This window comes from Pipra filicauda, unplaced genomic scaffold (assembly GCF_003945595.2).
Source record: "Pipra filicauda isolate LSUMZ 115617 unplaced genomic scaffold, ASM394559v2 scaffold325_size820570_pilon, whole genome shotgun sequence".
Classification (NCBI taxonomy): domain Eukaryota; kingdom Metazoa; phylum Chordata; class Aves; order Passeriformes; family Pipridae; genus Pipra; species Pipra filicauda.
Window position 1 is genome coordinate 15195 of NW_024104449.1, and position 72089 is coordinate 87283.

Sequence of the window (72089 nt, forward strand, 5' to 3'; positions counted from 1 at the left end):
TGTGACCTTGATGACTGGTAGGCCCAGATGCCAATAACCAGGTAGACTGAGAATCTGAGTTCAGATTCTGGATGAACACATCATGCAGTGGGTGAGCAATTAGCTCACGGGTTGAGCACAGAGGGTAACAGTGAATGGGGTAACATCAGACTGGTGACCTGTCACTAGTGGGGTTCTGCAGGGCTCTATCTTAGGCCCAGTTCTCTTCAACATTTCATAAATTACTTGGACACAGGACTAGAAGGGATACTAAGAAAGTTTGGGAGGAGCTGATGACTCCCTTGAAGGCAGGGAGGTCCTGAAGGGAGACCTTGACAAATTAGAAGACTGCGCATTCAGCAATCATACGAAGTTCAACAAGGGCAAATGCTGGATTCTGCACCTAGAAGGGGCCAACCCTGTCTGTTTGTACAGACTGCAGAATGAGATGCTGGAAAGCAATCCCATGGAAAGGGACCTGTGAGTCCTGGTCAATGGCAAGCTGAATATGAGCCAGCAGTGCCCTGGCAGTGAAGAGGGTCAAGTTGGTGTTAGTGTCTTTTACCTTTAAGAACTCAAACCAGTGGATATAAAGAATTTTAAAGTCTAGTTATTAATTAGCTAATATAGAGTCTATACCCCTATCCCTTAATGACCTTAATATTAGAACAATATATTTCCACATGGCAAAATTAAATGGAAAGGTGTCATTTATTAATCCCATAAATACATTCCCTGAAAAGGAGGTTTCAGTTTGTCTTAGTGTTTAGGAGTTTATATGCAACATTTCTCTGCAAATACCCTCATTACCTTACAAACTTCAGCTGTTATCCAGATACACAATGCAACTATTCACACCTCATATCAATTTACTTTCTTTTGAGTGTATGATATGATGGACAGGTTTTTTTATCATTGTTCTTTCTATATGCATTTGAATTTTTGGTAGATTTGAACTTTAGAACAGGAAGACTAAAATATGCCTAATCTCTGTATATTCTGATGTTTTTGAAATAGTACAATTAATCAATATGCCAATAAACATTACAGAAAACAGATGGTAATTTAAAAATATGTTTTAAAGTAGCATTCAAATATAACAGATAATAGCAAATACTATTGTGGGGGTATGAGTCACTGATATTTAGTACTCCAATAAACAGATGAAAGCTTATGCAGGGATTATGATAAAGATGAAGGAAGAGATTCAGATAATTCTTTTTAAATATAGATCACTCAGATTTTAATCACAGTGATCACTTATTTGACCATATAAGCCTAAGAAGAATATGTTTAATTAAACCAAAGGACATCTGTGTATGTGGATAGCTGGGTAAAAAGCATCTAGAAGTAGTTAAGAGCACTGGAACTTTTGTCACATAAATCAAACAATTTGCGGTTTTTTTGAAGCAAAAAAACAAAGGTTGACCTTCTGAGTTTTGATGCCAGGAAAAATCTTAGAAGTTATCTTTTGCCTTTCAAATGACAAAACTAACATTATTTCATCTAGAAAGAATGTAGTAACATTTTGCAGATTCACTCTATTCACATTTGGTGTTATTCAAATATCACCATCAGTAGCACCCTTTGTCCTTAAGGTATTTCTTTATTCTCCATATTAAAGTACAAAGAAAAAATGGAGCAGTCCAACTTCTGACACATCAAGCAAAAAAGGATCAGATAATATTATCAGTGCATACATAATAAGTAATTAAATGAACATTCTCAGGTATAATAATCACAGATGTATTTTATACACAATAATTATTTTACATTTATATTTTAATTATTAGTGAAATAATATTAGGACGGCTTTTCCCTTTTATTTAATATAGTAAAAATATACTTGCTTTCCACCGAGATGTATTTCTTGCAGTCTTCCTGTCTGATAGGTGTTGGAGAAAAACCTTTTGTTACCCTCTGGCAGTGCTTCATTCATATGCAGGGAGAAGCACAGACTGCTCTTGAAGTAGTTATCTTCTGAATCCCAATGGGATGGGCTCAGCTACAGCAAAGCTCATGCTTCACTTAACTGGATCTTCTTAAATGAAATGAAACTTGCTGCTTAAGAAAGTACAGCCTAAGTCTATTGCCTCCTCAGTTGCCTGCATTTCAACATTTGTGAATGTTAGGCAAGTCCAAGAAACAGCTGTAGACTTAGAAGTGTTGTAAGAGTCTAGGGTTTATAATTCTTTTTTTTTTAAATAGGGTATATTATTGATTGTTGGATTCTCTTTTTTTAATCAGAATCCTCAAGACAATGTTTCTGCTGTTCTGAAAGAGCACTACCTGAGAGAAGAGAAATACTCTGCCTTTTATCTACAAGGCTGCTGTGCTGGTAATGGGGGAATAGACAGGGGCTGTCTGTAGAAGCATGTAAAGAAAAAATTACAGCAACTGTATGTGTCTTGGATTTTTAAATCTGTATCAAATGAAGGTATAATTTTAAATAACATAGGAATAAAATTAAAATTGATATACAGTGGGTTCTGTCAGAAACATTTTAGGCTGAAATATGTCCTGATTTTTATTGGTTTTAGGAATGGAAGAAGGACATTATCTGGAAAATAATTAGCATATAGAAGTAAAGTATCAATGTCTAATTTTATCAAAGTATTTTGTTGTGCCAAGCATGCCATAATTTCATATTACTTTATTAGTTACATATTTACTGAGGATATTAATACTATAAATCCTAAGGATCCCTCTCATGTATTTCATCTATTTTTCCTATAGGTTAGCCAAAGTGCCTGTCGATGCTTAAAGCAGTTTCTGCTATATTTCTCCAGTCAGGTATATAGCACAAAGATGTAGTATTGCAATGGCTGACCTCAAAAGTCCTTCTTATAAAACATTGTTGGATCTTCGATGTCGCATACATTCTGACAAACTCTAATCAATCTGCCTTAGTATCAAAGGAAACTTCCTTCCAGGTATGCTCATTTAAGTGCGAATGTCAGAACTTTTGACCTTTTCTTACCTCTCGCTGCTTCTTCTTCTTTGTGATTTTGCCTTTGTTGGCTTTGCTTTCTTTAGGAACTGTCAGTGTTTCCAGCATGCTTCTGCCTCTCCCTGAAACTCTGAATGTTCTTTTTCAGAGAGTTATACTGTAACTGTCTAGCCTCATTTGCTCTTCCTTTAAATTTATTCTGAGTCAAGTTCTCTTTTTGTAGAGGACTGTCAGGTTAGTGGGGAAAAAAAATGTTTTCTATTCTTTTCAAAAACCTTACTTGAATGATGCTTTTTCTAATTCGGCAGGCAGTGCCAAAATAAAGATCATTAGCCTTTTTTCCTCCCATTAAAATCATACATGTCTCTATTTTGTTCACATAGGCTTTTCCAATAAACATAAGGCTTTCAGAGTATCTGCACTAGACTTTGCATGGAGAAAGCTTATTTTGTGTCAATCTTTCTTCATAATTCCAAAAAGGGTTCACACATAAAAGTAAATTCCTCCTGCTCTAGTTCTGTTCCTACAAATACATATTTACTCATCTGATGATGGAGACACAGAGCCAGAGGGTTCACTAGGAAAAAAGTCAGTCCCAAATGTTGCCTGAGACTGTGACCTCCCCTTGTCTCTCTAAAAAGCTCAAATCACCACTAAAATTCTATAATAATGTTCTGTCAGAGGAAGTATGAAGCTTACACATTGATAGGCTTATCTTTTTGTCATAGTTATCATATTGACAACTGTTTACTTTGTTAACTATCCACCATTGTTTATGGTGAGCCCAAAGAATGAGCAAGGTGATTGCAGTTCTGTTTGCAGTATACTTTAGAAACATATCCTACATTTTTATTTTTTTAATATCTGCTAAAATAGCAAGAGACAGTGAAATGGACATACATGAACAGAGTGAGGGATGAATAGAAATTAAGACATATGACTTGTAGGGCTTTTCCAGAGAGAGACTACAAAAAAAAATATTTATGAGTCTGTTCTAAATACCTAGGTGTGTGTAAAAAAAGAAATAAAATAAAAATAAAAGGCAACCTCCCAGCTTTTTTTGTAAAGAGCAAGAGATCAGTGTGATGGAGTCCTAACCAGGAAGAAATTTGCAAATGACAAAACTATTTCCAGTTGTGCTGAATTTAAAGTCCTCTAGTTCAATATGCATATATATCTCAGTGTGTAAATGGGTTCCTATTAGTTAAATACAAATTTTGTTCTATGCATATAAGCATTACATAAAAAATAATAAGCAAGATAAAGAACTCAAGGGTAACTGATCCTGCATTAATGAGGATGTTTGCTGTGAGGTCATTAATTAGTACTAATTAATAGTAGAGTTAAAGTTGGAGTTTAAAATGCATAGTTAAATGCTTCATTCAGTTGATGAATATCTCACTTTAACCAAAATCCTTTAGATCATGTAGAATGTTATTCATTTCTATATATTGAGAAATGCATTGTTTTGGTGATACTTTCTTTTGAAATCTGGGAGAGAAAAGAGAAGGGAAAATACATGGGAAAAAAAGAAAGGGTAGAGAAAGGAAAAAAGAAAGAAAAGAAAAAGGAAGGCAAAAAAATCTCTGGTATAAGCACATTTTCCAGCTACAGGATAAAAGCAAGTATTTCTGAAATTTTCTATGGGGGTTTTAAATTCTATTTAACTTTGAAATACTTTGGAGGCTGTTTGCAAATGTTGACTTTTATTGCTCTTATCTGAATCTTCCTCTCCTGCAAATATATATTGCTAGAGTGCATCACATGCTTCAAAAGGTTATTTAATGTCTTTATGCATTTTGAATGTTTTATTTTCATTACAATTCTCTCTGCCTATTTATCCCTTAATTGGTAGCTGGAAGTTATTTTTCTCACCATCTTCATATTTTTTTTTGCTCAGCATATCTGAACTGTTTAATTTGCCTACTTGCTAAAGTAGAAACTGATTTTGTGGGGGCCTATAATTCACACTTGTGCTGTTCTTATGGTATTATTGATGTTTTTCCTGGTTGTGCTGGTTTAAGAGTTAACCAGCAGGGGAAATGAACTCAACTCAAAGGAGAGATTATAAGTCAGAATAACAATTTACTAAAATAATACAGTAAGTACAATCATACAAACAAACAATTGGTCTTAACCCACAAAACCCAAATGTATAACCCAGTACCCTGGGGCATGAACAACGTGGTGTTCCTTGGGCCCCGCTTGAGTCCAAAGTAAAGGGAGAGGGGAAGAACCTGCTGGTGGGAGAGCTGTTGCAGTCTAGTCAAAAGTGGTGATTGCAGTGAGATGCTGGGGGGAGAGCTGTTGCAGTCTGGTCAAAGTGGTGATTGGAGTCCAGTATAGGGTGGCGATCCAAGTCTGGTTGAGAGCGATGAGCCGCAGTCCTTCTCTGGATCCCACAGAGTGGTTAAAAATGTTCCAAGACTCCAAGATTATATATCCTGCAGTTCAGGCAGGAATGCTCAGCACTTCCCTCAGGGCGGGGAGTTCCACAAAGGGTGTGAGGACAGGAGCATCCTCCTATCTCACAGGCCTCTTAACACCTAGTTTATAGCCTGAGGAGTCAGGCTCTATGGGCAGATGGTGTAAATGGTTCATTGATAACAGTTTCTGGGAAATGGCATGGAAGGCTATAGAATACACAGTTTTGGGTTACACCCATACCCTGATGAACTGGTCTCAGTTGTCCTAACTAGGACATTATCCACCCCTTATTCTATGCCATCCATGTCATGCCCAAATTAACCCCCTTTAAAAAACTATATCCCTTTAAAACTATATACATCTATCTATATATATATATATATACAATGAAACATTACAGACCATTCTCACTCAAAATTAGGTTCCCTTGTGGTACACAACGTGTCTCCCCATCTTTTTGCATTACCCACCAGGTGGAACCAGGTCCTTGAGCAAAAACAATCCCTCGGATGGGTTTGCCTTTGCTTGAGGTGGGACTAATCCATACAGTCTTCCCTAACATTCCTCTCATATGTACCACGGGGACTTTATCTCCATCTACAGTATGCAAAAGTTCTGATTGGGCAGGGCCAGCTCGATTGATGGAGCCTCGGGTGTTGACCAACCAGGTGGCCTTTGCTAAATGCAGCTCCCAGTGTTTGAGAGTCTCCCCACACAGTGCCTTCAGGGTGGTTTTCAGCAGTCCGTTGCACCGCTCAACTTTTCCAGCAGCTGGTGCATGGTAGGGGATATGATACACCCACTCAATGCCGTGCTCTTTGGCCCAGGTGTCTACGAGGCCATTCTTGAAATGGGTCCCATTATCAGACTCAATTCTCTCCGGGGTGCCGTGTCGCCACAGGACTTGTTTTTCAAGGCCCAGGATGGTATTCCGGGCAGTGGCATGAGGCACGGGGTATGTCTCCAACCATCCAGTACTTCCTTCTACCATGGTCAGTACGTAGTGCTTGCCTTGGCGGGTTTTGGGGAGCGTGATGTAGTCAACTTGCCAGGCTTCCCCATACCTGTACTTTGACCACCGTCCACCATACCATAGAGGCTTCACCCGCTTGGCCTGCTTGATGGCAGCACACGTCTCGCAGTCATGGATGACCTGTGAGACAATGTCCTTGGTTAAGTCCACCCCTCGGTCACGAGCCCATCTGTATGTTGCATCTCTCCCCTGGTGACCAGAGGCGTCATGGGCCCATCGAGCCAGAAATAATTCTCCTTTGTGCTGCCAATCCAGATCTACCTGAGAGACTTTAATCCTGGCAGCTCGGTCCGCCTGCTCGTTGTTACGATGCTCCTCATTAGCCCGTTTCTTGCCTACATGAGCGTCTACGTGACGGACCTTCACACTCAGCTTCTCTACCCGGCCAGCGATGTCCTGCCACATCTCCGCCGCCCAGATGGGTTTCCCTTGGCGCTGCCAGTTGGCCTTTTTCCATCGCTCCAGCCATCCCCACAGAGCATTGGCCACCATCCATGAGTCAGTGTAGAGATAGAGTCTTGGCCACTTCTCTCGTTCAGCTATATCCAAAGCCAACTGAACGGCTTTAAGCTCTGCAAACTGACTTGACCCACCTTGTCCTTCAGTCGCTTCTGCAACTCGCCGTGTGGGACTCCATACAGCTGCCTTCCATTTTCGGTTTGTCCCTACAATGCGGCAGGAGCCATCCGTGAAGAGCACATATCGCCTTTCATCTGCTGGTAGCTTGTCATATGGTGGGGCCTCTTCAGCCCGTGTCACCTTCTCCTCCTCTTCTTCAGAGGATAGTCCGAAACTCTCACCTTCGGGCCAATTGGTGATAATTTCCAGAATCCCAGGGCGATTAGGGTTCCCTATCCGGGTTCGCTGCGTGATCAGAGCGATCCACTTACTCCACGTGGCATCGGTGGCGTGATGTGTGGAAGGAACTCTTCCCTTGAACATCCAGCCCAGCACTGGTAGTCGGGGTGCCAGGAGGAGCTGCGCTTCGGTGCCGATTACTTCTGAGGCAGCTCGAACTCCTTCATAGGCAGCCAGGATCTCTTTCTCAGTTGGTGTATAGCTGGCTTCAGATCCTTTGTATCCCCGACTCCAGAATCCCAGCGGTCGTCCTCGGGTCTCCCCAGGCACTTTCTGCCAGAGGCTCCAAGAAGGGCCATTCTCCCCGGCTGCGGTGTAGAGCACGTTCTTCACGTCCTGTCCTGTCCTTACTGGCCCAAGGGCTACCGCATGGGCAATCTCCTGTTTAATTTGTTCAAAGGCTTGTTGTTGTTCGGGGCCCCACTGGAAATCATTTTTCTTCCGTGTCACAAGGTAGAGAGGGCTTACAATCTGACTATACTCGGGGATATGCATCCTCCAAAAGCCCACAGCGCCTAGGAAAGCCTGTGTTTCCTTCTTGCTGGTTGGTGGGGACATGGTTGCTATTTTGTTAATCACCTCCATGGGAATTAGGCGGCGTCCATCTTGCCACTTCACTCCTAGGAACTGAATTTCCTGAGCAGGTCCCTTGACCTTACTCCGTTTAATGGCAAAACCGGCTCTTAGGAGAATCTGGATTATCTTCTCTCCTTTCTCGAAGACTTCGCCCGCCGTGTTCCCCCATACAATGATGTCGTCAATGTACTGTAGGTGCTCTGGAGCCTCACCCTTTTCCAGTGCAGTCTGGATCAGTCCATGGCAAATGCTGGGACTGTGTTTCCACCCCTGAGGCAGTCGATTCCAGGTGTACTGCACACCTCTCCAAGTGAAAGCAAATTGTGGCCTGCACTCAGCTGCCAAAGGAATGGAGAAAAAGGCATTGGCAATGTCAATGGTGGCATACCACTTGGCTTCCTTGGACTCCAGCTCGTACTGGAGCTCCAGCATGTCCGGCACAGCAGCACTCAGGGGTGGTGTGACTTCATTGAGTCCACGGTAATCCACCGTCAGCCTCCACTCTCCGCTGGACTTACGCACTGGCCATATAGGGCTATTAAAGGGTGAGCGAGTCTTGCTGACCACCCCCTGGGTCTCCAGTTCACGGATCATCTTATGTATAGGGGTCACAGAGTCTCGGTCGGTGCGGTATTGCCGACGGTGCACTGTTGCTGTGGCTATCGGTACCAATTGTTCTTCAACCTTCAGCAGTCCCACAGCAGAGGGGTCCTCTGAGAGACCAGGCAAGGTGTTCAACTGTCTAATTTCCTCCGTCTCCACAGCAGCTATGCCAAAAGCCCAACGAAGTCCTTTTGGGTCTTTGAAATACCCACTCCTCAGGTAATCTATGCCAAGGATGCACGGGGCCTCTGGGCCAGTCACGATGGGGTGTCTGTGCCATTCCTTCCCAGTCAGGCTCACTTCAGCTTCCAGTACAGTCAGCTGTTGGGATCCCCCTGTCACCCCAGAAATGGAGATGGATTCTGCCCCTACGTATCTTGATGGCATTAAAGTACATTGTGCGCCGGTGTCCACTAAGGCCTTATACCTTTGTGGCTCTGATGTGCCAGGCCACCGAATCCACACTGTCCAATAGACTCGATTGTCCCTCTCCTCTACCTGGCTAGAGGCAGGGCACCCCTAGTCCTGGTCATGGTACTCATTGTGCTCTTCTTGTGGGTATGACCTGGAGGTCCCTTCAAGAGGATCAGACGTATCATCATTCCTGTACCGTCTGGAGTCTTGCCCACGAGAGACTGGAGCAGCGTTTACCCTTGAAGAGTTCCTTGTGGTACTTGTTCCTCTTTTCAGTTCACGTACCCGGGCTGCTAAGGAAGGGGTGGGTTTCCCATCCCACTTCCTCATATCTTCTCCGTGCTCACGGAGGTAAAACCATAGATCGCCACGTGGAGTGTACCTTCTCTCCTTAGCTGGGGGACGCTGGCTCCTAATAGCAGAGACTCTTGTTTGTCCTGGTGAGATATGGAAGATCCCTTCCTTAATTTCCTCTCTTAGCTTCTGGTGTCCCTCTTCAATTTTCTCTTCCAGGCTTCGGACGTGTTCAGCCAGTTTGGTTTCCACAGATGAGACGTGGGCTCGTAATGGGGCGGTGACAGTGTCTTCATACATCCTGAGTTTACTAACCAATGCTCCCACCTTGTCCTCTCCCTCCCTCCATTGCAGCGTTGCTAAGTAGCGGGAATACATTTCTGGCCCGAGTCGTGCAAACTTTAACCACATCTGGGAGGTGCACTGTACGCCATCTGGACTTTTAGGGAATCTTTCATCGTCTGAAAAGATTATCTCCAGTACAGCTAACTCCCTTAAGCACCGGATACCTTGTTCCACTGTCCTTGCTGTACGTGGAGGTCCTCCTTGCAAAGGTATCTCTCCCTCACACTGCACAACAGTCGCCGCCAGAGGCTGAGAGTTTCCTGCCTCCTTCCAATCCCCTGATCAATGACTACATCTCGAGACAGGGACCCCAGCTGTCTGGCTTCAGTCCCATCTAGGATTGTATCGTTAGCTGCGGCATCCCAGATTCGGAGCAGCCAGGTCAGAATGGACTCGTTCGCCTGTCGTGTGAACTCTCTCCGGAGCTCGCGTAGCTCACCCAGGGATAGGGACCGAGTGATTATTTCTGGCTCTGTCTCCTCCAGTGGGTGTGAAGGTCCTGCCTCTTCGTCATCATTTGCTATACGGACTGATTTAGTCTTTGATTTCCTTTTCTGGACAGGGGCGACTGCTATTGGTTTTGGTTGTTCTTCTGGCTCCTCGATGGTTTGTGTGGACACGGTGCCGGTTGGTTTATTTCTTTCTCCCTCTGACTCAGCTGTGGTTTGGGTGGACGTGGTGCCTGCGGATTTGGTCCTTCTCTCCTCCCCCTGACAGTGCTGTACCATGTCAAGTAGTGTCCGGTAGGCAGTGGCCAGGGCCCAGCAGGTTGCTGTGAGCTGGCCATCTCTGGAGCTGCCAGAGCATTTTCCCTTCACCAGTCTTATCATGCTAACAGGATCCTGCAGTTGTTCAGGGGTGAATTTCCAGATCATTGGAGGAGAAAACTTCTCCAAATACTGGCTGATGTCCTCCCACTTCCCGTGCCACTCAGCATTATCTGCTCCCAGGGCAGGTGTCCAGACAACCTCCCTAGAAGGCCCTGTTCTGACCCTAAACATGGTGTACACAGTACAGAGCAGACAGAGCAACACTAACAATAACATTATACTGTCCTTAACATCAAAAGGGAACTCAATATTTTCAAAAACTGTTGTAGCAGGTCTGAAGGGGAAGAAGGAGGTGAGAGGCTGGAAACAACCATCCCCCCCTGTTCCCCCAAAGGGCTGGGTACGATTTTTAATGAAGCCCCAGAGGTAGCAACCCAAACCAGGACAGGCAAACAGGACTGAATACACATTTACAATGAAACTCATTGCTTCTGATGTTAGAATGACATAAACATAATATACTAATAAAGCAATTTGGATCCCTCTCCCTGGTCTTAAAGAGAGCATCAAAACAGGCAAATAGTTCCCCATCTGTGGAAATATGAACAGGCTCAAATACAACATCCATGTGAATGCATCAAACAACATGGTGATCAGGGAGTTTCTATATCCAAATAGACAAATGCTTAAAGTGAAATTGTGATTCTGACTTCTCTCTCTCTGCCCCACGTTGGGCGGCCAAAAATGTGCTGGTTTAAGAGTTAACCAGCAGGGGAAATGAACTCAACTCAAAGGAGAGATTATAAGTCAGAATAACAATTTACTAAAATAATACAGTAAGTACAATCATACAAACAAACAATTGGTCTTAACCCACAAAACCCAAATGTATAACCCAGTACCCTGGGGCATGAACAACGTGGTGTTCCTTGGGCCCCGCGTGAGTCCAAAGTAAAGGGAGAGGGGAAGAACCTGCTGGTGGGAGAGCTGTTGCAGTCTGGTCAAAAGTGGTGATTGCAGTGAGATGCTGGGGGAAGAGCTGTTGCAGTCTGGTCAAAAGTGGTGATTGGAGTCCAGTATAGGGTGGTGGTCCAAGTCTGTTTGAGAGCGATGAGCCGCAGTCCTTCTCTGGATCCCACAGAGTGGTTCAAAAATGTTCCAAGACTCCAAGATTATATATCCTGCAGTTCAGGCAGGAATGCTCAGCACTTCCCTCAGGGCGGGGAGTTCCACAAAGGGTGTGAGGACAGGAGCATCCTCCTATCTCACAGGCCTCTTAACACCTAGTTTGTAGCCTGAGGAGTCAGGCTCTATGGGCAGATGGTGTAAATGGTTCATTGATAACAGTTTCTGGGAAATGGCATGGAAGGCTATAGAATACACAGTTTTGGGTTACACCCATACCCTGATGAACTGGTCTCAGTTGTCCTAACTAGGACACATGTAGATGTCACTGAGTTAGAAAATAACAGAGAAGAGCAAATCATGTAAGCGTGTAATCTTGTAAACACTGAAACCTCAGATTTCACAAGTTAATCTTGTTTTGCATCAGTATGCTCATTACTGAAACAGCATCCGTTTCTACACCACGGGAAGTGGTATTGAAGAGCTGTCACATAAATTGAAAGCCTGGGGATCATGTTTATGGAGACTTAAAGAAAGCATCTGATATAGTCTGCAAGTGCCTACTCAGGGAAAATATTGAGAAATTCCTGAATTCAGCTGACATACATAGATCTGATATTTTTTAAGTGATATACTAAACCCAGATAGTACACTTACATTTCTTTTCTGGATTATAATGGAGAGAAAAGCAAATATGCTTCCTTCAGTAGAGCTGGCTGAAGGGGGGATGGGGAAGTAGCCATTTGGAGAGTTTAATTTGTTACCTGGGAACCTGTCTGTCTTGTCAGCTGTAATCACAGGTCTGAGGTGTTGGCTGTCTCTGTTGGGATCACTTTCAACAAAGACCCAGACAGCTTTGCTCAGCTGTGACTAAAAAAGTTTTCTAGTTTGTTTGTTTGATTTCTTTTTTTCACCTTTATATCTCATAAGTTTGTCACCTTGGGACTGGCCTATGATAATATGGTATCTTAGAAAGCTTTTACATTTGCTAACAATTATAACTTTCACAGCTGAATATTGCAAGTGTCAGCCATTTTATTTTCCTGAAAATATCTCAGGTGAAAAGACTCGTTTAAAACTCAAACACCGTACACGGCTTGGGACTTGCTTGTCTGGCATCTCTGCTGAGCTAGTTTGAAACTAGTGTAAATCCCAAGTTTCCAGCTCTCAAGGAGCCTTGGAAACACTCCTTGATGTGAAAGACAGGAAACAGCTGGTGAGTGAGCCTCGGAGGCATCTCTAGAGATGAGCTTCCCTGTTCACATCACACCTTCTTTGTGCTGGAGCAAACTGAAGTAGATTGCACATTACTAGTGGCACGCTCATTACTGGACAGAGTTCCTTTTGCTGTAGACATGATTGTAGTTTTATGGTTGACTGTGTTCATACTAATAAATAAGTAAAATTTAGTGACGCATCTGTAATAAGGGAAAGATTGATAAAGCAATCTTTGTAGGTCTCACTTTCCCCAAGGCCTGCCTTAATTTACTGCCTGTGCTTTTAAAAAAATCTAGAAGATGTTAGGAATAAAAAGGAAGAAGAATTTCTTGGCTGGGACATTCAATGTTTTGTTAAAAGAAAAGCGGGGGGGGGCAGGGTGTGGGAAGCATCTTGGGAAAGTGTTGGCTTACTGTGAAATACTGTATCCCAGAAACAGTGTGGAAAGTTCAAAAATTTCATTAGTTTATCATATTGTTGTTTTTCTCATGGACATGGCTTGGATTTCTGAGGTGACCAAACTGAGTAGATCTAGTTGCTTTCCCTAGAATATGTTTTATTTAGGCTTTTTGAGCAGAAGAGCAGTTGTGTGATGCAGAGCTGTAACCACGTGGCTCTGTAGGCCACTCGTTTTTGATAAACACTTCATGTGCCATCTTCACGTGGCATATTCACTTCCCGTATGGGTCCTTCTCAATCCACCCAGATTTTTGTGCAAGGGATACTCATTACTGATGCTCTGGTCATGTACCTTTCCACCTCACAACTCTTCCCAATCCTTTCTCTGGCTTCCTTTTATCTTCTGCCTCTCTTCCTCTCTGAGGACTGCAGCAGTATTGCAAATCCTGACATGTATTTTTTTTTGATACATACAACTGTCCTTTCTCACATGTGCTTCGTGTTTTCTGCCTGTCATCTCATTTGCACACAAGTACAGTCAGCTGTAATTGCTTAACAAAAATATATGTGCTAATACAAAGCTAGGAAGAAAGTGCTTACATTGCTGAAGTTGTTAGCTAAGAAAGCCTTTAAACAAGTTGCAGAAGATAGTGGTTTACTGCAGAATTTGCTGAAGTAACTAAACCTTTTAAAAATACTAAGGACTGATGAATTTATTAAACTTTGTAGTATGCTTTTATGAAGTAACATGACTATTACTTCATAATAGCAGGCACTTCTGCAACAAAAGGAGAAGGGTAATGAAGGAGATATGTAGATACACTTTGCCCTAATTATCTTTTATATCTCTATCTGATATTTCAGTGCTCTCGCCTTCTTGAATCAGACTTTTGAATTGCGTACATTAGTTCTGTTGTTTCATGTCTTTCCAGCAAAAAGCATTCTGATAACAATTTTTTTTGTAATGATTTGTTAGCAAGATTAGACATCTGTTAAAAATATTAAGAGATCAGAGGCCAAACACATTATTTTCTTTGAAAACTGCAATGAACATTTGCCAGTATATGTAAAAACTTCTTGTTCAACCTTCTATCATTTTTAGAGCAACCTTCAATCATTTTAGAATATTTGATTTAGTATTACAATTCAGGGTTATATTCCTTTGCAGAATAATATATGGAGGGCAAGCTTGCAAGCTCAAAGTTAGGAAAACAATCTTTTTACTGGTGAACTGAGCAAATTTATTTTTAAAGACAAACAGAATTGCTGATGCACTCTTACTATCCCTTTCATGCAAGTCTTGTTTTACATGAAATCCTAAAGCATCAAAGCTGGATAGAGTTGGGCTAAATTAATTCTGTTGGTTTTGTTTTTGTGGTTAAGGGGGTACATAAGGTCAATCTTTGATATCTGTATGTTGCTGTTTTCTGTTTTCTATAGGACAGTTGAAAAAGGGTAAGAACCTGTTGAAGTACAGGTACTTCATTGAGAGGGCTCCACAGTGGGTGACATAGTCATAAAGTCATTTAGGTTAGAAAAGACCCTTAAGTTCTTCAAGTCCCACCATTAACCTTAACTCTGCCGAGTCCACCACTGTGTCCCTAAGGGCCACATCTACATGTCTTTTAAATACCTCTAGGGGTGGTGACTCAGCCACTTCCCTGGGCATCCTCTTCCAATGCTTGATCACCCTTTCAGCAAAGAATTTTTTCCTAATTTTCAATCTAAACCTTCCCTGACACAACTTTGGGCCAATTTAAGGTGAGTTGCTTAATTCCTGAAAGAGACAGTTTAGGTTTTATTAATGGATTCATAAATTCATGCTAAATAAAATCATTATCTTTGACCCTAGGAAAATAACAAAATTTCTGAACTGGTATGTAATTTGCTTATCCATAGATGTTTGGGTTTTTACTTAATTAAACATAAAAGAAAAGGCATTAGTTGGACCCCAGATCTTTTCGGTGTTTTAATTTGTATCCAACACAAAACAAAAGAAAGTATTTCAGATTGATTAAGGATGAAGTTAAAGGAAAATATCCTACAGCCTCACATTAAGTTGGACAGCAGAGTGAAAAAAATCATATTTTAATATAAGTATGTTAATGTGACATTGCCTGGAAGGGATGAGAATGTTGTGGAGCCCAAATGAAGTTCTTCCAATTCATCTGAACTAGCTTAATATCATAATGTAATATTTCTGGTATTTTTTAAAGTGTGATTATTAACCATTTATGATGTTTTTGCAAGTGTCCATGGTATTTCTTAGACAGAAAATATATAATTTTAATTGCTTGTTAATGTTTAACAAATACTATTTGGAGAAAATCTGTTTTCTGATAACCAATTCATACTTTATCCTTTGTGTGTTACAACATATTGGAAAATTTTATGTAGTTGGATGCATAAAGTATAGTTTTTATTATTTATGAACACTCCCACCGAAGACATACATTTGTGAACGGCAGTCTGTTCATAGACTTACTCCAGGGTATGCAAAATTGGTTAGAAGTGACAGTAATTTGAAAACAATTACTAAGACTAAACATAAGCCATTATATTCTATCTCCAAAATACTGTAAGAAGCATGTACTTGGTATTTGAAGTCCTCGCTTGTTTGATGAAGAGTCATTTGTGGAGGGAATGCCTCATGTGACTCCTCTCAATACTTGACTAAATCTGCACATCAAAATAAGATTGCAGTAGTTATTAATGTCATCACACGAATATTCTTTAGCTTTAGAACCAAATTTAGAACAAATATTCTAAACGATAAACAACATTAGCTGCTTTACTTGTTTGGTTGTTTTACTTGCAAAATAACCCATAAAAAAGAGCCCTAGTAAGGTACGTGTCAAAAATTAGAAGATTCAGTAACTGAGTATTCCTGTGCAAGCCGAATTCAGCCTGTGTGACTGCATTTTGTGATCACATCCTCCCTTCATATTCTGTAGAACTGTGTCTCTTTTAATGCATAGTTTGGATAGAAATCAGTGAGCAGCTGCTCAGTGTTTTGTCCTCTTACTGTTTAGGGTGGTGTTATAGGGCTGACTTTCTGCATGCCGTTCAAAACCCCCTCTGAAAATATACTATTTTTCTGTTTTGCTCATCACTGCAATAAATAAAGGACTTTAAGGTCACTAATTTGTCACCTTCTCCTCTGTATGTATTGAACCTTATCTTGCAGACAGGAAGATGAGATACAGTTGTACTGGCAACCTCTAAGTCTTGAATGCTTAATTGTACAGCTATATGAATTAGTTTTTGATTATGAAAAGAGGGTAAGTGAGGAGCATAGTTACCTAGGTGTAAGGAATCAACCTGTCACAAATTCCTTTATCTCTCTTTCTTTCTTCTCCCTTTTCTTCCATTTTCCCTTCTTCTGTATGAAAGATTTCTTGGTATCTTAGCTGAGACCTTTGTTTTTGGTTGGGAAGTAGGCAAGCTTGATTTTACAAGAGTGTTAAGATTTAATTTGAGGTTCCTCCCTTTTTAATAGAATTTTTAGGTATTTTACCAAATAATGACTTAATGAATAAAAATAAAATGTTAACCTGAAAGCAATTTCAACCTTTCTCTAGAATTATCAGCAAAATAGAAATAATTAAAATAAAATATACATCATTCCCAAACTAGAATTTTATTGCAGCTAAATGGAGCACAAATTTAAAAATATCTGAACTTTGTTCTATTATGTAAGCCATTAAGTTTGTCAGGGATTAAATTTGGGAAAAGTAAGTTCCTCCAGTCCTTCTTTAAAGTCCTTTGGAAAGTATGTATATTGTATTTTGGTAGTTTTTGTAACTACAGGCCTGCTTAGGGGAGTGTTGAGAACTGTCTTCAAATGTATTTTTATCTTAACCAGGCATAACTACTTTTTATTCAGTGCTGGTGGGAGCACTAAGTGTGTACTGTATAATTAAACCTATGAAAAAGTTAAATTTTGCATTCAAGGCCTTATTATGAGAGCCTATTCTGAAACATGCGTGATGTTTTTAAAAGGCTGTTGAAATTTAGCTTCTAAAAATGCAGGGGTTTCTGTTTAAATTTAGGAATAGCATCAGAGTACACAAAATGCTATAAAATATTTGTCCCACTTTGAAACATTTTGTTTGTAATGTCTATTTTGTAATGTTTTGTTTGTTTGACAAACAGGTACATACGAAGTTCCACTGCAGGCAAGCCCATGCTTCAGGCACTGACACTTCATGCTTGACGTTTTCCTATGATGGGACTGTCCTTGCCAGCCGAGGAGGTAGGTGATTGAAAGAACCCTATGATATGTTGAATGTAAGACAGTTTTAACTTCGGTAAGTTGAAATTGTTCATTAAACAAACCATATAAATTGAATCACTGTTAAATGTAATTGCTTATGATGGAGATGAGGTAGTGAAACGAGACACTAGTGATTCAAACCTGAAGTATTTCACAATTTACTACTTTTATTTGATATACCATACAATACTGTGTTTCTGAATGTGCATTTTACAGCATTGAAGAAATATTTTAAGAGAACTATGCTGATTATATTACGCAGTTCCTGATCTGTCTTCTTGTCTAGAATTAATAATACACCAAAAGGAAATTAATAGCTGAATTATAAATAAAACAAGTCCAGTTTTATTGCTTAGCTATTTCTGGGAAGATTACTGCCTCTCGATAACTGTCTCTCTGTTCTGGATTTATTAATTCCTCATACAGCTTTCTTAGGCAGTGTCCTTTTCTGTCCTAATTGGAATTTTTATCTAATCTATATTAGAAACAGCAAAAGTTTATGACTGGAATTGACTGGCCAAGATGTACTTGAATGGCAGAAAAATCTGAAATATCCACAGGACTGGGAAAAAGGTCTTGTGTTCTAAACTTCAGATGAATTTTTTATAAATGGGTCTTGGATAACAGAACAAGTCTTGAGAAGGCAAAGATGTATTTGAGGAATCATTCACTTCATTATTGGGATAGGACGTTGTTTCGTGCAGAGATTTGTCTACCCAGTATTTTGCAGGCAGGTGCAAGCATACCATCCAAGCTGTCTGGATGGAAACCAGCTGTAACCAGAAGCTCTGTGTATGCATTAGCATTGCCCCAAGGCCAAATAAACAGGCCTAGGGAGAGGCAGTATGCATTAATGTCGGCTGACATTGTGCCTAACATATGCATAGGACATCTGGTCAGTATGGGACATAGACAGAATGAGATTACGTATACAAAGTACCAGGATAGAGGTATTCATAGATGGCAAAACCTATGAAGCAGGGGATGTGATTCCTAGCCAAGGGCTGTATCTTGCAATTGCTTTGTGTCCTCCCTGTCCCCCCCGTCCCTGATGGGTAGAGTGGCACAAGTGCATATGGGTACAGTGAAATGCAACTGCTATTGATGCTGCCTCACTGACTCTTTATCTTGCCGCATTTCAAAGATTCCAAACATTATGTTTCCCAGAAAACATCTTTCAGAGTAAGCTGATGATAGTCTTGTCCTTGATGGCCCTAGGCTTAAGTCTTGTCCTTGATGGCCCTAGGCTTACCGACACTAATGGCACTTGGATTGTTTCCTAATTGTGGTTCAGGCTCCTGAATCCAGAGCTCTACTGCCACTCTGCCCATCATGAATGGGTTCTAAGTGGTTGAGGTAAAAGCTCTCAACTTTGCTTGTCCTTACTGAACTAGACTCTTACTGTGTGTGAACCTTCTCCTGCTGGGAAAGCAGGTGAACTGTGTGTCTTTCTGTTCTGCACTAAGTAAAATGCTGCTTCTGTCTGCTAGTGGTGTTGTCCTCAAAAAATTCACATAGAGTATGAGATTTAAGGATAAACCTCAGTGTGCTTTTAAATATAAGAGCAAACAAGGTTAATACTTATGTGAGAAGTATTCACTAGTGGTTGAAACATCCATTTATGTAAATTCTCTTCTGTTTCACATTTATGAATGTCGATCACATAAAATGACCTTTGCTTATTTTTATTGCATGTGGCACTTTTGGTTGCCTGCTCTTCCTCATCTGTCTCCAGTTTTTGTGTCATGTTAAACAGACTTTCATTTACTTATGTTTTATCTATCACACTCTGCTCTAAGCTGTATAAAATGCTGATTGATTGTTTGCAGAATGTAGGACTGCAGAGAAATTTGGCCACTCAGTGTGGATAAAAGTGCTACCTTTGTCTAGCATATTCAAAAAAAAAAAAAAGAAAAAGCTCTGTGTGCACTGTGCTAGGGAATAAGGAGGATTCATACCTTATTTTGACTTGTTTGGTTAGGGCTCTAATATGAGTATTGCTTTGGATCTGTACCAATGAAAGCAGATGTGGATTTAGCATTCATAGATTAACACACCTGCCAAGTGCTGAGGATCAAAGAGAGGGATAGTTGTTTGGGGCATGGGAACTTTCATTGAAAGCCTGATGGGCTTTCCTGCATCTGATGTAGATTCTGTGTTGGATATGAGAGAGCTGAGGCATGGCTCAGCTGCAGGCACAAGGGAAAAGGAAAACCTAAGGAGCTGCTTATGAAAGTTTCCAGTCTTATTCTTGTTGGGTATTAGGTAGTAACTTGACAGAAACTTAAGAAAGTGATATTTTTGCATGCTTGAAACCATGAACAATCATGTTTGGAGAACATTTTCTTTGTTTAGCAGGGAAAAAGATAAGCAGTAGGACTAGACTTGGGGACCTATTGTAAAAATATTGAATATAAAAAAACTTTTCTTGACTGCTGATATGTCTGGGAGTTAGTTTTTGTCATAAAATGAAACAATGACTTCCTTAATTCCTTGAATCTCATGACAGCTTTTAGTTTGGTAGTTCATCTGTTCTCTGTGTTACAGACACTGTGTGGACTCACTGTCATCTTAACATCTTAGTAAATTTATATAGGGAAAATTAATTCAATGCTGCTAGACCCACGCAAAAAATATTCACATCAAAGCCATCAGATAGCTTATGTAGATATATGCTTTCATCTGAGCTCAAAAAAAATGTTTTGGTGTTTCCTTTGGATATTTTTGTTTGGTTTGGGTTTGTTTCTGGTTTGGATTTTTTTTTTTTAAATATTTAGTTGTATTTCTCTTTTCACAGCGTATTTGAGGAAAAATAAGATATTTCATTTTGTAGTTGGATTAAAAAGTAGAAACACCTTGAATACAGTTTCCTCAAGGATTACGCAGCAGCATATATAGTGACTTTCTATTTTGTGTAGAGGAATAATATATTGCTCTTTATAGTAAATGCAGACATTAGCATTTTAAAAATCAAATGGGTTTATGTCAAGTAATCTGAGCACTGTTCATTCCAACAATGCCAAAAAAGCATTAATTAGCTTTAATATTTCAATATTAACTATTTACAACACTTGGAGCTGAAATGGCTTTCTCAAAGTCTTCCAGTATCCTCCTCTTCCATATGTTTAGAGAAGATAGTGTACTTTAATTAATCTGACCAGGCTGGTATGGATGGAGGTGATGGTGAGAGCTGTTGCAAATATGTGTGCAGATGCCTTGATTTGTGACTTCCGCCCCGAGACCTTTGGCTGTGGTCCCAATGTTTGATGCCTCCAAGGGTCATTCTTTAGTTGTTGCAGGTCCTCCTGTAGAACCAGTGCAGAATGCAGAAGCACATACCTTGTTCTGTAAGGTATGTGTAAGGTACCTCTCTCCACATAAGCCTTCACAGAAAGGCTCATAGTTTATAAACATATTCTGGTGCCCTCTCACACATACCCCTTCTTGTTATGCTGCGTATTTCCTATTATTTTTTAAATTCCCATTTCCTATGTTTCTTTGCTTTCCTCAGTGATCTCTGTGAACACCTGCTATCCTTGATTTGCTTTCAACGCAGGGCTCCCCCTTTTAGTGTTGCTGACTGTAAGCTTTTGAGTTTCTGGCAGCACTTTTTTTTCTTTTGTGCCCATTCACATTCATGTGCTTGTCTTCCTACTCATCATTTTCTGAAAAGAGAACTAAAAATCAGATAAAATCTTTCTAGTATCAGTGCTTGGTCTTATTTTGACTAAAAGGCATTTACTAAATGCCTATCTTGGCTCACCAAAGACTGTTTTTCTAGGACCTAATTGTTGCCTCTTGATAAATCCAATGCTCAATACCATTGGCATAATGGTGTCTGACCTGATTGTGTCAGACTTGAGCCTGTTTATTGGTATCCTTTTTATTAAAATGGCAAAACATAGAGTTTGAAATTCTACTAAAAAGACTATAAAAGCTTTAAGTAATCCTGCCAGGCTTCAGACAAGTCTGCCATCAAGAAAAAAAATACTGAATGATCTCAGTAGACTATTTTGAATGCTTCATACTGAACTGCACAACTTCTGTTTATATGTTTTTGTTTAAGGATAACTAGGTTTTTTTCATTTATGAAGTAATTAAAAACAGAACAGTAGTGCTACAGCTCTAGTAAAGAAACCTCTTAGGCATCGATAGTAGAATGCTACTGGAAAAATCCTTAGTATTGAGGAAAGTTAATACTCCGTTATCTTTGTGACAGTGATTTCAACTCTAAACGCAAATTAGATTCAGTAATCAATCACATTTGCACACAGAAAATTTTCATTAGGAAAAGCAAATTAGGAACAGTGAATTTGGGCAAATTCTAAATGATGATAAGAGTTTCACAGCATTAGCCAAGTATTTCTACTAGCATTTCTCCCTTTCCAAATACTTAATTATCTATTTCTGCACAGTTAAAGACAGTGTTGACTTGAAAACAACCACAACTTTGAGTCCTGCTAGAGTCTTCTAATGTTTTTAACCAGCCCATTAGTTCTTCTAGTTAGCAGAAGAGCTATAACTACTACGTCTGACTGCATCTCTCCTGCTAAAGTCTGGGAGGACTACAGCTTGAAGATCGTGTCAAGGCTCATTCCACTGGAAACAGAACAGCCTTGGCTGCTAGCTGTAGATCTGTCCCTATCCAGAAGATTTGCAAAATGGCCAAATGGTGTCCTTTGCATACGTTTATAAAGTGCTGCTGCTTTAGATGTAACATCTCAGTAATAAGTGTTTTTTTGTTGGGGGGGAGGGAGAAGGGAGGGCTTATTTTACAAGACCAAAAGCTTTGAAATGCTTGGGATGGAGTCTACTGAGAAACAATAAGAAAACAGATATTCCCAAAATAGGGACTCAACATTTTTCTCTGTTGTCATTTTTTAGCTTCTACTCTGCTCTAGACATCATTTATTTAAGTTGTCCACTTTTTAAAAATATTTTGTAGTAAGGAGTTATCCTAGTCTTTAATATAAACATACATGATGTATGAGGCCACACATTACTGCTTTCCCTGTAAAGGGCACTGCTGGCCTTGATTTCTTTTGTTGCAGCATGTTACTTTTTTAAAAAACATTTTATTTCCAAGGCCTCCTTTGAACTCTTGAGCTTAAAGTCTGTGAGTCCATAAAATACTTGTAGACAACCAAATCACTTCCCTGCAAGATTTGTGCTCTGGAAGGAAGCAGGTCTTGCCTCCTTTTCCTCCTAGGTTAGAAAGATTTTGTAACTTTTAGTCTAGAATCAATCTCTGGGTATTTTGAAAGATAATTGTTGTTTTAATGTCCTTCTTTTCACCCTTGAAAGTGCTGAGGCACTAATGTCAAATGCTAGGAGATGTCTAGGTGCTTCAAAGCTCAAAATCTGTAGCTTGTCGCACACTGGAAAGATGTATCTGAGAAGAATAATCAGCAGAGATGTAGATCCCTCTGAGAATAACTAACTAATCTCTTTTCTTCCCCCTGTTCTCACTTTGTTAACATGTCATAACTTTTCGAAAAGGGATAAACAGCCTAACTTCTATTGGCCTACAAGCACACCATGTTTATCAAGCACAGATGAGAATTGCTATAAATGTCTTGCTGTAACCTCCATCTTAGCTTTTATGGCTAAAGGTCGTGTGGTGAAAAGGTTTCATTAAAGCAAGTGTGGTTTCGCTGTGGTTTCACTTGCTTCCCTTCACCCCGAGGATTTCTGACTGATGCCAGGGCCTCTTCACCATCCTGAGATAGCAGTTTGTTGCTGTTTGCCTGCTAAAGAAGGAGGAAGACTTCATGAGCTCTCCATCCTTCCTGATGGCTTTTTCAGGACATGTAGAAGCCAAACACATAAAACTTGTTTAGTTTTTGATCTATACCATTCATGGCAACATTTTAATTTCTTTTGTTATATTGAAAGTTAAATTTGTTCCTAGTAGTAAAGCACCAGTGCTCGCAAACACAGGATAAACTAGTGATTGGGGAACTTGATTCCACTGTGGACAGTGATTCTTAGTAGGAGGGATTACTGTGATGGAGTTAAGCCTATGGAGAAGAAGTTTCTGATATACTAGAGTGTAGCACTTTGAACTCTTATCCTTGTACTGTAATAGTCATTTAGGGACAAAAATCTTCCAAACCATTCCCATTTAGAATGCTTCTATTCTATCATTCTGTTCTCTTTCTGTCTGAATTAGAGGATGAAATTTTCTGACATGCCTAATTCTTGGCTTTAATTCTTTATTGCTAACCTTTGTCTCTTTTGTTTCATAGGAGATGATACCTTGAAGATATGGGATATTAGACAATTTAAAAAGCCTCTTAATTCAGCGGATGGACTGCCCAGCTTCTTTCCAATGTAAGTACTCTAATTTATTCCAACTAGTAGAAATAGCAATATTTTTGCTGAATGGGGTTCTACTGGAGTTCTCAGTTGCCAGTAGGTGCAGAACAGTGCAGAAAGGACTGCACAGGGAGGACTGTGCAGTGTCAGTTCTTGGCTATTTTAGAGATTCACATTGCTTTAAAAGCTCTTACCATTTTTGTGGTATTGCATAGCTAACTTTGCTTGTTTTATACCATTTTTCAGTCTAATATGTCTTATGTCTTATTAGATTAGCAACTTTTTAGGAGGAGGCCCATTCATTGCCTTATGTTTGTGTAATGAGATATGGGTGTACACCTCATTCTTATTTAGTCTATGATTAATAAAAAAGAGCTGGATGAAAAAATAGACATAACATGAAGGTACCTGGTATGAATTCAGGTTATGGTGTCAGAAGTGCTGATGGCTGTGTTCTTTGGTACTAAAATACTTTATTTAACTGCATAGTGCTAAGTATTGCTTTTAATATTTTTATTGGTATGACTTGCATTTCTATAGCTGTAACACAGCCAAATCCAACCCTCAGGACAGTTTATAATTTTAAAATAAGATCTTAAAAAGGCAAGCAATGGGCAGCTCAGTCTTGACTGCAATTTGTAACAGAGTGGAAAAGTAAATGACAAACATTTTTGGCCAATGTATAAACATACCACCTTGCATCACTGAAGAATGTATCATCAGCAAAAACAGATTTCATGACTGATACTTTTTTTATTTAATGATGATAACCAGATTTGAAAGTACTTTTTTTTTTGTTTGTTTATCATATTGAAAAGCTTACAAGACTTTTGAGTGGAGGAGAATTTTGTTGGGAGGTGGATTTTTATTGAATCTGCCAGTTTTGCCCATCTTGTGCACAGCTGTAATAGCAATTGTAATAGATAACTATAACTGATAACTATAACAATAGATATCTGATAACTATAGTAATAGATGACAACTGACAAAAGATTACTTTAAAGTCTTGTCTTGAAAGGATTAACAAATAGAAATGATTGCTCTTAAGGAATGCAATTTATATATAAGCTCTCTATATGTTAATTATATGTTTGTGATGTTTTCTTCAACAGGACAGATTGTTGTTTCAGCCCAGATGATAAAATACTTGTCACAGGCACCTCTGTTAAGAAAGGTGGTGGCAGTGGGAAGCTCTTTTTCTTTTATCGTGAAACATTCCAGAAGTTGTATGAGATAGAAGTTACAGATGCAGTATGTATTTTAGTTTTCTTTTGTCATTATTCAAAATATGAAATGAAATCATATTCACATGCTTTTTTCCCTCTCATACAGGTAATTATCTACTAACACTCTTGTCATTTTCCTATTCCATGAGTAAGAGATAGGGCTAGACTAAACTAAATAGGTGCTATTGTTTCAATTAAAAAAAAAAGAAATCCTAGGACAAGGTGTTTTAGCAATAGGACTTCCCTGCTTTGGTATTACCATTGTGTTTCTCAAGGATTTCTGTGAACCCTTCTAAATCTGTAAAGTGAGGCACAAATCCTAAAATACTTAGATGTTTTTGTTGTTTACTCCACCAGTTATCATGATGAAATGCCTTAATGTGACAAAACTCCTACTTGTCCCTGAAACTAGATTTGTGGTTACTATAGAATATATTTCAATGAACTCTAGCTTGTGTAATTGCAACAATTTAATGATGAAAGGAAGGTATCATTGGGAATCTCTCCATAAAAAATACCATTCTCACCAGTAATATAAAACCCTAAAGTTGTGAATCTGTAATACAGAGGGGTCTGTGTATGACTTGAACTATCTATTCCCTTGTACAGAAGGGAATAGTTGAATACCATAGTTGAAAAGAGGTCCTTTCACTTGTATGATGTACAGAAGAAAGCTTATAGATTATAAAGAACAGGAGTGGCAGAAATTAAAACAGAATTGCCGCTGATAAGTACGGCAACATATGCTTGCATTCCATTAGTTGTTGCAGTCTGTGAGATTAGCAACTTTGTCACTTTGTTTCAAGATATTGTTTTCTCTCGCACTTTTTTTAACCCAGCACAGTAGTCTTTCCTAGCACAGGTGGCCGACCCTCCTTATGGTGGGGATCATTTATACAAAATCTACATTTGTATTTCCTTTTCTTTTCAAATCCTGTTTTCTCCTTTAGTTCATCCTAAAGCAAAATCTGGTTATGGATGGATTTGTTATACCTATAATTTCCATGGCAGTAGTCTTGCAAATTAAAAATGCAGAATTCTTATCAAAGCAGAAAACATGGGTTTTTTTTTGTGGAGGGGGGAAAAAAGTCTCTGTTTTTATTTTAAACATTAATCTAAACACAGGGGGTTTTATACACCATTGGAAGTTTTATTTAGTACTAAAGAATTTCTCCAAAAGTAGCATAAATTGGGTTTTGAATTTTTCTCCTATGGAACATACTGAACCTCAATTTAACACATGAGAATTTCTAGGGGATTTTTATTTTCTGATACAAGTTTTATAAGCAAGTGTTATAACCTTTTTCTGAGAGAAAATGAGTGCCTCAGTATCTCCTCTGAAACTTCATGACTGAGAAAAGGATGAAGTGCAAGAAGTCGGCTTTTGTAGGAGATCTTCTGTCCTTGGGCACAGGCAACAAAATAATTTAATAATTCTATTCACAATGAATTTGAACTCCTTAGAACTGAGTGTCTGGAGGTGTTCATGATGGCATCTCCTTTTAGTGATGGTCAAGTCAGCAACAGTGTATGGAAACTTCACTTGGGCATTAAGACTGCAAGAATGAGGAGCTTTTCAGTGATAGATCCTGAATCTCCAAGAGAACTTAGTGAGAATAGTGAGAAATACTGGTCACCAACCTGCATGTTTTAATTTGCTAACTTTGTCTTCTAATTCTCAAAATTAGAGGGTCTGTTTACCTGCTGAGATAGGTAGTGCTACAGGAGAGTCAAGTAAAGATTCTTTTTCTATCAGTTTTTCTAAGAATTGAGACATAAATTTTTATTCTTTGCTTCAAAATGCAGGAGAGACATGGAATTGAGACCCAACAGTAGGAAACTGTCAATAAACAACTTCACTGGGACCACTCACATAGTAAAATTTTAAGTATGTGTACAAATCTCAGCAGGTTCATAATTTTATGCTATAAATTTATATGGGTGCTGATATTTATATGGTACTTTTTAAGACTGTAGTAAATTACTTCAGTCTACAGAGGTTTAGTGCTGCTGGTTTTCTTCATTTGTGGTTATAAAATTTAAGACTGTCATTCTTCTGCTTTGCATATAATGGAAATGAAAATAGTCAAAATAATAATGGTGAAGAATTGAGACTTATAAATACTGCTCTTATCACATAATTTTCAGTGAGTCAGCACTAATAATATCTGTACAATCAGTCTGTGTAGCTTACAGATTAAATAGTACACATCTAAGAAAAACAAAATTAAGCATATCAACCTGAATCTAAAAGAAGAAAAATTAGTATAAGTGGTGTTACAAAATAGAAACAGTATATTTTTTCAAGATCTTTCTACTGTTTGTATCTTTTGGCTTTTTCATTAGTGTTCATTTCTTGTTCTTCTCAAATTGCTGAGTTTGATGAAATATAAACGCAAAAAGGCATGCTAAAAGCAAATGAATTTTCAAGAAGCTGGCTTTTATGTTTTGTAAGCAGTAAACGCTGTTCGTTGGAAAGATCACTGGACTGTAAATTGGTAGATTAATATCTTTTGTGTAGTTTATCAAAGCATTTTTTCAGCAGTGCAGTAATTACTTGCTTTCTATGGACTATTTGCCTAGTTTTCATTTTTTCTTTATACTCTCAAAAATACAGATAGCATTTAGCATTAGTGTAATTAAAGATGAATGGATAATGTTATCTCAGACTTCAGTTTGTTTTCTGCAACTAAGTTACATGCTTCTTTACATTTTACATGTTATCTAGTGCTGAAATATATAGTTTTAATCTTTCTATTTTGGGCTTTTTTAGGCGTTGCAGAAATGAAGTTATGCTATGCTGATGCATGTAGTAAAAAGCACAAATATACCAGAATCTCTCTCTCCAAAGAGCTTAATCTGCTCTCGTTCCTCATGAAAATAGTTTCAATGATTTCAGTTGGATTTAGTCCGAATTGTTAAAGAAAAAAGGCATATTTAGTAATTTATTTCAAGTATAAAATAAAAAAAATAATACTTTTTGAAGGCATTTGTATACCAGTTTAGTGGTAGAATGTATATAATGTAGAGTAATGTATATAAGGTATAGAATGTATATAATCAGAGTAACACAAAATCTACTCTGAAGAGAAAACATTTATGTGTTACTTTTTTAATTTCACAAGGATTTTTTTAAAAGGAAATGCTAGTAAGCTTAGAAAATTGAAAAACAGTATAGAGCAGTAAACATTATCTTAAACCTCCTTGGTAAATAGCCAGTGAAATTGGCCTGTGAGTGAACCTAGTGGGTAATGAGAAAATATTTAATGGGAATGTTTGACCAAAGCTGTGTCTGGCATTCCTTTCCATCATACCACACAAACCTTTTTTCACCTTTTCTTTCAAGTTTTCATGGGAAAATCCATTACTGTTTCAGAGCTGCTGGAGTGAAACCTTGTGGTTTTACTAATGGCCTAACAGTCTGATTAGCCTCTGCTGATGTGCCTGAGTACAGAATATTAATTTGATTTTCTTCCCTTGTATTAGTTTTTTTTTTTCCTAACCATAATCCTGTGACTAAACAACTATGTTGTCATGTCAATTACTGAATGCCATCCCACCTCATAGGCATTGGGACTTCTGTAGAATTCAAGCTTCTTAGATAAATAGCAATACTTCTTGAAGCAAAACTGAGGAAATGTCAGAAGAGGTGCAGACCATGGGCTCTGTCTCTGGCCAGTAGAAGGAGGAGGTGTGAATAGGGCAAACACAGAATGGTGCTTCTCTGACCATCTTTTCTGCCTCCGGTGATTGTCTTAGAGATACCTTAATGCAGATGTAAGAATTTTATTGTTCATAGCACTCAATTGATTTTTCTTCCATGAGTTTATCAAGGAGAGAAATCACCCGTGGTGCAGGTTACTGGCAAGGTCATTTACTGACTGCAGATTAGATCAAAATTAGATCAGGGGTGGGAGCTCCTGCCTCTCCCACTCATAAAGAACCTGATGGTCTGCATGCAGTACCTCAGCCTTACTCTGGCTCAGTATGTACAGGAGCACTGGAAAATTATAAGGGCTTTGTACTGTGACAGTGGTTATATATACTAAAGAGTACAGAATTCCTCTCTTTTTAGCTGAACTTAAAAAAATCCTATTATGCGTGTGCAGCTTTTTCATAGTTTTTCTGTCTCTTTTCCTTCTGTCTTGACAATATTATCTGTGAATGGTTCTTCTGCTCTCACCTCAAATGTTCACAGTGAAATACTTATATTAAACTTTCTCAATTTGAGCATTAGAGGCTTATTTAATCTGATATATTTATAATTGCATGCAGAATGTTTCTTTACTTCATTTACATGGATGAGAGACTTAAATAGATGTAAGGAAATAATACTGCCAGAACATGGGGGTACAAAGTTCATGTCCAGAAACTCAGAGGCCATTTCCCTTCCTTTTCCTCAGGTAGTTATGAGAGGTAGGAAGACCTGTAGCTACTTCAGAATGAGGTCTCATCTTTGGGATATCTGTAACTGCCCTCTGGAAAGGAAGAGAGGTTTCATTACCAGATGAAAGTCAGAGAGGCTTTACTCCTAATTCTTGGTTTGGTTATGCAAGTATGAGATCTTCATGGGAACCAGTTAAAAATACCTAGTGTATGGGAAAAAGAATTGGGTACACAACATTTCCCCCAATGTCAGTTTAATTTAAAATAGCTGTGGATAGGCACTCGAATCACTCTCACATGTCTGTCATTCATTTGGTTAGTTCCAAAAGATCACCCAGTAGTTATCCATACTACAGACAAGATTGATCTTGGCAGCAGTAGAGCAGTCATTTTCCCCATATGGAAAGGAGAAGTATTACACCCTGTTACTGCCAAGCAAGAGTGGGCACTGAAAAAGAAAAACAAAACCAAAAACTTGTATGGTTGCAGAAATTACTGATTTTTAATGAAAATTTAAGTAATAATTTAATTTAAAAGTAACCCAGGATGATGAGAATCTGTACATTATAAAATGAGATGTGCAAGTTTTTAAAATATCCCACAGATTTTTGTAGATAAGCAAGAATCCAGAAACATGGATCTATGGTTGTTTTGGGAATCCTATTTCTGTTTGGAGGATTCTTCAATATTTTCTTAGTTTCTCAAATATAAGCAAAAGTTAAATTATCAAATACTTCTGAAAATACCTCTAAGGGATATTTCAGGAAGGTCTTCTGAGAAGAAGCTATAAATAAAGCTTCATTTTAGATGAAAGAGTAAAAAGGAAAGAAAGAATAAGGAATATGAACCTTCCATCATCCTTTATGCACATTTGATATAGTATTGCAGTATTTCTTTCCTTGACCTCAAACAATTTCATTTACTATTTATAAGGTGCAGTAATATTGTAAAGGGCTTTTCCACTGTGGCTCATTTCACTAAGATTTAAAGCTTTTGAATTTAAGAAAAATAAATTCTTTTAACTTCTGGAAGAGATCATTCTGCTACTTCTGGGGGGTTTTTTTAGAGCCATTTGTTTTATTTAAAAGGAAAATCTGTATTTTCCACAATAAGGAATTAAATACGATATTTAAGGTCCAGTAAATGTTTGTGTTTATTAAAGTAAGAAAAAAATAAATCTAGTATAAGAGGTGAATAACAAGAATATGTTTTCTTCTACAGTGAGGTAAGTTGTCAATTTTTATTCTCTACTTCATGTATGTGACAACAATGTGGTCCTTCCCTTCATGTATCCTGGAGCAGCATGTACTTTGTTTTAGGGGAGCTGTCACTAGAGGTTTGAGGTATGCAAGAGTAATAAACTGTGAGGGGTTTGTCCCTGTAACAGGGAGTGGGTGTGTGTGTGAAAGTTGTCTGCCTTAGTTTTGTGATATATGGTGATGAAAGTGTGGCTGTAATTTTAACAGACCAGGTGCTTGAAAATGCCCTGCATTGCACTTTCAAGGAAAATAGATTTCCACCTTGATTAAGTTACTTTTTTGTTTATCAAAAGAGGAAAGTATTGTTGAGTGGCTCAGTGCACGTCTAAGAATATATTTTATAACTGTACCTTGAAAGATAAGTGATACAGCATTATTATCTATATCTTCTATATTGAGATCCTGCTTTAAATTATTGGCCTCTGAAAATGATTTTAGGATATTTTTTTGGTTTCTACATAGAAAATTGTAAATTTTGTCCATTTCTGGTCCCTTTTCTATTGAATATTTCCACACATTCTCTAAGTCATGTTTCACAAGGGAAAAACATTAGTGTTCTTTCCTCCACTACTGTATTCTCACGAGTATTTTAAATCTAATGATAGCAAGTCACTGCATTGTAGATAGTCCCTAACCTCCCACCTTATTTATTGTAGTTGGCTCTTTTCCTTGGAAGAGCTCCAGGGGAATCTCAAACCTGAAGATTTTTGCAATTGGGGTTTACAGCAGATTTTAAATATAATATTAGTATATTTTCATTGTGAGCAGCCTTTTTCTAAATCAGACCATGCATAGTATCAAAATATAAGCGTATAAGTGTTAACCATATGCCTGAAAGAAAGAAATAGGATGGATGCAAACTGGTCACAGTTGTTTTTCAGTGAGGCAGACATTTGGAAAAGGCATACTTCTAGATCTGGGTTGGGAGGCTTTTTTGTTGTTTTTGTTTTGGGGTTTGTTTGGGGTTTTTTTTTGTTGTTGTTGTTTTTAATTAAAAATACAGCAGTTTTTTAAGAGTTAAACAGTTTTATTCTCCCCCTCTTCTGGTGCTTCTGGGACACAGACCAGCCTCTTCCAGAGAAAGCAGCATGGCAAGAAAGTTGGATGCTTTTGTATCTCTGCTGTGCTCTAAGACACTATTGAGAAGAGATTACAGAATGTGCAGTGGGAATTAATCTTGTCTCTGAGCAGCATTGTCTTTCTGTGATCCTTAAGGCAGAACTTCTGTAGCTCTTGGAGGGTAGCAAACAGATAGATATCTATCCAGGTAACTGCAGGAGGAAAGAACTATCTATATAGAAGCATTTCCTTACTATGGTAACTTTATTGGTGGATTTTACTGTCCATTCTGTATTTCAACCATCCTTTTCAATGATCTTTGATTATTGTGTAGAAATGGTAGTGTAGTATTTCTGCAGGTAAGGCAGCCCTTAGCTTCAGATTAGAATAAATTCCAGTTGCGTAGAATTGGAGAGAAAGTATCTGTACATTTGGAGAACAACATGTTGAAATACTTGCTTAAAACTCTTTTAGGCCTGTTTCTGAACTTTAGAGAGTATGAGGGCATGAGAGGGAGGAAGTGTTTTCTTTTAAAGCTTTGAGAACTTGAAGAGAGGCAGGAGTCACTCTGCTGGCGATAGGTTGGAACGCATGTGGATCTTTTCTGCAGCTCAGCATGAGTTTTTTTAGTGTATTCTGAGACATTTTCCTCTCTTTTCACAAGTGGTGTATGCATTCTTGCTGGGATGTATTTCACAAAAAGTGGCAGAGAAGTTTTTGGTCCATGAACACTGTAAGCCATGTAAAATATGTCCATGAAAATTTGTACAAAGACTCGATTTGTATCTACTGTACAGCAGTCTAAATACCTGAAGTTTCTAAATGGTTTCACACCTTTATTATAAAATGGAAAAGCTACTACTTTAATATCTGTCCTAATAACAGAAATTGTTTGAAAGTGGAGGTAACCAAAGAGGGATGGGGAACAGTCGTTGAAAGATCTTGTGGCAGTGAGAAGCTGTCTCCAGCTGTTAGCATCTGAACATTTGCATGTTTTATTCAAAGACATAGACATTCTATGCAATAAATGCAGTTTTTTTCTGAAGTAACTTTGTACATTCCCATTCTCTTCTGGGAAGACATATCACTGAAGTCAGAAGGACTTATTGTTGTGCGAGTTTCAGAACAACAAAAGATTAAGCTGAAAGGCACACTGAGATTTGATCCCTCAATCAGCACAAGTTAGAAACTACTCTCAAATATAGGTGGTGTATAACTATAGGCTTAGGTAACAGATAATGTTAATTTGGAAGGTAATTGCTCTTTCATACAGGTTTCTGAAGTAGTATTGTTTAGTTACATTTTAAGCTCCTATGTGTTTAAAAGATACTGCATTGCACAAGCAGTTCTTTACATGAATATATAGGAGTTTTACAGGAGAAAAGACAGAACAGACATGCTAAATAAACTAATTGCACGCATCCTTGCACTGATTTTGACAGACTGTTTTTTTTTTTTAAGAAATACTAGAATTTATAAAGATTACAGTTAAGATAAATACTTCACTCAGAAAAGCCCCATTTAACCACTGCTGGGGTGACCAGTCCTTACAGAGTCAGGACCACAGTCAGAATGTCATTTTACATATTTGCTGTCTTCCCCGCTGACATGCCACTTATCTGACTGTCTGGACAGCCCAGTGCCGCAAACCCAAGCAGTGCTGTTCAAACACAGCCCATCACATACCGTCACGGCCACTGAAGCAAAGCTTGCACATAGGAGAGAGGGAAGGCTTGTTTAAGTTTTTCTTTCCCTGACCAAAAATATTTTGTTAGAGCAGCAGCTCTTTTCGCTTTTTTATTGTATGGCTTCAGAACAAATTCTGAGGAATTATTTATTAGATTGTAGGTTAGGAAAAGGGTAAGTAATAAGAGTAAACATAAGTTTGTTTCTGGTTTATCCCTACTCAGTTTTTAAATATCTCCAGAGCTAGACCTGATCTTTGAAGCTAAGATTTTAAAGATTTATTAGACAAGTTTGTATTGGCTTTATTTTTTCTTCACTAAGAGTATTCAATATGGCTCCCGGGATCCTTTATCCTTGACCTGGAGTGTTTTATGTAAGGAGCACATGCCACAGTATAGATCTTCATTAGTTTTCTGGGATTTTTATATGGTTATTTTGGCCACTGGATGCTGCAGGGATTCACCTGACCAAATATAGATGTCTACAGCTGATCCAGTCACCCTAGGCTCGTTTTCTAATCCACAGAGAAAAATAAACACATTCAGACTGTGATTTTATCTCATCCCAAAATAGACCTCTAAAATAGGTTAGTTGAAGGCCACTGTAAAATGCGTATTTCTTTCCATTAGCTGTAAAGGGAGTTGAAAGTCTGTAGATATTTGAAGAATAGATCTCTAAAGATTAGAGATGTAGACATGTTAAGTTTGGTGAGGCAAGTCCCACCTAAGCTCTTCGCTTCCCTCTATTGCTGTTTAGTGTCTTCTGCTAAAGCGCTGAGACATTTCATCTCTTGTTCCCTGACCTTGCCAATAGCAAAGTAGGAGATAATGGGTTACTTTTGCACTCATTTCTATTGATTTAAGGATTTTTGACTGTAGGCACTTTACAGGAGGAAAGCCTGCCACTCTACGAAAGGATAGCTGAAAGTGAAGCTTGCACTCTCTTACTTGCACCTGATTTTCAGACGATTGTCAAAACATCAGCAACTTCACCTTGGAATTGGAGAACTTCATCTTAATTGTGATTTATTTTTTTTTCATGGCTAGGCTTCGTGAATGAAGATTTAGGAAGGCTCTATCCACGTTTGTTACAGGCACACTGGTGGCTTATGAGGCCAATACGAGACAGACATATCCGATTGCAAAAGGCACAGCAGAAGGACTCCTTAGGTGGTGTATTCAGCAAGACATGATTCTTTCTGCATTGTCTTTTCTCCTCGAGAGTGATCCTGCGTGCGTTCTCAAAGGAAACGGCAGCGTTATAGATGGTGTGTCTCCAGGCCTCCCGATTTGAGGCCAGAGTAGACCTGTTATGGTGATCAATATGGCCAAGGCTGAGATGTTGTTTCAGGGAGTCCTTGTATCTTTTCTTCTGGGCTCCTCTCTTGCGGCAGCCGGTGGCAAGTTCACCATAAAGCAAGATCTTAGGGAGGCGGTGATCTTAATTGTAAAAAACTCTTTAAAGGAAACATCATGTGAAGGAAACATCAAATGCCCGTGAATTCTTGCTTCAGCAGCTAGAGATGCATGAAAGCCTAGGGATTATCATGTTTCCTTTCCGTTTTCAGTACTTACCTGGAATCAGCAGTATTTTTTTCCAGTGGTTATTTGCAAGATCACTTTTGATTTTTCCAGTTTACAGGTGGGATGTTGCCTGCACACTTACCACAGGGGTAGTAGGAATTTTAGCTGTGTGTCAGCGCTATTCAGTAGAGATTTCCACCCTATCAGGGTGGTTTTATGTAGGGATGGAAGTAGATAGATACAATCTTCAAAGCAGATTTGTTTGTCAAGGTTTTCATTTAAATAGCATGCACTAATAGCCATGGGAGTAGACATAAATTTAGTGAACTTAGCCTAAAAGTCTGATAGCTGCAGTTAACTGAATAGTCGTTTCTGACATTTTGGAGCAAATGTATAAGCAAGTCAAGAACAATCAGAGAAGAGTGAATATCTGTACATGAAGTGAAAAGAAAGAAAAATGGAAATTGTTTATTCCAACAGTGCATAACTGATATGGAAGCACGTTCTTCTTTCCTCTTTTCTGCATGGCAGGAGGAGCTTTACCAATGAACTTGAAAAAGCTGATACATTATCATATGTTATCTGAAAATACACTTTACATTTTCAAAGACAGCTGCATGGTACTTAGCCTTAAAACTTAATTGTTTTAAGGAGAAGAGGTTGTTTTCAAAGGAAACAATGTCTGATTGAGAAGCAGTAAGACCTCCTGAAGGAGGGAAAAGAAATTAAAATATCTCTTTAAAATATGGCCCCTATAATTTACTCTTCATTTTGCATTGGCAAGGAGAGAGTATAGTGCCATTGACCTGAGTGCTCTAGGAGTGTATAGTGATTCCTATTTATGTCAGAAATATGAACATTCTTGGAATTTTTTTGAAAATGGTGAAAGTTGATATCATTCCAATCTTGCAGCCAGTTATGACCTCCATAACATATCTCTTTAATAAAATTTGCTAATAACAAAAGTATATCTTGACATTTGTAGATATATATGAAGGTAGTTATGGTTTGTAGGATATTAGCCAAAGTTTCAACTGAAATGCACAAAATAAGAGAACAAAGCTTTTGTACAGCATGAGCTCACATGCATATAAAATGTTAGTACTGGAATAAGAAGGCAGTGATGGAGAGTAATCTGAATGTTCCTTAACTCTCTTGCAGCAGAGTGAAAGAGGATAGAGGAGAATAATACTTTCGAGACACATTCTTTATATATGTTCTCATTATTTTGTTACATAATGGGCAACCTCACAATTTGGTAGATTCAAAAGATAATAGTGAGATTAAGTGACCGCTTAGACTCTGGAATTTTGCAGGAAAATTTCTTAGCCCTAAGAAGTAACATTTCTGTGAAGGCTATACATACTCTATAATATGTTAGAACTATGAACACTTGCTGCATTGACTCAGTTTTTTTTTCTTTATATGCTTTATATATGTTTTCCACAGTGCATCCCCTCAAAGCTTTTCACAGTCCACATAATCACTGTCAGCGTGAAACATCTCTAACCGTTCATAGTCCTTTTCACCAGAGATTATTAACCTTTCCTTTCTTTCCTGCCTCCAACGTGTACTGACCCCTCTGAGAGTACTCTCCCCATCCTGGGTCAGCTCTGCGCACACTCTAAAACTGGATGTTTTTACCTGAAGCGTGGGCCAGGGAACTGAAATTTTGCCTTCACTGCTGCAGTCTTGAACCATCTTTATAAGCAAAGGTCCAGGTGAAATCTTTTAGTTCTTAACATCAGTCTGTAGTTTTATGACCTTACCAGCTTCATGGTTTCATCTTAGGAGGTAAATTTTCCATTCCTATGCCACAAATCATTTTAATCTTTTCTTGCTGACCTTGTAAAATGCCCTCTCTGCATTGTTTACTCCTGTCAGGGTGTTGCCCAAGTGCTCTGGACAGTTTCAGTTGAGGTCATAATTAGCTTTTGCTTGCTGAGAAATCTGCTTTGGTTATTATTCACTTTGCCTGTTAAACACATGGGTATATTTCTAGACCAGAATAAGTGTCTCGTTCAGTTATAGAAAATTATGTTTCAGGCTTCAGTTTCTCATTTAGAGACACTGCTGTTAACTCACATCAGAGCACTGTATTATGTTCATAGTACCAACAAACTCGTGTGTGTAGTTGCCTAATGGGCTAACCCAGATGGAGAATAGCCTAACAGGAAAATTATTTGGTGTAGTTTACTGTTTACCTGCAGTAACAGCTCTGTTTATAGGATACAAAGGGAAACACAAGTGAGAACATACTCTTAGGGGTGACACTGTTTAGGAACCACCCCAGAGCTGTGCATGGGCTGGGAATGCCCATCTCAGAAGGAATGCAGGTGGAACAGTACACAGGGAAGTACTGTTATCATCGCTTTGGCTGCCACCTTTCTATGTATCTGAGTTTTACCACATTGAGATTACCACATGTTATTAAGCTTTTAACATATTATGAGTAAAATTATCTAAACCTGAAGTTTATTTGAAAAGAACTGTAAGTCCGAAGTGAGTATAGCATGTAGTCTAAAATTATAGTAAAAATTATGTATAGTTCAAATAAAGGTTTTAATTTAAAACAATAGCATAGCAACTTCAGAAAACAGGTTAGACTAGTTTCAAGAATAATCAGTAATATGTTCTTATCTTATAAGACGTTTGTTTAAGAATATGAACATTTTCATCCTGATGGCAAAAGCCCATGTCTTTAAAATTTTATAGATAACTTTTTAATTGGCTTTCGGTTTAAGTCAGTATTACAAGACAGTCAAGTCCCTGAAAATAATTACAAAGACCTACTATCAATAACAGCCACCGAATCTGTTCTAACCTCTTTCACAGTGACAATGAAGAATGTAAATTTGGAGTGTTTCTTTTTCTGTTAACATTTTTGATGTTTTACTTGCCTGACTTCACATAAGTATTTTCACAATCTTTTCCCAGAATTTCCCAAGCTATTGTGTATATGCAATAGATACTGTCAAAGACTTTTCAGATTGATTTCCTTTGAAGAACTTAGTGCTTTTGCCACAACAGAAGTACCAATGAGCTTTTAAATTGTAACTAGTAATTATCTTTTGTAATTGTCTTATAGTCACAAAGCTGGCCACATCAGTTCCATGGAAAAATTATTTTCAGAATTTTTATGTCAGGCTTCCAGGGCTTCATGCTCCAAAAGTATGGTGTTGGAAACACCCAGCCATTGCAGATATCTTTTTGCCAAATGTTGAAGATGTTTATGGGATGATACCTTCTGCATTTTGTCATTCTTATTTGTTACAAGACATTATTTTCCATTTGCAAAACAAAACTATCTAAAATTTGTTAACTGAAGGGGTTTTTTGTTGTTCCGGTGTTTGTATTTTCTGATTCTTGAAGCTGTAACCATGGGGTTTCCTAACAACCACTATTACTGTTAGTCAAGTCTTTTCTGCTGGGTTTCCATAAAGCAAGGATAGGCAATTTAATTCCCTGCTCTTTTACTTCTCTTACCAAGCATGAAACCATCTCGGTGAGTGGAGTGAGAGCTCTCAGTTTGCTCTTAACTGCTGAGGCTATTGCTTCCAGCCTGAACTGCTGTCTCAGGGACAAGGAAAACTGTAGTACCACCTTGTTTATGTTGGGTTCCATTGCAGGCTACAACCTTAAAATGAAACAAGCAATTTTTAATAGGCACTTGTAGAATGGCAAATACTTTCTCCACCTCAGAGAAACAGAAAGTGGCAGCAAGAAGCCCATGACACAGCCCTGGTGAGACACATCTGTAGTGCTGGGTCCAGTTCTGATCTCCCAGTGTAAGAGATAGATTAACAGAATAGAGTACTGTAAAGATGATTAAAGGCTTGGCATATCTGGCACAGAAGGAAGGACTGAGAGAATTAGGATTGCTTAGGTTGGAGAAGAGGATGCTTATGTGGGATTTTATGTGTAAATACTTGAAGGGGAACAGGAAGGTGAAGCAAGCAAAGCAAAGCTCAGTGCTGCCCAGTGACAGGACAAGAGGTAATGGGCACAAAACTGATCGTGGGACATTAAACGTAAGAAAATGGTTTGGGGGGTTGTGTTTTTTGGTTTTTTTTTTTGGTGTGAGGCTGGTTGTAGATTGAAACAGATTGCCCAGAGAGGCTGTAGAGCTTGCATCGTTGGAAATATTAAAAACCAAACTGGATGATATCCTGTGATGTATGTCATAATTTACCATCTTGGACCAGGATGGTTGAATTAGTCATCTCCAGAGCTCCCTTCCAACTCCAGAGCTCCCTCCACAACTTCTGTGGTTGTATAAAATTCAGTGTCAGTTGTTGGGTATCTACCTGCATGCACAGGTAGGCCAAGAGAGGAAAACATTTCTTTTTCAGCAGTTAACACACTTATTTGCCTGGAGAGCTAGGAGGTAGGACCTGCTTTGAGTTGGAATTTTGTATTTAGCATTTCCAGTGATAAAGATGTCTACCTGCCTTAATCTAAGTGTAAACAGTAGGGAAGTTAGATGTATCAAAGGAAAATACTCTTCAAGGGTTAATTGTTTTTGTATGATAAAGATTCTCCTTACCCTTTCCTCCCAATGTTAAGACCTAGTCTATAATGATCCCTTTATTGTATAGTTGATTAGAATTTTTTGCTTCTTTAGGATAATATGATTGGGAAAATTTGTTAGGGTATAGTTCGGGGATTCAGTATTTAGGTATTTTTTAAGTATTGTCAATTTCCAAAATAATCTGAAAACTGCATAAGTAGTTTTTATTATTTCTTATAAAGTAGGTTTATATGCTAATGGATTAATAAAATTAATTGCATGTTCAGAGCTTGTGTTTGTTTAGTCTTTAACAAATTGTATTCTGGGGACATTTTACGGTTTCAGAAGATTTATAGGGCTACATTTAACGGCAGTTTCTTTTGCCTGCTTTGTAGCACGTGCCATGGTGGTTTTAAGTGTGCTGTGCATGTTTGACAAGTTAGAAACTTAGCAAGCCCCATCAGCGCTGAGCCACACTGTCTCAAGCTTGTTGTTGTTGGCTGGTATCCACTACCATGCTATAAAATACATTTACTTGACAGTAGAAAGTGGAGAACCACATTAACTACAGAGTTTAAAAAGGCTGGCTAAACACATGCAATAAATATTAATAAAAGAAAAGGCCACCCACCTTTGACCTTCAATGCTTGATATTAGCTTTGGTGTTTTACAGTTACTTTAGCATTTTGAGCTCTACATAACAGTATGTAAGACTCTCTTACTTAAATCAAACAACTTATTAGTAACCTTGTATTGTGGCAGGAATCCTGGACATAATGCATTGTCAGAGATTTACTTTGTGCTTCATAAAAATGTTGTTCTTTAGTTGTCTTGTAATTAACAAGCCAGGTATATTTGTGCTTGTAAGTAAATGAGAAGGGTATAATGTGTGTGTATCTGTGTAGAAGAAGGTTGTTTTGCTGAGGAACTTTATAAGAAAATTCATCTCACTGGGTTTTTATTCTTAAACAAGAACATAAACTAGAAAAACAGCTCAGAACAGTGTCATCCATCATCTTGTGTGAAGTTCTGATTCATGATGTCTGGATAAGCCTCAGAATTTTTTCAATATTTTTTAAATTCAGAAAACAGAAATAGTATGGAACATGAAATGGGAAGTGATCCAGGAGTCACTAGAGCTGATACATGGCCGTTCTCTTCCAGATCAGATAGCTCTTATTTCACAGGTTGTAGGGCTGTTTTACACCCCTAATTATATTTTATCTTTCCTGTGTTTCTCTTGTTAAGACATTTGTGGTTCCCATTTTGTGAATTCCATGTGCAGTATTGTGTAAAACAAAATAATTTTGTATAGATACTTCAATGACAGATGAATGATAATGGTTGAGTATTAAATTATTAATTCACTCGAAGAGCCTGTTCCTGGCTATTGAGGAGGAAGTCGTAAGCTGCAGGGGTGGAAGGCTAGGAAAAGGAGCATTTTTCCATTAAATTCTAACAGGATGGTGCAACTTGATGTTTATTACATAAGTGGTGCAAACCGACTTCAGCCTTGGACAAAATCCCTTTAAAGAATTACTCTCTCTCAAAAACAGATTCTTTCCCCCCCTATTTAGTCAGATGCACATACAGGTTTTGTGTTTGTTATGAGATGGGTTGTCCTTTCTGGCATATTGTTCCCACTTTGTCTGTCTTGAGTCAGAGGCTTGAATCTTTGAGTTTCTGTGCTGACCTGCTGAATCAGATGGAAAACAGTGATCACATGGGGATTCAAAGTCATATGGAGAACCATGCTGTGTATATAAAGAAACAATACTCTTAATGTCTGAAAATGAGTTTTGCTGCTGACCAGAAGGGTGACAGTGCTGTGAGACATTGGCTACAAATACCAAGTTCTTAGTGTTGTGGGGAAGAAAGAAGCAAGAGTGAAAATCAGCATCTCTTCTATTTCTGCAGCCAGCAAGTAAAAGGTCAGCAGTGTATGAGAAAAAGGCAAAAATAGATAAAGCAATGAGCAAAGTGGGAGAATTAAGATTTAAAAATAAAAATGCAGAAGTCATGGAGGCCTGGATCACTGTATATCAAATCTGAAGCACTTTATTGTTCTCCTTCAAATCCCTCTAACTTAGCATTTCCATTTTTCTCATTTAGACTGTGGGGCAGTTAGCCTATGGAAACCACTAATTATCACACTATCACCAGTTTTCACTTCCTTCTCTGCCTACATCCATGTGTTGTCACTCCCTGAAGAGGAACTTCTGTTCATTCACATATTCACATATTCATTCATGTGCTTACACTTGTTCCTAATACAATGTGATCCACTTTGACAATGTGAATGTTAATTCTAAGATCTAGATGAATGACCAACTAACTATCAATATGTCACTTTGTTTCAGAGTGTTGTGCGTTGCCTTTGGCATCCCAAGCTGAACCAGATCATGGTTGGTACTGGAAATGGTTTAGCCAAAGTGTACTATGATCCTGTCAAAAGCCAAAGGTATGTAAGTACCTTCTATGATTAAGAAAATTATCTTTTTTTCTCAAATTTAACCTGATTCTGTGATTCAGTGATTATACTAAGAAGTGAGAAAAACTGGTCTAGTAACATTCATCTTGCAGTTTTACTTATCTAACAACAGTAGAAAGAGAAAAAATAACCCAAAATGTTTGCTTCTGAGAAACGGTGCATTTTCCTCTGGGCTTTTCATGGTGCAGTATGCTGGCTGTTCTGCCTGAGTTTACAGACACTTTCATTTTTTAATTTCATGAAATCTGCAGTAAGAATAACCACCCTTTTATCCTATCTCTTGGAGGTTGCTGAGGTAGTGTTACTGAATGGATATTTATTGTATTTAGTCATACTTTTTAATGTATATTTTTTTCCTGATGTAAAAATCTTGTTTAGAAGCATTAAATTTCAGTGTTGGTGAAGTAATACTGAAAGACCCAATTTGAGAAGGTGCCAACCAAGGAAGAACATTTCCATCTTTCTTCTGGTCTTCTTCCCCATCCCCACTTATCACATGTGGATTTTGCCTGTAAAAAGGAAAAGGGAAAAATGTTAGTGATTTATTAGAGATTTAGTTATTAGTGATTTATCAGAGGGTGACTTGTCAGCCTGGAATGAAGAGGGCCTAAGTAGTCTATAAATACTTGTCTTGTGATTAATTTGCTTTTACCTGAACTGAGGCATGCTTCCTTCCTGTTAGCAGGGAGGAAATGTGTACTTCATTGATACTGAGTGGTATAAATACAATATTCTTACCTTATATGCGCTCATCTTTGTTTTGCTGGCATCCAAAACCAAACTGTGTTACAGTTTGTGGTTTCTGGATACTTACGGTGACCTGGACACTTGGAGGTGAAGATAAACTCTGGTTTACAAGATTAGCAGAAATAAGTTTTATTTTTTGTGGTTTTGTCAGTTTAGAGTACAAGAGTTGGTCACCATTATTTGGACCCTTCTCCAGAGAGCAGCTAGAGTCTCCTAGGCACAGACCACAGAGCCCCACTGCAGTTTTGTGTCCGTTTTTTTCCTGGAATTTACCGTGAGGAGGAAAACCACTAGTTTAAATCAATCTTGCTGCAGCCAAGCTTATGCAGTCTTTCCTGCTGCAGTGTTACAGACACTTCTGGTTAGATAACTGCCACCTCTGCTGCTTAGGAAGAATATTAGGAGCAAATCAATGCCCATGTTTGGAGAGGAGCACTTTCAATGTGCACACTATAAGTACTGTGGACAAATGAAGTGTGAAATGAATCTTCCACCCTTATTTCTGCATGTCATATAAACCGCTCTGTAACAGAAACACTATAATCTCTCTGCTCTCCTTCACATGTGCATGAACAGGCAAAGATACACACATTCATGAATATTTAAAGTGCTGTATAATTTTGTTGAGACTGTCTTGAATAAAAACTGGTTTCTGTTTGATGTAAACAGGCCAACTTAACTGCTCTGTTTCCTCCTAGGGGAGCAAAATTATGTGTGGTCAAAACAAAACGAAAAGAGAGACAAGCAGAGACTCTTACACAGGATTACATTATAACGCGTAAGGAATTTAAACATATCTTTATAGCAGCATCCTTAGCTCTTTCTTAGGTTTGAAATTGTTTGCAGATTATTAAGCTTCGTATTTTCCCCCTAAAAAGTTGCAGTCTTTCATTAAGCATTGATCATCAGTATGAGATATTGGTGCTTCATGCAAATTTTTTGTAGCCTTGCACAACCGGAAAGGTATATATATATTCTGTATGCTCTGTAACTTTGTTAATGGTTGATTTCTAGATTGCGGTGCACCCAAAAGCCTCAAAAATTTCAGAGCTTTCTCAAGTCTTCAGTTTTGAATGACTAAATTGTGGAGTGTAGATGGATTTAGGAAGAGTTTTGCCACTTGGAGAACATTAGCAGTACCAGTGACAAAAGCAGAGACTTGACAGATAGGTCTTGTACAATTTCAAAGGATTTTCTAAAATTTATAACTTACCCAGAGTTGTAGATGGTTTTGAATAGCTTAACTATCTCTAGCCTCTGAGTTTTTAAGACCTTGTATTCATATTAAGACTCGCTGATGAATAGGGAGTAGTTGTCGTTGTTACTGTAAACTGTTTAGTGATCTGCCCCAAGAACAAATTTTACGATGGGATGAGGGGATCGATTGAGAGATTTTGGCCCTCCCCATTAGCATTACCCAACATAGTGTTTTCTCATGTGGAATGAGAACAGTCACACAGTTGTGTTGTCTTGCTTCTCTTCATCCTTTTCCAGCTCCATGGTGTTTGTATTCAGCTCTGATTTCTAGTAGTCTTGGTTTTACAAATACTAAAACCATTTCTGTAAAACAAAAGCAATAATAAACAAAAAGAAGCTTTAGAATGAGAAAGTTTGGGCAGTCTTGGTAACTAGACCCATATCAAGGCACTCTGGTTCTGGGTTCCCATCTCAGGTACTTTCCAGCTGCAGCTGTCTCCAACCTACCCCACTGCTGCACATGTCCAGCTCCAGTTTTTGGGCTAAAGTAAGTAGCAGCTGCCAAAGATCAGGGATTTTTATCTTCTTTGGGTGCTATTCTCAATCGATCCTTACAACACCCTTGACTGTAACATTTTGTGTGCACTGTGTCTACACCGTAAAGAACTTCTGTGACTTTTAAAAAAAATTTCTGCTAAAAATTCAATGGAACTTGTGTGTTCACAAGCATTTATAGATGTCACTGAATGATACAGGTCCAAATTATGCAAAGATTCATGGTTTTATCACTGAGTTCTAGCTGTTGAACTGGTTTTTCCACATAATTTTGAAACTAAATAAGGATGCTTTCATATAAAGCAATGTAGAAAAACGTTTTAAGGATTTGCTTAGCAAGTTTTTAAGTTTGTTGCATATTTTGGAAGCTTTTAAGAGGTTAGATGTCTGTCTTTTAAGTTTAGAAATAGAACTGGAAGAACTAAAGATCTCTGAAGTGCTTTTGCAATGTGAACCGATCCCCTTTTCCCTTCTCATCTTTTTTTTTTTTCTCTTTTTTCTTTAGACTTTAGTTGCCCTTTAATATCAGAATTGCCTGTAATGGCTACTTCAAATGTAGGAATGTTGTTTCAAGGGATTAAGTGTCACTTTTGACACACAGGAATACACAGCTTGGGTTTCCCTTAGACAGCCTTGACTCCACAAATGGCAAAAGCTTGGATCTGTGCATTAGTCACCTGAGATGTGCTATGGAAACTGATCAAGCTTAGTACTTGCCAGAAAACTGTCCCAGGCATTTCATACTTCATGAAATCTGCAAAAATAAAACCTAAACATTTGTTTCCAAGAGTTTGCTGCTGTGTCACCTGGCTGTGACTTTGCTCAGTCTAATAAGTTGAGCAGACTTACAGAAAAAAGCTGAAAACTCGAACTGATTCAGGTCCCTGAATGCTGCCTTCTGTTTTTTTTATTCAATATAGAGATGAGGTTCCTACATTTAAGATTTTTTGTTTATTTTTAGTCTTTGTTGGATTGTTTGACCACTACACAGTTTCCCACATTTTGGGAAACAGCAGCAGTGAGCACATCTGAATGAGAGCTAAACATTACATTAAGAAAACCATGTCCCTCAATGTGATACTTCTTTGTTGCTGACAAATGAGTTTCTTGTCTGAGTGGACCTAAACCATTACTGTGATTGAAGGTGCTGTAACACGTTTATGAGGAAAAGTAAGTTTTCAGTCCTGACAGTTTAGCCAAATTGTCTCAGTTATGAGTATTTTTCCAATGGTGATTAATCTTATAATTTAAGAAGGAACGTGATTGTGACTATATATGCATAAAATTACATTTGGAGTCATTGAGTGGTTTCCACCCCACGCTGTTTCAGATCCAAGAATGTATCAAGAGCTTTGTCATGTTCTTAGAACATGAGAAAGCTGTAGAAACATGAAAGTTCGGAAAAAAGCAACTGGTTGGTCACAATGCTAATGTTGAGAACTGAACGACAGAGGAGTGAATTAAATATGCATAAGCTGTGCATACAGTATTTCAGATGAGAGGCTCCTGCCTGAAAGAACCCTGGTATCTGGCTGCTTTCATCTTCGAAAAATTCAGCAGAAAGAAACCCTCCAAAGTACACCTCAGTAGACCACTGTTTGTATATGGAAGAACTGGGCGGTTGCTCCTGCCACCTTTTCCATTGCAAGAAAGAATCCAAGTCTTTGTATTTAAAACCTTAAAAAGGAAATGGAATTTCTAACTTTTTTTTTTCTCCAAACTGTGACCCTTCAGCCCATGCACTTCCAATGTTCCGTGAACCACGACAGCGAAGCACCAGGAAACAGCTGGAGAAGGATAGGCTGGACCCCCTGAAGTCTCACAAACCTGAACCTCCAGTAGCAGGAGCAGGTAATCTAGGCATAATCATTTCAGACTGTTGTATGCCAAAGGGACATCATGCCTTGGTTCTTCAATCCTTTTCAGTTTGTGTGCAAACCTTTTCGGGTGGGGACTTTACCCTATAGATGTATGGGCAGTGTCCAGCACCGTAAGACATTGATGTCTATGATTGGAGTGCTAGCCTGCAAAAAATTAATAATCACAGTGACTTACTCTGAGTTATATAATCAGTAAAACACTTGCGTGAACGCAGCTCTGAATTAGACTCCTCCTATAGTACTAAGTAACTTCTGTGTACCAGACCACTGTTACAGACATTTCATATTTCTTAAGTATTTTTCTCCTTTTGCTTCAGGTCGGGGTGGGCGTGTTGGAACCCATGGAGTCACCCTGTCATCATATATAGTCAAGAATATTGCACTGGATAAGACGGATGATAGCAACCCTCGAGAGGCTATTTTACGTCACGCAAAGGAAGCGGAGGAGAATCCATACTGGGTTGCTCCGGCATATGCTAAGTAAGGAAACAATTTAAAACACAAGTAATATTTCTGGAGGCCAGTGGGAGTTCAGTAAAAATAGAAGAGATGTTTTTAGTGGTATACTTTGCCTTTTTTGGATTGCTGCCACAAATACGTAAACCAAGAGTATACCATACACTTCTATGAAGATGAGAGTTTACAGGAGGTTAAGTTACTGAAATTTCACATTTCCATTTTTAAAATGTACCTTTCAGTGCTAGAAAGTTATTTTAAAGCTTTCTAAGTTATTAGAGTTTAGAATCTTCTAATCAATGTCTGATATTGCAGTGTATCTTTTAATAGAGTACTGTCGCATTGACATAATGGGATGATTTTCCAATATGCCCTCTAGTTCTGACTGATTCTTAGGTTAGACCTTCAGAATAAGTATTTGGTGTTATGACAGCATATTCTGGATGATTTCTTGGCTGTCGTAAGTTTTATCTGAAAGTTTCCTACATGAGGACCCGCGTAACTGCTTGAATTAGCAAATTTTAAGGGTACAGCAATATTAAAAATTGCACCGATAAAATCTCCTATCAAAAATTCAGCATAAAGAACTAAGTTTTCAGTTACATAAATTAAAGAGCTTCATCAAGATTTTTGTAGTAATATCTTGGTAATCCCACAGATGGCGATTTACTCAATTTAAATGGTATGTATGAATGTGGTATTTGTATGTATGTGTTACAATGAAAATTGTGCAATATGCTTCTAGAATGCTTTCTGCCAAAGGGGTTTTTTTCCTAAAAATAAATATATTTCAAACAATTAAATAAATACATTCACAATAATACTAAAATAAGTGCTAAATGAATGCGTTTCATACTACTGAACAGAAAGTACCACTTTAAAAATTACTGGCATTGTCACATTTTATTATCATTGATGGGTTTTTTACACAAAATAACCTGTCAAGTAGTGTTTTCAAAATGCGTCAGGAAAACATTTTGAAGACATGAAATAGTCTTCACAGAACAGTCTGCCAGTAATGAATTGTTTTTGTTTTTTGCAGCCCAGTGTTCTATCTCCAAGGCTGTACATGCGCTAGTACTTTACTGACTACTTTCTTTATTGATGTTTAGCTCTGCAGTGAAACAATCACCACCTCTTTCCAGAAACTTGAAATATATTAAGAATCATAGCTTATTTCTAATGGTGACACTTGCTTTCTGACTTGGTCCACATGTTCACAAAACCAACTAAATCGCTGTTCCAGAGCAGCTTGAGAATGTCAGTGAGCCAGCCTGGCTTTGGCTGAATAGTTAATAAGTATGGCATGCTGGTAATGGATAAGTATGGCATTTGATGTTGTACATCAAACCAGTGCACTCTTGGTACCAAAGAAGGGATATTGGAAAGCCTAATTCTCTAGCAGTTTTTGTAATGAATATGCTAAATATTGATTTTTAATTGTTTGAGAGTTCATGTTTGCTAGAGATGAAATACACTTGGAATGTGTAGGCATCTGGTTTTATTTGAGGTATCCATGCTCAAAAGTAAATCACACATTCCATCCGGTAGATAGATACCTCAGTATCTTAGTAACTTCGTTGATTGCATATTAAGTTTCATCCCTGACACCTGCAGTGTAGTAGACATGAAAGTTTTAAAACAAAGCTGTGGTACAGGAGTCTTACTGTGTCAGGTGGCCAGATCTCATTACAGTTCCTTGTTAAAGATGTGGCTGCAGGGGAAGAAGAGAGCTGGCTGAGAAGTGGGCAGGATGCAAGTCCAGACTGCTATTAACTTACACACCAGACGGTGATATGTATGTGGGGGAATTGGACTGCAGCCAGCAGCATGCTGCCTTCATGGTTTTGTCAGCTGATAAATCTCATGCTAGTAAAGCTGCCATCATCCTTGCTTTAAAAGCTTGACTTTAGTATGTACTCTATGCAAACAGCATTTTAAAAATTATAATTATTATTATTATTATTGTTGTTATTATTGGCTAAGACACTGAAATGCAGAAACTTTATTACTGTTCTTAAGTTTCAGAAATGGGGGTCTATATTATCAGCCACAGAAAGTTGTAATTATTATATCCTATGTGTGACTTTATAGAGCATGTCTGTTTAACCTGTATATAACGCATCTTATAGTTGTACTTACAGATTTATATTTCATAAAATATGCAAATTGCAGATAATTGATATAAATTATCACATAATACTGGTTTGTATACTGGATAGCTGCTTTAACTATAGCATAAGATTTACTGTAGGGTTAAGAAAGGTGAAATTCTGATATATACTTAAAATTACATACTGTCTTAAGGCCTAAAAACCATACATCCAGTATGTTTTATTTTTTTAAATGATGTTTATTCTTTTACTACTTTATTCTTCTGCTACCAGTTTTTCCACATTTCTTGTAGTAAATTTTCACTTAAACATGGTATAAAACTATCCACTTGATATATCTTTTGTTTGACAAGGCTTTTGGTCTCGTCTTGTCTAACGAATGGTTATTCACATAAGTTCTTCATTCTCCTTCTTCAGAAGATGTCTAAGGAAACTATAGTTACTTAATTTTTTCCAGTGATAGTTACTAAATAATTTTAGACCAAGAAGATTAGGAAATGCTCATTTTTTTTGTTAATCAGTTTTCATAACTGGGAATAAAATGACTGGGTTGGAGTTCATTTGGTCCTGATCCATAGTGCTTAGGTCATTTTGAATAAGATAACTGATTTAATGCTTTTTTAATTGTATATGAGGGAAAGTGACTTTTTACGCAGGCAGATAGTGATAGCATAAGGGAGAATGGTTTTAAACCAAAAGAGGATTTAGTTTAGATGTTAGGAAGAAATTCTCTTCTCATAGGGCAGTGAGGCACTGGAGCAGGTTGCCCAGAGAAGTATATCCCATCTCTGTATGTGTTCAGCTTGGATGAGGCCTTGAGCAACCTGGTCTAGTGGAAGGTGCCCCTGCCCATGGCAGGGGGTTTGGAACAAGATGATCTTTATGTTCCTTTCCAACAGAAAGCATTCTATGATTCTATGATTTTTACTTCAGTAAATCTTACAAGAAATACATGACTTCTGCGGTTAGTTTATGCACTCGATGTAAAAATGCATCATTCTTTTTTTTTTTTTTTTGAGTTAAAGGTGCCTGATTTGTTCTTGAAGCCAAATAGCCATTTGCATTATTTATCACTTGAAAATTTTTTCAAGCTTGTTATCATTAGCATGACCTTTCCATTTCTCCTGACATTTGAGCCAGAAAGGAGGGGGAAGTACGTAAGAGGTAGAAGGATGGGTGAAAAAAACAGATGCTGCTGAAAAGGATACTGGGGATGATAAGAAGTACATGCTTAATCAGATGACATGTCACAGAAGCCCAGTGTGAATAAAGTGTCAAATAAGATGTGATCAACACAGCAGAAAAGTCGTAATGGATGAGGATAAAGAAAAGATCCTGAGATTTCTCAGGAAAAAGCTTGTTAGAAACCTTGGCAAGAGCCATTCCACTGGAGTGAAAGGAAAGGAAGGACAGATTGAAGATTTCAAGTAAAGAACTACAGGAAAGGAACTTGAGGCATCAGTTGTAAATGTTTGAAAATTACATTCTTTGTGAGCTGTTTGTTTTAACACAGCTGTACAGATATACTATAATGACTTCAGATGTCCCTCTGAAGCATCAGCAGGAATTACTAAGCATTGTAGCTGAGTGCCTAATCAGGCCCAGATGCAGCTCTCTTATGTACCAGAGGGAAGATGAGGGTGAAATTTCCCTCCTCACCAAGGTAAACCAGAATTCTTGAAAATACCTTTCAGTTCAGTGAATTTTGCCCCTATTTTGCAGTCTTTGTCGTTGCTGCTTGTCCCAGGCAAAAAGGAATGACTTGAAGCAACAGCTGATGGCTGTGCTGTGTTCACTGAAGTTTTTCTTGAGGGCAGTACCGGTATGTGAAGTGTTAGTCGTGTAGTTTCTTGAGTATCTTTAGTTGAAAAATCAGAACTGAACAGAATGTTTTGTAACAGTGACCTTGTTGGCACGTGTTCATGTATTTACCCTAAATATATTTTTGTAAATTGGTAATTTTGAGAGGTAGGTCCCTGAGATTCAGAGTAGAGTCAGAGTGGTTGGTGGGGTAGAGAATAAAGAAAGGGCCTGATGCTGAAAACCTTAACTTTTCAGTTTCGAAGTAGCCTTTATGACATGATTCTTGTTTCCAAGCATGCTTTAAAGTCTTTTTTCTTTGTTTCAGTGCAATATAAACACAAATTTCAAAAGTTACTTCGACATGAGTCACATGTTGTGATATGCAGTTGTCATCTCCAGCTGGTTTAGCTGCAGCAGTATTATTTATCTGCTAGTCTATGATCCTCAGATGTCAATGAGCTACTTTTATTGGATCCCTGAAAGGCAACAAAGAAAAACAACCCATAACTAGAGGGATTATGGTGACTCTAAAGTGGTCTACATGGCCTCTGGAAATTTTCTAGGGGTCTGCATGTCTGAATATGCTGAAAACCACTGAAATAAAAGAGAAGCAGATAGTATAAATAAATCATGCTAGTTTGCTTTCCCATTTTTGTTTGCAGCTTGTTCCTGTAACCCACAATAGGAATGCATTTTTCAGTGTATGAGATACTGGTTTCCACTGACAGTCATGTGGAAACACAGGATCACAGAATAATTTAGATAGGAAGAGAATGCCTGAGGTCATTTAATCCAAACTGCTGCTTAAAGCATATTCACTTAGATGAGGCTGCTCAAGTCCAATTAGATTCAGGTTGTTCAGGGGCTTGCCTAGCTGAGGTTGAGTGTCCTCAAGGATGGAGATCCTACAACACCTCTCTGAACAGCCTGTTATAGCAATCTGGTTGGCACGGGCAATATGCCCTTGCTAAATCCGTGATGGCTGTTCCTTTCCACCTTCATGTACCTGGAAATGCCTCCCATGGGGATTTGTTCCATAGCCTTCCTAGGAAATAAGATTAAGTAGTTCCTCGAATCCTCCTTTTGCCCTTCACAAAGATGATGGTGATTGCCTTTTCTAGTCCTTGAGACCCTCTCCCAGTCAACATGCTATCTGGGAGATGAGAGAGTGCCCTTGCAATGACATGGGCCAGCTCCCTGGCTACCTGTGGATCCACCCCATCTGAAAGCATGGATTTTTGCATGTCCAATGAGCTACATACTCTCTGCCATCCTCTTGGTAATGTCGCACTCCCTAACAAAGATTCTGCTGGTAATGTGGGGGTCCTTGGAGGCGTGAGGACAGACCTCAGGGAAAATGGAGCCAAAAAAAACCTTGGGTATCTTGACCTTTTCTGTATGCTGTGTTAGTGGTTTACCTGCTCCATCAAGAACATTTTCCTTAGCATTTCTTTGACTGTCAGTGTAGCTGTAAAAACCCTTAGTGTTACCTTTCATATTTCTTTTCTGTTTCAATTCCTGCTGAGCTTTAGCTCTCCCAACTCTGTTCCTACACGTTCACATAATGCCTCTGTTGCTCTTGGCTAAGGTTGCCCCTGCTTCCATTGTCTGTGTTCTTCCTTTTTGGGGTTCACACTTTATCTTGGTCAGATCCATGTGCATCCATACAAAGCTACTGCCAAGCTTTGCTTTCTGCATATGAAGTGTAATCTGTTTTGAGGAGGCTGCCCTCAAAGATCAATCAGCTCTCCTTGGGCCCCTTTGCCCTCCATAGCAGTCTCCCATGGGATCTGCCAAGCAGATCCTTAACGAACTGAAATCAACCCCTTAAGTCAAGAGTAAATAAAATTGAGAAATTTGATGGGGAAAAGAACACGGCTTTCCACATGTGTTGTTTAGCCTTCAGTAATAAAAGTACTTCTAAGTAGTAAACTTGTTTTGATAATTTTTGTATAAATTTTAATCATATAGCAAACTCCTACTATGCTAGCAGTTACTAAGCAGAAAAATTTGTGTTTAAATTAAATTAAATGATCACTTTTGATAAGGTAATAACAAAAATTAAATGATCGCTACTGATAAAGCAATAACAAAAAAAATGTTATAAAATGGTCAGGCATATGAATCACCCTAGGTGCCCTAGTTATGGCTGCATAGCTTCTGGAGGTGGAACAGTTTACATTTCAGCTGAGCTGAGGCTACAGCTATTTCATGGTAATTTTAAAAAAGCAAGGTAGCAAGCAGACTTGATTTCCTCTGTATGTTATTGCTTTAGCTGGATAGTGCTAGATTAGGCTACGGGTTTTTTTTTCCTTCTGCCTCCACCCCCAGTTTTGCTGCACTCAGTAGCACACTTAGATTAGCTGAAGTTTCTGACTTTTTTTGTGTGCCACTCCTATCCTGGAAAAAACGTAGACTCTGCTGCTTGTTTCATGAACTTATTCATTCTTCTAAGCTGGAAATTTCTGTCCAAATTATGACAGTTGCAGGTTTATGGTAAGAAATGGTAATTTGCACTTGATTAGTTGCACTTTACTAATGAACATCTCAGTAGTGATGTGATCCTATTTAGATACCTTTCATATGTTGTATTAAAAGGAAGGTACAGCGTCAAAATGGACTGAATAAACTTCTGTCAGTATGTTCTGAAAAAAGGAGAAGAAGATTCCATGCATTCTTCTTCTTCAGTAACTAACAAAATTCAATATTTCAGCCAATAAAGCCTTCATCCCTGGTGTCTGTTTTGGATGGAATGTTAATTTTTTTTCCCCCTTTTTTTTAAAAAATCCTTCTTCAGTGATGGGTTAGGTAGAGTTTATGTAACTATTTTCTAAGGAAATATTTTAATTGGAAAATATTTTTTAATCTTAGTCATGATTTCCATGGATGGTAAAATGACTCCTCTAACTTCCGTAGTATAGGTCCTCATCTGGGTACAAGGTCTGCTTGGAAGTACTGGAACCTTCGGCCTGCACCCAGGGACCATGTGCCAGTGAGAGTTCAGCAGTAGGGCCATCTCTGGGACATCTAAGTGTGTTCCTTACCTCCATGGCAAGCTTGGAGGATGAAGGAGAAGGCAGGCCAACAGAAAGATCCTGTATTTAAGGGGAGCTGTCTTTGACTAGTTTTAGTGAATTTAAATCTGTTTGTGCCACATATTTAAGAAGTGGAGAATCCTGGTCTTTAATCGGTGATTGCTTGCTATTACTCTTCGAAGGCAGAGGCAGCATTGAATTATGCCTATTGTGTTATGGAAGGCAGATACAATGTTGTTAAGATTTTTGCATTTTGTAGGGTTTTTTATAGTTGTTACAATAATGGCATTTCACACCCTTAGACTGCTGTAAAAACATTAATTAATACATTAATGAGATGATGACTGCCTTGGCTGTGTTTTATGCTTTGTCATGTCTGTTTTAACAAGAAGTTGAGCACAGCCAGCATCGGTAATCCAGGAGGTTCAGCTCTGCAGTGATTGTGCTGAGAATTAAGTTGGAAGAGGGGACCCTGCAGTGACTAAAGTGTAAAACAGGGGAACTGAATGTCCAAACAGTTTATTGAATTGCTACTTGATACCATGTTCGTTTAAAAAGTAATCAATAATTATTTTTATAAAGTTTAAGTGGTATTTAAAATACAAGTAAACAGTGGAGGAATTGATACCATCAAGCTTGACTGTAGGATACACTGTGTTGTCATATGAAGATCATTAGGTTTTTTTATGTTACAGTAGTGCTGGATAAAGTCTCTAGAGGGAAAGCTGCTTTTTTCATGCACAGACTTAGCCAGAAACCTGGCTTAGCTGTTCTGTTTTCACTTACTGGCTGCTGTCGTACTACAGTGTATCAAAATGGAGGTTTCTTTTTAAAAAGTCATGGAATGAGGAGACCAGTGGCTCCAGGTTTCTAGCATTGAATTAAATGTAATTTTTTCTTGCTGCTATCTTAATTTTATTCATGGAATACAGATAATGATTGTGAGCTGATGAGGAAATAATACTTGCAAAATATGTGTGTTTGTTATGGTTGTTTGCCTGTGAGCTGCAAGTTTCTTCAGTTCTCAGGAGGTTAGTTGATATGTTAATGTCGAAAATAAAAATGGGTGAGTCTAGCATGCTCTTTTATAAAGTATATATCTGTATAATATATTGTTTGTGTCTAGCGCCTGTCTGATGAAGTTTCCGATGAAGTATTGTAGTCTGACCACTATTTTAATCTTTTTAATGTTTTCTAGAACACAGCCAAAAACAGTTTTTGCAGAAGTGGAACCAGAAGATGATGAAACAGACAAACCAGAGTGGAAAAAACGTAAAATTTGAAAAAAAAATTGGTTTAAAGAAGAATGTTAGAGCATTTGAGACAAAATGAAACATTTATTTATTTTAGGTAGTGGATCAAAATTTGAAAGCAAAAATTACTTCCGTTTATAAAATTTGCTGCAGTATAAAAGGGGATTGTTGTACTTCACTGGCTTAATCTCAGATCTGAATTTTGTAATAAGGAATTAATTGTGCAAATAACTCCTCTATGTCAGTTACTTGGCTTTGCGTTTGGAGTGAAAAATATTTCTTTATAAATAGTGAATTCATTATATCGCCAAATTTTTTTTTCTCGTTACTGCCAATCTTACAAATGCTGTGTCATGACAGTGTTCAATGATTTTAAGTATACCAATAAAATAATACAGTTTCTCAGAGTCCTTTTTATTTTTTCCAATTAAGAGCTAACAAATTACTTCATTCTTTACAAGTGCAATGAAGTTTTGATTAATTATTGTGGAATTTTCCTGGTTAGTTAATTTGTGTGTTCACATGAGTTTGAATTCAGTTCACACTCTGAATTTTAGAAAACATATTTTCTAGTGTCTATCCTTCTTTACCTGGTATTCTTTTTAAATATGTGTAGTATGTCACAGTAGTATTGAATACAGCTTTTGTTTTTAAAAAATGTAGAATTGGAATGGACAATTACATGTTTTGATTTAATAAAAATAATATGTTTATTGCCTGGTTGATGCAGAATTTTGTGCAGTTTAGTATGTATGGATGAGTTTTAGAATAGAGTAGGTCTTTGTAGTTAATATCAGGTCTTTATATGTATTGACTTTGTTGTGTGCCTGAATTATGTACATCTGCCTCACACTCCCTGAAGACTTATACTGTTATAAAGTGTTTTTTCTAAATACTGAAAGTTCTCGTTTTTTAACACAAAATTGCAATTCTGATTGTCATAAAGAGAAGGATGGATTTAAAACTAATCTCCTTTAGAGAAGGATAAAGAAACCTAGGTTAGTTTTAGGCATTCATGTTGTGAGTAATACACAATATGCTAAGTATTATGATTATAATAATATACAATGCAACAAGCAGTCTGCATTTCCACTAAGAATAGAGAGTAATAGACATCATAAGCAATCAAGCTTTCTTATGAATAGATTCTGAAGGCATATTTTAAGACTATATTTAGCAAAGCCCTTAATCACCCTCCTGACCTCAAGAGCGTGGTCCTGATAGTCAGCAGAGCTTAGATCTCTTTTTTAAGAATTGCTCTGCATCACTATTTCATTGTATGATTCCCTTTTCAAAGCTTATCTTTCTTTTTCAATTATAATTTTTATACTTCAGTGAAAACTAAGCCTGACTTCAAAAGGTATAACGAGAAGCATTGGCATAACATTCCCACAATAAAATATTTCCACTGCTTTCACTAGTGTAGTGTTTTGATAAGAGTGGAATTTCACTAAATAGTCCACAAGTTGTCTTTGACTCTCTTAAAAATACTCTAATATGTACTTATGTATCAATTTTTAATTTACAATTGCAGCTGTAATTTGTAGAGTGAAGGATTGAATACGTAGGTGGACAGTAAATGGAGGAGTAAAGGAAATTCCAGATGAAGAGCAGCACTTGTTAACAAGATCTGCTGAAGATCTCCCTATGCAATGCCCCCCTCAGCAAATAAACATAAAATGGCATTGCTGCATTTAAGAATACCTTTTGTCTTATTTTTCATCCAAATATTGCACTACAAAATAAAGTATTTTCAAAGAAATTTCTATAAAATCTTGAAAAATAATTTTAAAGGATTAATATGTCCTTGATTTTAGGCTGAATATTAACATTTCCTTTGTTAGTTGTTCACTGAGGCAGTGTGGCTTAGGGAGCAGAGCTGCAGGAAAAGGCAGATGAGAAAAAATGTTGCAGCTGTTCTCCGAGCATGAGAGGAGCTTCTCCTTTTATGTTGTTATTCATATCAACTGGATCTTGTTTTCTAATTCTTAAAAGAATTAGTTCTGTAAGTGAACACTGCAAAAGTTCTGTTAGAACTTTTTTAAGTATTCATCCTTGTCACTTGCAGTGATTAATTGTCCTGAATGACTGTTGTAGCAGCCTAGAATTTAAAATGGTGCCTGTGCAGATATGTATTGAAAATATTTAAAACTAACTTAGGTTGCATTTATACTTTGGCTCTTGGCTTGGTTCGTTTGCAGTAGTCCTTACACTGGATTTTCATGCATGTTCACCAACAAGTCAAATATTATCACATTTTTAAAAGCAGTTTTAAATCTACAACAGCTCAATAGTAACAGTTAATCTAATCAAAAAGAAGGTATGAACAGTCTGCTTGACCACACTTGTGTATGGTCAAGCAGTAAACTCTGACTCCAGCCTTTGGCTTGTCCAGGGAAACATCCTAATGTTAAAAATATTAACATGAATAAATACTTGGTATGACAGGCGCAAACTGGAATATGAGAAACTATAGTTGTATGAATTTTTTTTAAATCTAATTTTCTTATAAACTTTGCAACAGTTTTAGTAATTGCCAAGTTGTAATCTCGGTTCTCTATCTGTCCAAATTTAGTGTTAAAGTGGCCAGATTCCATGTGGGCTTTTGTTTCCACATTTCTGACACAGGGTGGGTTTATTTTGTTTGCGTGCTTCCTTAGAAGACTTGTTTTATTGCGTGCAGAAAGGCTTCCATGGTCCTTTCTCCAAACTTGGATTCTTCTGTGCAGCTTCTAGATGTTTCTTTGTAGCAATTTATGGTCTTCAGCCCTTTGTGCTAATGACAGTTGTGGGCCAGCGCTGAGGTACCTCTGGCCTGTCCATAGGGCCAAGACTCTTCCCGTCAGATCATTGCAGCCCACCAACCACCTGTCAGCCTGGTTTCCCATTCCTTGTTTGTTGCTGTTGCTGTGACAGAGGTCTTAATTTGACTCTGTAGTCTTTTGTCTTGTCCTGCCCTCCTTATTTCTTGGCTTATCTTGTTTTTTAAGTCCTCTGCAACACATGAGAAGATTAGTAAGTCCTGGTGCTTTTCCATCAAGTAGTTTGCTACTTACTACTTAATGATTATTTGAAGTTCCTCTCTAGTCTATTTCCAATGACCTGTAGTTTACTGAAGATGATGCATTTCCCTCTAGTTTTTTTGATTGATAGCAAGAACTGTGAATTCGTGTCCAGAGGCCTTCAGTCACAGGTTCCTTGCTTATGACCACATGCCTCGTTTGATGTTCTTTGTCGTGCTTGCCTTTTCTCTTTTGAGCTGTAGAAAATTATGTTTTATGGGAATAGAAACCATCATCCTTTATCCTATCAGTTCAATCTCTGCTGGGCCCTGAGGAGTGTTCTGCAATGAGTGGCATTGCTGCCACAAAGTGCCCTTCTCTTGGTTAGATGTTTATCTTCAATTTCTTTGACCTCTGATGCCTTTGGGGGTGTCCAGCTTGAGACATTTGTAGCTCACATCTTCCTTTAATACTGAATCATAAGAATTTTGACGTGGCCTGTTAGTCACAATAGTATTGCAAAATCCCTCTTTTATTTGTTCGTGATACTAAATGCCTGTATATCCTTCTAGCCTGCCTCTCAGCAATGGGAACTTCCTGAAAGTCCTACAGTTACCCTCATTAAAAACCAGCAGGCTTGTTCTGATTTTTTACCATGGGCAGGCTAGGAGTTCAAGGGGTTCTGCCCCCTGTTGTTAATCCCTGGTGCTTCTCATCTGCTGGACTGTTTCACGCACATACGTGAATAAAGATCTGGATAGTTGGCTAGCAGAGATGTCCTTATGCTTGCCTGGCATTGAAGCACAGACCTATCTTATTACATCAGTTTTTAAATCTGCTAGGATTTTTGGCTAATCCCATTTAAACACAATTTTGTATACAATAGACACTCAATATACACTTCATCGCCTGGGGCTTCAGCATCTAATTGCTTCATGCAATCTGGGTAGCTCTGAAATGTGAGATATTTGTCTGTAGCATATCACCCCAGCTGAAATTTGCTTTGGATGTCAAAGCTTCCCATCCTACATACAAAGGTAGTGGAGCACGCTGACAGTCTCCCACTTTGGCAGCAGTGTCTCAGATCAGCTTATTGGAATCTCCATAACCTATGTGTTGCTTGAGAGCCTTGGCAGTAGTTTTTGATATTTTTTTTTTTAATGGCTGATGATCAGACAGTATGTTTGTCTTGTTCTCTGAGAGATGACTCAAAAGAAGAGTGATTGAGAAAGCATAGCCAATAAATCTCTGTCTCTTTTTTTTTTTCTTTTTTTTTTTTTTTACTTAGCTATCCTGCGGGGCTGTTATATGTCAGACTGGTGTGGTTTGATTTGTCTTCCTCTTTCAAAGTATTCCTGTGGGCTCTGGACTGTCTGTTTGTGTCATGAAACAGTAGATGCAACAGATGAATACCTGCAGTAGATAAACAGGGGGCTAGGTGGGTCCTTGAGCAGTTCTGTAGTCCATCCTTGACTCAAGTTACAGCTATACCTGAACCAGGTCTGGCATGTTTACTGGATCTTTCAATGCTGCCATGATAGGCACTGTACAGTCTCCCTAAACAATCTGTTCCAATGCTTCATTCTTCTTAGCAGTAGAACATTTTCATAACCTTTAAGAAAAACATTCTCGCAACAGTTTAGGCCAACTATTTCCTATACTGTTCCCAGCAGTCTTTGAATCCAGTTTATGATGTTCCTCTTTGTGGCAGCTTTTTATTGTGTTTGAATTTTCTTATTTTCTCCTGTCTCCTCTTATTCTTTCAGTTTTACTTTATGTTTTATGGTTTCTAGTGTATCATCAGTTACTTGATTTTCTCTGCTTTTCTTGAAGTGCTCTGCCCACAATTTATACAGTGTTTCAGATTAAGCTACTTTTTTAGGACTACCAAGTAAACAGGAAAAATGTTTACTTGTCTCATTACAGTCACCTTTTTCTCTGCAGTTTGGCCAAACAGGGTTGTGTTCAGGTCCTGTTATGATTTGATGTTAAAGTCCTCTCTCCAAAGTAAGGTACAAATGATACCAAATGCCCGTTCAACAATACTGACTTTATTTGGTAACATTCAGTGTATAGGGAAGAGAGAGAAGGACGGAGATAAGTGTAAGCAGAAGATGGTCACCACTGTGGATCCTGTTGCTGCTTCAGTGCCCCGGGCTTCTTTGTGGTGGTGGGGTCTCAGCCTGAGTTACGTTTATACAGTCCCTCATTAGCAAGGGAGATGAGGGTAGGAGTGGCTTTCAGTCCTTCATTAGCATGGTAAGTGAAGGTAGGAGTGGTTTCTCTATTGCACGTCCTCAGGTCTTAATTCGGTGGCCATTGGGGTTCTGCTCTGGGGGTCCTACAAAGCAAGTATCCCCAAAATCAAGAATCCTATTGTTCACTTGTTATATAACATACTGCACTGGAATGTTACCATGAAAATATCCCTCTTGGTCTTGCCCCCGCAAGGCCAGAACTGAAACTTTGTCCCTTTTTGCGGTTTGTGCAGCAACAGCGGTGAAGTTTTCTGTAACAAGTTTCACCACAGAGCGCTTAGGCACGTACTGCAAAAGTCATAACCCTTTCCTTACGAGTCCTAGTCCCACTCAAAGGTCCAGAATCCCTACTGCAAAGCTGCTGCCCAGCCAGTTCACCGTCTAGTCATAATGTATTCTTCTTTTGGGTTTTGTTCTTTGTGCTGAACTTCATAAAATCATAGAATGGTTTGGGTTGGAAGGGACCTTAGGAATCGTCTAGTTCCAATGCCACTGTCATGGTCACAAATACCATTCTCTAGACCAGGCTGCTCAGAGCCACATCCAACCTGGCCTCAAACACCTCTAGGGGCGGAGTGTTCACAACTTCCCTGAGCAACGTGTTCCAGTGCTTCTCACAGTAAAGATTTTCTTTCTAACATCTAATCTAAACCCACTCTCTTTCAGTTTAAAATCATTGTCCCTTGTCTCGTTGTTCTCTCCCTTCTCTTCTATAAGCCCCCTTCAGGTACAGGAAAACTGCTCTATGGTCTCCCCAGTGCCTCCCCCAAGCTGAACAACCCCGGCACTCTCAGACTGCCTTCACAGCAGAGGTGCTCCAGCCCCCTGAGTGTCTTCGTGGCCTCCTCTGGACCCGCTCTAACAGGTTCATGTCTTTCTTGTGCTGGTGACACCAGAGCTGGATCCAGAGCTCTAGGTGGGGTCTCATGAGAGCAGAGTAGTGGGGCAGAATCCCCTCCCTTGACCTGCTGGCTACAATGCTTTGGATGAAGCCCAGGATGTGGTTGACTTTCTGAGCTGCAGATGCACGTTGCTGTGTCGTCCATCAGAACGCTCAAGTCTTTCTCTGCAGGACTGCTCTCAGTGAATTCTTCTCCCAGTCTGTACTCGTGTTTGGGATTGCTCTAATCCAGGTGCAGCACCTTGCATTTGGACTTGTTGAACTTCATGAGGTTCCCATGGGCCCACTTCTCATGTTTGTCCCTCAGGTTGGCATCCCATCCTTCTGTTGTGTCAGCTGCACTGCTCAGCTTTGTGTCATGTGCAAACTTGCTGAGGGTAACCTCGATTTCACTGTCTGTCATTGATGAAGACACTGAAGAGCACTGGTTCCACGACAGAGCCCTGAGAGACACCACCCATCCATCAACAGCCTCCACCTAGACATGGAAGCACTGTCCACAACTCCCTGGCTGTTTGCATCCTGCCAGTTCCTTATCCGCTGAATAGTTCATCCATCAAATCCACATGTACATGAAACACAAACAGTATGTCACAACACCCAGGTCCCCCATTCTCCCTCAGACTCAAACCATCAGCTCTAGGGCCCAGAGGGATTGCAGGTGGGCAAGAAGGGGTACCTGCTGGGTACTGTGTGCATAACAATTGTGACTCTGTTGTTATGCATAATTTTGTTGTAGTAGTGTGATCGTATATAGGCACACTTCTTTGTCTCACATACACTGCAAAAGTTGTAGTGCAACCATTCTAAGCCAGCTTGTGATTATCCTTTTTCTGTATTATTCCCTCCCATTGTCACTTGGCATCCCTCTAGTGCAGCAAAACCTAAGTTTGCAATGGTAATGCAAGCAAAGGACTTAGAGTCCGTGCGCAAAATTCTAATGAAATGCATGTCTTAGCAAACAAATGTCAGATTTGCTAACACTATGACTTGGAGTATCAACAAGGGGTCCCTTTTGTTAGGAAGCTTGTGTACAGTTTGCAGTTGACTCTTCATTTAAAATTATCTCACTGAGCAGAGGCAAACATCAGGAATATCCCAAATAGAGAGATCAGCATGTTCAAAACAGCCTTTGCAAGCAGTGATATCATCAAGAGCTCTAAGGTTTTATGGTATTTTCCAGTAAGATCTCCCTGATTATTCATAGAATAATTTCAATATCTTGATACATATTTTAATTAGTTATGGCTGAGTGAATAGTTAAAAAAAATAATTCTTGGGAGAATATGAAGTACCCAGTTTGTTACAGTAATACCACTCCAGTTTGTCACAATGAAGTGTCTACAGGGATGTCCCCAGTCTTACTAGTCCCCAATCTTACTAATCACAGAATTGGTGCATAACTGTTTTACTGTAACAACTCAGAGAATTTAATTCAATCCTTAAAGGTACGATGTAGCAGTCAAAGGAAAACCAGAAGCAATCCCAGACTAGAGGGGCTAATGCCCAGTGGCTTAGGAATTTTCACCTGAAAATGATATGTCATGCACAGTGTGAGCTCTTGCAGAAGATGAGGAAACAGGCCATGATAAAGAAGAGGGCACAGAGATGAGTGGGAGGTGAGCAGTGGGATGCTGCAGGAACAGGGAATTTATGTCCGGTTTTATGTAACATCACTTTGAGCTACCCCCTTCAAGATCATTAAGCAATATGTTAATGAAATTAACAGATGATACAGAAGAATACTGCAGAGATCATTGAAAAAAAAAAAGAAGCAGGAAATAACAAGGAGTCACCCTGACAAATGCAAAATAACACATCTGGAAAATGATTATTCAAAATGCAGATTATTTTTTCTTCAGTGGTGGGATGACTCTCAGCTACACCAGAGGTGGTGAATGATAGTTTGTGTTTCTGTGTTTCCTCTGACAAGACAGACAAAATGCATGTGGAACTTTTTGATTGCTCCCAACTGAGCAGCCTCAGTGACACCTGGGCTGAGAGCATAACACCTTCTGTCTCACAGCCACTGAGGAGTAGAGAAGTGATTGGGATGGCTTTCCTCTGAAATCAGCTTGGTGAATACAGTGCAGAGGCATCTCCTTTTGTGAGCACCTGAGTCTGATGTCATGTGTACTGCAAGTCAAAAATGCTTCTTTGTGTTTGCAGTCTTGCAGATTTAGCTGTCTGAGGCAAACTCTTGTCTCCCATCAGCTTTAAAAAACTGCTTTCTTTCTCCTGCTTGTAATTGCAGCTATTTGCATCTTTAAAATCCTAGAGTTTTAAAGGATGTTGCAGGAAGAGTCTCTCTCTAGTTTAGAAATTTTTACATTTCAGAAAGCAATTCTGCTGATCTTTTCCCAGTTGTGCTCTTATCCATACAATGTGCTTCATGTCCTCTCTTTTAGAATTTCTTGTGAATGTTCTATACGGACACACATTTTCCCCTTTTCCCCTTATAAAAACAACCCATTAAACATTTAGGGATTTGATCTGTTCCTCCTCCTTGGGCCCGCTCCCTCCACCTCCAGCCCCCCTACCCCCTTGCCATGTAAACTATGTATAGAGATTTGAAGGAAATACGATAATGAAAAAAATAAGCCTAATATTGGACTTGCCAGCTGTTGTGGTTTAGCTCCACTCAGCCACTCACTCATTCACTCCCCCACCAGTAGGATCTAGGAAAGAATCAGAAGGGTAAGAGCTAAAAACCTCATGGCTTGAGATAAAGACAGTTTAATAGGGAAAGCAAAAGCTGTGCATGCAAGCAAAGCAACACAAGGAATTAATTCCCTGCTTCCCATGGGCAGGCAGGTGTTCATTCATTTCCAGGAGAGCAGAGCCCCATCACATGTAATGGTTACTCAGGAAGACAAACTCCATCATGCCGGTTGTCCTCTCCTTCCTCCTTCCCCACTTTATATACTGAGCATGACATCATACAGTATGTAATATCCCTTTGGTCAGTTGGGGTCACCTGCCCTGCCCGTGTCTCCTCCCTATTTCCCATACACTCCCAACTTCCTCACCAGTGTGGGAATATGAAAAGCAGAAAACGCCTTGGTTCTTTGTGAGCACTGCTCAACACTAACAAAAATATTTCTGTATTATCAACCCTGTGTTCAGCACAAATCCAAAACACAGCCCCATACCAGCCACTGTCAAGAAAATTAACTCCAGCCAAACCCACCATACCAGCCCATTATAAATTGTCCATATGTAGTATGGTGGAAAACAGTTCCCGCATTTTTAAGTTACTAAACACCCCATGCCTAATTTCCAGATCCATGATCCTTGTAAAATTTGATGTTTGGACAATGCCAGTGCAGCAGGCTCATGGTTCACGGAAGGGTCTTCCTCATCCTGCAGTGACTACCAGAAGACAGGTTATCCTTGAATGCTAGGGATTGCCTAGAAAATTATTCTGAAAGGAGTGTTCTGTGTTACACTGACAAAAAAATATATGGCTAAACTATAATTCTTTTGCACATGACCTGCTAAAATAACTGAGATCAAGTTGTCTTTATTGTGACAACCATTCATATACATAGGTACGTGTACATATATTTTTTCTCTTAGTTATAGGGACATGCTATACAGAGAGTTATGCCCAAGAAATAACATGCTACATATCAGGTAGCACATTACTGTGTGGATGAGCAGTTGCCTTGGTGGGGGGTTCATCTTAATTAAGGCTGTGTCTTGGGATGCTTAGGCAAGCCACTGATATTAACCCTTTGCAGAATGGAGCAATGCACTGGATTAGCCCAGAGAGCCACAAAATGAAAAAGAAAAAAAATAAAATAGAGAGAGGAGTGTTAGACTTGCGTGGTGCTGAAAATTTTCTTCTTGGTGGGATTTTCTCTGGTGCTGAGGCACCCATATTTACTTGTCCTCTGCTGTGAAGTTCAAGCTTGTGGGATACTATTGCACTGACAATTTTTTAGGAAGCCTTATCAGGAGTAGTGGGACTTGCAGATGGACTCTCCAGGCCAGTTGTAGGATGAAGGTGAGGGATGAAGACGATGTGCACCCATGCATCACAGCCAATGGTCATTAAAAAATAAATGTGCCAGTTATCAAAGGCTCCATAATGTAATCCAAAAACATTGCAAAATCATTCTGTAATGCAAGAAAGATGACAGAAGAAGCAGCTTTCAATAAAGATGACAACTATCACATTCCCAAATACAATGATAGATTTTGCTGATCACAAGGTGATAATCTTTTTGGTTCAGGCTCTATAAAATGCTAGTTTGTAGGATTCCTTTGTCAATTTTTACTAACTCATGTTTACACTACAAAAGTAAGAAGGAAGCTCTAGTTCTGGAAGTGATGTAAGTACCACAGTGGTACTTTCCGTCTCTTTTAATCACTTGTTTTGCTGCCTAGCATGCTGTTCTACTCTGGCATACAATTGAGCTTAAACAGTTCTGTAAGAGTTGTTAAATGTTTTTCTTTGGGAGAAGAGGAGGAGGAAGGGAAGTAATTTAGCTGAATTCTCGAGAGTGTCCCCACTTCCCACCTTTCCTTTTTGCCTTGCTACAAGAATGCTTTTTCAAGTTCAGACTTTTATTCTATTAGGTTCTTCTGAAACTTATGATTAGAGAATCTGTTTTAAGAATCTAAATGGGAAAAACAACTATTATGGCAGGATTGAAGAAACAGAAATACAAGATGAGGAGAGTTAATCAGAGTCAGATTGATGACAGATCTAGGAATATAGTTCAACTATTTCAGTGTCCCTTTGGTGCTCTTTGCCAGCATATCTCTGCTGCACAGAAGTCTGTACGCTGCCTTTCTGAACCAGGGACTTATTCTCACCTTGTTGTTGTAATGTGACTAACTGAGTACAAGCAGCACTGAGTATCTGCATCAACAGCCATTTGGCTGTGGGCATATCACCCTGGCAATTCAGGTTGAAAAAGCTCCTTTGGAGATATACCCCAACTAACATGTTGCTTAATTCTAGGTTGTGATTGCTTGCCTTCACTCTGCTCCTTAACTAGCTCCTCCTGGTGTGCTGTTCCATGCACTTGGCCAAGGAACGTGGCACTTCCTTAGGGAAGCAAGAATGCTGCTGGCTCTCTACAGCCCAGTCTCAGTGTTGTTGATGTTTATTACTGAATTACACTGCACTGCTTGGGAGCCAGGGGTTTTTTAGTTAAAAAGTGTTCAGAATCTCAAATGTAGGGCCCTCTGCCTGCCAGAATGAATGCAGGGGCTGCATTCCAACAGTCTGGGCAGAATCAAACCTTGTTGTTTCTCTTATGCTGTTTATAAATGCCTAGACAAACAAGACCCTAGTGGGACAGCTGGACTGTCTTCCCTCTCCCAAGGCATGATCAGAATTACCATTTGCTTCAGTTGGTACTTCTGCACAGTTGGGCTTTGGTTTAATCCAATGATTAAATGCTATTTTTTTTTTACCAGGTATTTTTCCAGTCAATATTTGCCACGTGGAGAATTTTTATTGTCAATTACCATGGCATCACCAGACATAGAGTCAATGTTGGGGGGGAGGGGTGGGGAAGTCTGTGCTGGGCTAGTTGTCCTCTGTAGCACAACATTCAGCTCCCAACATTAACATGATTTGTTTCACTCCACAATCAAAAATATTGTGCCAGTAGCACAGAGTGAACTGGAATTCAGGAGCCAGCACTTCTGCTAATGGAAATGAACGTCAAGGAGCTGCCAAGATTTAAGCCAACAGAGGATGTTGCCTTGGGTTTTAGCATGTTTATTTTTCCAGAAATTGTCACAAAGACACTAGTTTTAACTGGACGGAAGGCCGGGCCAGAGTTATGTCTGCAGATCATAGCGCTGCAAAGTGGAAGAAGTGAGTCTACACCAGCACAATGCAAGCATATCTCTGAGGTGAGCTAGTTCACTGCACAAGGGATAGGGACCAGCTGCCAGCTCTCCTGACTGAATAACAGCTCTGGGCTGCAGTGAAGGAGAGCGTGCCGAGAGGGAAAGTCAAATATCCAGTACGGAGATGGTGGGGATTAGCAGAAATGTGGTTTGGGGATTGTAACAAGTGAATCAACATCTCCTTCTGCATGCTCCATAGTAAAGTGTCTTGATATGAGCACTGTGGAGAGTCTTGTGTCTTTGCTTTTCTGTAAGTGCAGATAAATCTGGCAACCTCTTTTCAGTAAGTTCCCACAAGCAGAGGAACCTCTGAGCAACTAGCAATTAGAACTTCTGAGATTTAGTGTGTTAAGTCATTTAGATGAAAAACACTCCAGAAAAAGGGAGGACTATGAAGGTACAATTCTCAGTGCTAGAACATAGTTGTGTAAAAATGTCAGAAAAAAATGCTGAAGAAAGGTAAATTGGATGAAAGAGGACTGTTGGGTTTGTATGTAATATGTGGAGCCTGAGTGTGCACTGTGCATAATACATAACTTGGAAGGTGTGCACAGCGCCTGGGTGCACATCATGCCTGGGATTCCAGCAATGAAAGCCCTACCTTCTTGTTTTTCCAAAGTGGAACAGCCGTCTGTGGGGTTTCCAACACTACTGCTGGCATATCAAAACTACCACATTTAACTTGTATCTGGAGCTTGTACCAATAAATGGCATTAATATGCACTTTTTTGTTCTTGATAGATTGCAGGGTAGAGGGCTAACTGATGCTACTGTTTTAGAACCTAGCAAAAAAAAAAGTCCTTGGATGAAAATATTTCTTGTTTAAAAAGTATTTTTATAGATATTTTATAAAACTACAAGAAACAGCTACTTTTAGCAAACCAAGTGGTTTTAGTTGAGCATGTGTGTGTCTGGTGCTTGAATTAAGGCTTGTATCAACTTACTGTTTTCTAGGTCTGTTCCTGTTGACAGTCATTATAAAATCCCAAGGTCCTGGCTTACAGTAGTGCCACGAGCACTATTACAACTGCAATGACCAGCTAATGATGTGTCAAAGTGATCAGGAGCAGCAGAAGCCTTGAACAGATTTTGAAGTGAGGGTTTGCTTAGGGGAAAATAGCACCTAGAGACCTGTGTAAGGAAATAATTTTAAAACTCAGAGAAATAAAATAACCTTGGGAAAAACATCTGAATATTAGGCAGTTATTCAGAGCTCATAATACACTGTGGCACTGTATGTGGCTCTCTCAGTAGCTAAAATTAGGTGATTATGTAAGGAGACCACAGCGTACATCTGAATAGCTACTGTATTGGGTTAATGATGTCACTCATCTTTATTGAATTGCTATTCTATGGCTTGGCCGAGGGGCTGTATGAATTCAGGAGTCATGAAATCATAGCCAAGTTAAACTTTAGTGAAGTAAACACAACAGAGCTTTTACAAGGGAAAGCAAAACAACTCTCAACCAGACCTCTCCTGTCTAGAGTCTCAGGTGATGTTGCCACCAGCTGTTATTCCCTGTAAATCTTCAGGAAAGCCCATTCATAGCTTTTAAACCAATGATAATAGAAGTGCTACAGTGAATCTATAGGTTTATGATTGATTTGGAGAGATCAGATGAGCTATTGATGTTAGCATTTGGTTGTTGGCTATGAAATTGGTTATGTTTGCCTTGAGGTCCTATTGCTAAGACAACTTATGAATGCTGTACATCGTTGACATGTAAAAATAAATACAGGTATGCTGAAAGTAAAGGGAGAATTAAATTTTATCCACACATACTGATGTGCCTTAGCTTTCACACCAGATACAATCCAAAGCCAAACTGAATTTCCTATCATATGTTTCTTAAAGGTGATTTATTTACTCACCTGTGTTAAGTGCTGAAGCTTTTTCATGCTTAGGAGTGGTACATATGCCACACATTTTTCCACCTAGATGCTGGGCCTTTTTCTGAATAGTTGTCAGTCTTGTATCAGCGAAGGTTGAGGAGGACCATTAAGTAAAAGTGTAGATGCAGATAGAGGCAAGCTGGTTTCCTCAAAATTTGTATGGCCGTATGGCTCTGAGCTGTGTCAACTGTTACTCAGTGTCATGGCTCTGATGCCTTCATTTGGAACATCCCAGTGTAGATGAGCTTTGGGACTGTCCTCTAAGGTTTCTCCCATGGGTTTTTTTCTTCCAGTGGCCTTGAGTGCTGGTATCACAAGCTCTGGTAGACAAAGCCTCTGCAAGGAAGAAACCTGGCAGTAAATGGAGGCCTGTTTATTTCTCAGAAGATGCCCAGATGTGCAGAGTCACTGGGCTTTAGAATGCCAGAAGTGGTTGTTTTGGGAATAACTTGGTGATAAGCAATGTGCAGGGCAGTGATGGTGGCCATGGTTTGCAGCCCTGTCAGTGCAGGTGCAACCACCTGTGCTGGCCACGGGAAAAGCTCAGCTTTCTCAGACCAGAAAGCAAAGGCTGTGTTTGGAAACTTGTTCTCTTTCTAGATGTCTACTCCACTCTTTGAAGTAACCGTTCCCACGCATTTCCTGTCGGGGTGCTCCAGGCCCCTACACTCTTTTTTCACTCTGTTCTTTTTTAATCCAGAAAGCTGCCTGCTTTGGGAAAGTTTGCCTGGGATTGCACTGTACCCATTTGTTTGCAATGAATGAGAAGCATTTTTCATTTTCACTGAATTATTGTTGCCAGATACCATGTGTACACATGTTGCAGGCCATCTTGCAGGGGGAGCTGGCAAATCTGCAAAGCTGATGTGCAGAGCTCCAGCAACTGAAATGGGCTCCTCTCAACCAGACCCCTGCCGAGGTTGGGAAACACACATGCTTTGCTCTCTGTAAGATCTCAAAAAAATAGGTTTTTTTCACCTGGATTGAAATAGTGGTATTGCAGCTCAGCCTCCCAGCTCCAAGCACATTTCTGTTTTCTCCCTGCACTCTCATCTGTTCCGTTTGCTGAGCAGTTTTTGCAACATAGGCAGACTAGAGCAAGAGTTAGGCCTTTGGGGAACACTTAGAAAGTACGTGGGCTATAAAACTAAAATTGTGTGACTTAATGCAATCTTAGGACTATCTTTTCCAGTGATTTTGTTCCTCTTAAATTGATGATGTAAGAGTTGTTGCTATCTTCCACTATCTTCAGCAGTAGGGTTCTGTAGCTGTTAGTTATCAGAAGGGACTAGCTTTTTTTGCCTTTGTCTTCAGTCTCACCATGTCCCAGAAAGTGTGTATGTGTATGCCCTTATTAGCATCTCATCAGCTGGCTGATCACAGGACTTGTCAGGATGGACACAACATACTTGCAGACTAGTATTGGAAATGCAGTGCCACAAGCTGGTAGCTGAAGATTTCTAAAAAAAACTGGTGGGATACTTCTTCTCTACAATGCCAGAGCACTTTGTTTCAGCTTTGTTGTATAGCCTGACATGCTGAGTGAGATCCATGGGAGAGGGGAGCTGAGCTCCCTTCATTGCTTGCTATAGGAAGCGTTGGCTGAACGGATGAGTTATCACAAAAGGTTTCTGCTTTGCTGAGCTGACTTTTTCTCATGGAGAAGCAAACTGCTGAGTTTGAAAAAGTATAGGAAAAACAGTCAATGTTTTCTGTTCTTCTTAAAATATTTGTCTGTGGAAATGCATAAAAGTCCAAGAAGCAGAGTATTTGCTTGTTTCTTCTTGCTAAACAGTTGTCTGCGTGAATCCCTGCAGGTCTAAATGAGGCTGGTAATCACTGAACTGGCATCTCTCCCCTTGATCTTGTGTGCTATTCTTTGGATCTGACTAAGAGGACTTACTTTAACTTGGTCAGGCTTGAAGTGGTTAGGCAGTTGGAATAGATGACCATGGTATGTCCCTTCCAGTGGAAAATATTCAGTTCTAGGCTGTTCTATTCTGTTCTAGACTTTGTATGGACAGTCCTGTAGCATCAGTAAATCCTGTGTGCAATGGAAGCCACTACACATTTACATAGCACCAGTTCGCAGTGTCATGCCACTGGTGGTGTTTGTTGGGTGTGAATGTGGACAAATGTTTGCATTTCTGCACTGGGATGGCCTCGTTGCCCATGGTTACAGTGTCTATGCTCAGGGAGGGTGGCAGAGGTCAGAGGACCACAGCACATGCAGCTTTTGCATCTGTGTTACTGAGCAGAGCTGGAGAGGGCTTTTCCATGGAGGCTCCTGAAGAAAGGTGGGATCAGCACACTGAGTTTTCACTGCTGCTTATGTTTCTTGGATGGGAATGGATATAAAGATCAAGACATCAGCTGGGCCGTTTCTAGTGTGTGAGAAATTATCGAGCCAAAGCACTAAAAAGGGGCCCTGTTTTAAAAATATGCTGTTTCTTGGGAAAAAACAGCTATAAATGTCATCAACAGGCTAAAGAAGATGCAATAGTACCAAATGATGAGTGGGACTAGGGGGATGGATGTGTGTTACAGAAAGCATATAAGGGATGACAGTTCGAGAAGAGCTAACAATAAAACACAATTAAATGAGCAACAGAGAGCAGACTCAGCCATAAAACTATATAGTGGCTGTCCTATTTAATGACTTACAACATTGGAAGAGGTGCATAAGCATGACTAAGACTATGTGGGATCACCTTTTTTTAAGCAAGGCTTTATCATAATTATTTAAAAATCTTCACACAATCTAATTCTAAAGTAAACTTCTGAGTCTGTGGTTATCAAAGAAGATAGGGGAGATTTATGATTTATCATGAGACAGGTTAAGCCAATACATGAAATTTTCAAGGAACTTTCATGACCTAAACACAATAACACTGTTGTGGCCTCAACTCTGGACATTCCTGCTTTTCATTGGTCCTTCAGATGAGATGAAACAATTTTAAGCTGTGCATTATTTCACTTTCTGCAAAAAGGCATGTCATGTAGGGGAGTGTCATGTCAGGTTACAAATGTCGTGTAAGAAAAATCTATAAGATTGGTTTACATAAAATGTGGCCAATATCACATCTATTCTAGAAGAACAGACAAAGATTTAAAGGTATTTAAAACAATCTTCCCAGAGCAGCTGTCCCAAAGAGAAGGTATGACACAGAGGTCCTTCACTCGTTCAGGCTAGCACATAATATACACTTACTGACAGTCAAATACAAACCACAGCCTACTACTGAGATTTACCTGCATTGTCCTATGACAGTCACCTGCTACTGACACTAAGAAGTCAGCTGAAGCTGTTACCAAGTCCTTGATAGACTAACAGAAAAAACTCCAAGGTTTTGGATAACTTTTTCTAAGTATTCCAAATTTTGTTTCACCAGTTGT

At 38.8% G+C, this 72089-nt stretch overlaps 1 protein-coding gene across 1 annotated transcript; it reads left to right on the forward strand.

The window, feature by feature from the left end:
• Positions 1–13274: 13274 nt before the first annotated feature.
• Positions 13275–55660, forward strand: LOC120322462 (WD repeat-containing protein 70-like). The gene is made up of 11 exons (XM_039383781.1): positions 13275–13339; positions 14432–14446; positions 16179–16272; positions 17147–17246; positions 23516–23600; positions 24698–24836; positions 41595–41695; positions 43171–43250; positions 45959–46075; positions 46422–46584; positions 54711–55660. Exons 1-11 carry the CDS (start codon positions 13275–13277, stop codon positions 54793–54795), a joined length of 1044 nt encoding a protein of 347 aa, XP_039239715.1. The 3' UTR covers positions 54796–55660.
• Positions 55661–72089: the final 16429 nt, after the last annotated feature.

Bases quoted from the DNA above. Each gene is read 5' to 3' on its own strand.
- LOC120322462 (XM_039383781.1), top strand. From the start codon at position 13,275: ATGGGTCCTTCTCAATCCACCCAGATTTTTGTGCAAGGGATACTCATT. The intron at 24,837-41,594 runs GTATGTATTTTA...ACTTTGTTTCAG, and splicing joins AGATAGAAGTTACAGATGCA to AGTGTTGTGCGTTGCCTTTG. The intron at 43,251-45,958 runs GTAAGGAATTTA...GTGACCCTTCAG, and splicing joins ACAGGATTACATTATAACGC to CCCATGCACTTCCAATGTTC.